Here is a 72,089-nt window from a genome sequence, read left to right on the forward strand (position 1 = left end):
CCTCGGTTTGACTGCTCTTGATGAGATTGAGGAGCAGAATGGGTATTACCTACTCGCCCATAACGAGATGCATGTCTGCTGCTCGTCATATTGTATGTAAGCTTGAGACTTGAGGAGGAGGTCATCTAGAGTGCGGGGTTTTTCAATTCCAACAGCTTTTGCGAAGTCGCTGTTCGGGCGAAGAATGCGTTGTAGCAGGTACTTCTTCATATCGTTAGTTGTGTTTATCTGAACGGCTTCTTTATTGAATCTCTCAATAAAGTTGCGAAGGGATTCATTATCACCTTGGAAAATGGCGTCCAACACTGCCTCGATTTTTGGTTGGTTCCGAGAGGCAGTGAAGTGCCTGCAAAATTGATCAGCCAGATCTCTCCACGAAGATATAGATTGAGGAGCTAGACTGTGGTACCATGTCATAGCTCCCTTTCTTAGTGTAGTTGGGAAGAGCCTGCACTTGATTGCTCCGCTGACTCTAAGGAAGTCCAGAGTAGCGTTGATGGATGCAATGTGGTCGTCAGGATCAGTAAGCCCGTCGTAGGCAGGCAGGGCAGGGGGTCTTTCAAATCTCTTTGGAATGGGTGCTCGCGTCCACCTCATCACTTTCCTGGGATTTCCGAGCAGGGGAATCGTCATGGTGGGTAGGAGTTGGACTGCGAGAGTAATGGTCAGCCTGATATCCTCGGCTTGTAGACTGTCCTTGTCTAGCCATCATAGTAAGCCCTTGAGGGGAGTGACAGTGTGGTTCTGCTCGGTCAACAGTTTTTCCTTTTTTGCCATTTGGGGAGGCAATGCCTTCGCGGGGAGGAGAAATTTAGTCTCTTTTTTTGCTGGCCTGCTCAATCCATTCCAAGGAAAGGCGTCGTTGTCTGACAGGCTACTACCGGGGAGGGGATTGGGAAGCAGGTGGTCTCCTCGGGGGAGAACTGTTCCTTGAGCTACGTTGGTTTCTTTCCAAACGTTCAAGTCTTTTGTTTTGTTCATCGATTCTGCGATTTTGTCCTTGCCGAGCCTCTGTAGTTTGTTTTAGAGCAGCGACGAGCGCTGCTAGATCAGCGTTGGTCACTGAAGTAGTGGACATATCAGTATCTGTTGTTTTTCCCTGCACGGACTGTGGTTGCTTCCCCGACTGCTTCTTCGTTAAGACGACCAGGTGGTCGTCCTCAGAAGCCCAGGAGAGGTCCTGCCCATCTCTGGAGTCAGTCTCGGGGAGGACCTGGAGGTCGGTGTTGCGAACAGGAGACAAGACAGTGTTCCGGGGAGAAGTCTGGACGACAATATTCACGTCCTCAGTGTCATTGTTGTTGAATTTTGATGAACTGGCCATGAGTGATTGATTGATTTTGTTCTTTAGTTTCATGGTTGAAATAAAGAAGGGGAGAACTCAGTTTTCCGCAGACGGCGTCACTGATCTTAACTGTTGATCAGAACAGGTGGATGGCCAGCTAGCAGTCCGTTGAGCTCGAGCAGCTGATCCACGGAGGGGGAGTTGTACATGCAGGTCCTCTGATGCCAAAGTTAGAGAGGGAATGAGAGCAAGAGAGAACAAGAGAGAGAAAGTAATTGAGTGAATGAATAGTGTTTCTTAGCTCTCCTGTATAGGAGAGCTTATATAGCCCCTAGCTCTGGGCCAAAGGTCCTCTTATTGGGTTGGATCAAGCCAGGCCCAATAAGATGGACTGCCAGATAGTGGGTGAAGAAGGGATCTGCTCCTATCTTGGTGGAGAGGTTCCACTATGTTCTGCTGACATGGATGTGTGGGGCAAGTTGTCATGGACTTATAGGGGGTATGAAGTGGACTAGTTCTTTTTTGAAGAAGTGAAGTGGACTAGTTCTAGTCTAGTCCAGAACAATGGGGATCTTGCTATGAAGGTGTAACACATGCCTTCTTTACTTCTGCTGCCTCGTTTTTGTGCTGTGCATATGTTCTGCCTGTTTTTCTGCACTTTCCTGTGTACTTAGTTTCTATGTTGATGTTTTTTGTGTCAACGTTGTTTTTGTGTTTCTGGGCGCTACACTTCAAACCATCCTTTTGTTGCGGGATTGGCCTCATTTAACTCGTTGGTTGACCCATTGGTTTGTTAGGGACCCCATCCAGATTGTGGTTCCCACTTTTGGTAGTTTCTTTGCTGGTGTTTGAGTGCTTTTAGGCTGTTTCAGTCCCCTTTTTTTGTTCTCTGTTGTTTGTTGGCATCTTCTTTGTCTCCATTCATTCACACACCCTTGTGCATTACATTGGGTGTTTCTTGTCAAGGTTCCCTATTTTGGCCTCAATCTCTATTGCTTTGGGTGTTTCTTGTCAAGGTTCCATATTTTGGCCTTAATTTCTGTTGGAAGCCAATTGTTTCAGCCTCAATCTTTGTTAGTTTGGGTAGTTTTGTTTGACATGCTTTTGTTTTGGTTAGTTCATGACCCCCTCTATGGCAATGCTTTTTTGTTGTTGGCACTGTTTTGCTATGCGACAATTGATTCCAGACTTCATTTCAGTTTGGTTTGAAACTGTACACCTTCCAGTTAAAGGTTGAGCCGCTGCTAGAATTAGCCAGATATTGTTGTGCTTTGGTTTTCTGGTTGTTCATGAAATTTAGTTGTAGTTTTGAGACTTGTTTTGTCTTGGTACTTGCATACTTTTCTATTTCAAGGGCTTATTTACAACATGCTTAAAGCTTTGTAAGCTTAGCTAGAGGAAGTGTGTAAGAAGAATATATGAAATATCTTATATTGATATTATGATAGAATTATTGAGTTTAGCTCAGAGGATTAGTTTTCCTATTACTTTTTTCTGTCCTTTTGTTATCTAAAACCCAGGAGTTCAACAGGTGTTTCATGAGGCATGCATGATAATACCATATGGTAAGGAAAATGGAATTCATAAAATCATTGGCCAAAACAGAACTCACATGTTCAAGTCTTAAGTGCCACATAAGCACGCTACAGCCCATATAGATAACGCAGTTGCCTCCTCTGCAACTAGAAGAGAGTTTTGTGCCTGAGATGAACAAAAAAAATGAAGTAATTGTTTTACCGTGACAATCAAACATGACAGCCTAGGAGACTAAAATTAGAATAATAGTAATTTATTCCAGCATACCTCAACTAATTCCAGATTGGTATTACCGGATTTCAAATCAACAGCCGAACCAGAGAGATAAAGAGCATTATCATCTACCCTGTGATATTCCAAGGGATGAAGGTGCTCCGGAGGATGAAAGATAAGTGTTGATCCCCCCTTGTAGGGCAACTAAAACGTTAATACTCACTAATAATTTGTAATGGTCCACAATTATTTGCCTGAGTCAGGAACATAATATCAGTAATAATATTATCGGCGATAAATTATCATAACGATTCACCGGACAATAAAAACACTAGGTGTATATAAAATTACACAAACCTTGGCCCATTCAAGAATCTCATGTAGGTCAGTTATATCCTCTTGTCTAGAGATTGCAGCATCTTCTGTCTCAGTATCATCAGCATCACTCCTAAAATTTCTATCATCGGTGATCCTTGAAAACTGCATAAATCATACCATATGTTTGAAATGTATCATTATTAAGAAATGGATGATATTCACTTCTAAGATTTCTATGTTTACATTGTCAAATTTGGAACCAGCATAAAGCAGACTATATGTTTTATATAAACTACTTGGAAGAAAGGAATTGAACTTGTTTGGACAGTAAATACAGTTTATTAAAGAGAAAATATAAAGAAAAAGAAGAATAAGTGATTCTCTTTAGAGAAAACAATCACCCCCAGCCCACCACCCTAAGAAAAGAGAAACTACAGTTGAGCTGATACAAATCATAGACTCCAAGATAGTTGCTATGACTCATTGATGTCTACATTATACCAGATCAACTCATTCCATGTGGCATGTACGAGAATGCACCACGGAGCATAAGTAACAAAGAGTGAAAAATAATACTACTTTATGCCTCCCACTTGCATATAACAAAATTCATTAACATATGATCTGTCAAATGAAATCATAAGCAACAAAGAAAAGTCTTTGAACCTATACAGGAAGTTCATCAAACAACACATAGTACAGATTAATGTATAAAACTAGTTTTTATTTTTCGTACTTTCAGATCTGTTTACAAAAGAAAAAATTCATGAGATTGGTAATGGCACAATAAGCACCATTATTTCATGTCGAGGTCAAATTCATGAGATTCGTAATGGCACAGTGAGCACTGTTATTTCATGTGGAGGTCAAATCGCTACTAACAAGATGCACTGGACAATCACAATGTCATGTACCTGCATGAAGACTCAGAGCTTTCGTATTGCCAATTCCGCAGGACAGGGAAAATATAAGTTGGTACGCGCCTATCTTCTGACTGTTTGTTACCAAAGCATCGCCATACATATTACTGTCTTCAGTAACTGTTTGTTTGTATGCAGCTCCTCATTGACCATTTGTTTCAGATGATTACTATCACCCTCCATGTTATTGGGTACAGAATTTCTTAGGTTTGATTGAGAAATTCTTGAATTCTCATCAAGTTTGTCTTCCTCATAACTCCCTTCAACAGATTCTAAATTTGAATATTCAACACTTTTTGAAAACCGCTCTAGCCTTTCTTGCATGAAGATGCTACAGAGATTGCAACAAGATAAGCAAATGCCATAAAATCATTGCATACAATACAATGATGTGCTAGAAGGCAAACAATTCTGAATATAAAAAACGAACAATACAATATGCACATAATTTTGGATAGTAGATATATCAGTCAAATACCCAGTCAGCAAAACAGCGTGACATCGTGTAGGTTACTAAAAAACAAAACAACAATAACAAACAAGCCTTATAAGAATCGTCTCCAGCGCACTAATGGGAAACGGGGCCCCCGAAAGGATTGTGATCATAGTCGTTCAGCGCGTCAAGTCTTATACCACAATTTCGAATTGCAACATAGATCAATCAGTTCCATAGGGATGTATCAAAAATCATGTTTTCAGTAAAACCACTTAGAGCAATGTCTTTTTTAGTGGCTTTCCCCAATGTTTTGTAAGTCTTGCTCAGTCTTTTTTATAAAGCCGGAATTTTAAGAGGAGAAAAACATTTCACTTTATTTTCCAATACATAATGGGAGTCTTGATTCAATAATTTAGAGTTCCTGTCATGAAACTAGAAGGTCAAAGATTTGAGTCATGACTCATTATATCAGCTTCCTACAAATACAAGGTTGTGCGGCGCATTAGACCCAAAATTAAGTTTAATCCATTTTGCAAAAAATATGAAATTTATATCACAACAAACTACACCTTAGCTCCAAGGAAGCTTGCATTGCATCACATTCAATTATGTGCATTCTATTCTCACATAACCAAATTTATATCACAACAAACAAAATCTCAGCTTCAAGTAAGCTTGTACTATTTAAAATTACTTTGATAGTCAATATATCATTTGAATCAAGTATCAACTAAACTTTCGATGTCAATAAGCTACACTTTTCGCATTTCAGGACCTATGTTGGGTTGTCTTAAAATTTGGGCCCCTCTACAAAACCAGGTTGTAAGTAATTGTAAGTAAAATATGTCCGCCACTTCCACTATTCATATCACATCACTAACACCCAAAATTGGACCTCTGAAGCACTGCCGAGGTGGTGCATGACTCAGGAGGACCAGTAAGGGGTTGGCCCAACGGATCTAAGATAGACATGTGATACCATAATAAAATTTGAGATAGACCTGACAAAACCAACAAAATCAGCTTGAAAGATGGGGACGGCCACAACTTATAACCATTATTCCTGTTCCAGCTATATCAACAGATTGTGTTTTCAGCCCATATGAGTTTCATGTCTTTTTTGGCACACATTATACTTTTCCAACTTAGGTTACAAGCAAGCGTTACCAAGCTCGGCATGTCTTTTAGACACTGCTAATTATGTGTTTTTCCCAACACCCAAATCTATATTTTAAGGCTTAGGGCTTTACTAAATGTAGATATCATTTTATTGGTCACCCTTTGAAACTGAAAAATGTTCATATATAACAGTACACGTAAGCAACCACATTAATAAGTCAATTTCACAAAACATACAAAATACTTGCATATATAGTTTTCAGAAAGAACTAATGATAAATCACGTAAAACCCAACCAAATAAGAAGTGTTTGCTGGACACTTTTCTGCTTTGGAGCATACATGACAATGAGATTAAGACTGCAAATATCCCAGAATACAATACAACAAATGACAATGTGATTGCAAATATTTTCAACATAATCACCCCTCATTGTGGGAAGGAACTCAGCATTATTATAAAATACCTACCTGTTCAATACACCAAAGTGCAACTCAAAAAATGGAAGCCTTGAGAGAATGCAGTAACATCTTTGCGTGGTTAATACATGGCATCTCAAACTAGAGTTAGATAACCGCTTATCCGAAACCATAGAAATCAATCCAGAGGGTTTATGCATTATCTCTTCAACTAAGACACAACACCCATAGAGTATTGAATTATCAGCACCCTATGGCATAAAAGAATACAAAGATGTAATATAATCGGTACATGAATGAGTACAGCATGAAAAATAAAACAAATAAAGGACACTTATAAGTAAGAGTCAATCTATTAAAATTTTCAAGGTGAGGATCAATTAAACAGATGAGCGATGAGCATTCATTGAATGGGTTAACCTATGAACCACTCTGAACATTGTTAAACAATTACCTGATCAAAAGTCCTAAAAAGTTTTTTTACCAGTAGCCCCTTTTCAGATATTCTCTAAAATATCATTTGTCAAGGTGCCCACACCCAAATCAGGTATCATACCCGTACCTAGGCAACATAGGTAGAACATTGTATTGTTTTTTTAAGCAAGAACATTGTATTGTTAGCTGGAAGAAATTATGAACTGTATGTATGCAGTACATACTAAGTTGGGGGAGCCTTGCCACACTCAATAATATCTCAGGTATAAGTTAACTATGTTTTGTATCATAAATGTTATACTTTCCAAGAGATAGGCTAGGCAACCTGAATAGGGTTTGGCCTTTAACCTAAGCACCAGTTACATGTATTAAGGTGGGTTTTTTTTTAAAAAAAAAAACAGTGGGTTATGACATTAAAAAGATCTGTTTCCTACAACATTTTCCCGAAGTAATTTAAAAAAGGGTCATGCTAACATGTGCGCTAAGGGCACATGTTAAGGATACTTCAAATAGTAATTATATCTTCAACAAAGCAACTTTTGACTTCTAAAGAGATAAAATGCACAATTTTCAATACAATAACAAGTGCCTTAAGGGCACATGTTAGCTTTTCCCTTTAAAATACAGTGCATCTTACATAAAACTCATCCGATAAACCTTAAAAAAGTAGATACTATTATTCAATACGTAGTTTTTGGATAAAATCATGAATTGATGTAACAAGTAACATGAGTTATATCATGTTTACTAAGTGTTTGTCTACTAACATTCTTCTAGAAGAAACAAAATGATTCAGATAAATGCAAATTAAACTTACCTCAGGCTGATCACTACCAGTACATAATTGTCCAAATTGCTTGCCACCAAATGCATAAACTTGACCATTTACTGTAACACATAATGTATGCCAAAGTCCAACAGCAATTTGTTTCACTCTAGTTCCCAATAATCCAGCAGCAATTTGTTTCACTCTAGTTCCCAATAAAGAACGAACTAGAATTGGTCTTAGATGATCAGCATTATCTCCTTGTCCACACTGGATGAAAATTTCGTGAAAAAAAGTTAGAAAAATGTCATATAAGCCAGTTGTATAATTTATGTAATCTTTGTCATTTCACCAAGTTTTATAAAGTATAAGTAATCTGTTACGCTAAACTGAAACCAACAAGGTCAGGATGAGGCAAGCCATTCACTCAAGATGGTATTAATAAATAAATTAGGAGTGTTAGATATGAAGCATCAACAATTCCAAGGAGAGATTATGCCTACTTCTGCCACATTGGGCATTGCCACACATATTGGATGTCATAAATGTGCCAGTACTTAGAGGATTAAAGAACACTTAGAAAAATCTCACGTATATTTATCTACAAAGAACTGTATTTGAGTTTTCACAATAGTCTTTCAAGTATATATCAGACTTTGCCGTCTCAATGCATTATCATATCGTATGAATGTTGTATTTGTGGTAAGCTAATCCTACCTTGTCATTTTTGGCTCTTTGATGTGGGTAGCACCACAAACATAGTTGGAAACTAAAATTAAGTAGAGATGTCAATTATTACTGGTACAAGGACTGTCATACTTGGGGCTCCACGGGAGCAGAGACGTGAACTTGGGTAACATGAGGGAGGAGAACAGAGAGTAGGAGAGTACTCCCGAGTCCCTACCTCCACCCTGTCGACATTTATACTCTGAGGACTCGGGTGATGATTAGGTAAAGTCATTCCTCAAGTAGGATTCTAATATTTCAACAGCTAATCTGGGATCATAGTCCACTTCTATCCTCTGTAGTCTGTAAAGTTTGAGCATTTGTCTGCAATAAGGTTATCTTGTTGAGCCTTTTCTTTCTGATATATTTGTTTCATCTTATCTTTTAGTCTTCTGATCATCTAATCTAAGATATATACAACAAATGGCATGCTAAATTTCTTTGGTGTAGCATTGAGCCACCTATGTGATATTGTTTTTAATGTTGTAATAACTGTCATGACAACAAACTTTAGTCATTGTTATTTACACTTTTGATAATACTTTTTCCATTACTATTTCCTCCTTTACAAGGCCTAAGGAACACGTGATAAAAATGTCAAGAGTTTTCAGCATGTTCGAGTTCCATCACATCATTTGCATTGAAAACTAACTTTTTTTATCTAAGCAAAAAACCAAAGGAATATACTAAAATATTTTAAGAGCTGCAGACTAACCTGCCCATGCAGACCCCACAGCCAAAAGTAAGAAGAACCCCAGCATCTACAAAACCAATTTAAAAATCATGTTAGAGTTCTTTATTTGAATACTTACTTGAACTCGCATATCTTTGAACTACATGAAGAATAGAGACAATTCGCATATTCGTAACTTCATGAAGTGAGTCTGTCACAACATTTAGAGATGCTTTTGAAGATTACATATTATGACAGCACTGAAGTACTGACCTGTTACTAAAGCGCTATGCCGACCTCCACAAGCTATTTCCGTCACATAACTTCCAGGCCCATTAGAACATTGAACAGGAGCACTGCTTCCTTGGTTAAAAGAGGACTTATCCTTCCCAGAAGCAGACTCGATACATGGAATAAGATGAGGGGATGATACCATCTTAACTCGAGAATCCAAACCTAGCTGTCCTTCGCCTCCATAGCCCCAACCCCAGACCTGTCCCACATCTGAAAACTTCGGTTAAAATATGAAGCATCAGATTTCTTGTTTTACATCAAAAACCTTCCATATATTCGTACTTCATAGAACCTACAAAACTATATAATGTACCCACAAGGAAGAGCTAACTAGAACTAGAATATCATTATAATTAGTGCAGACATACAGAAAACGATATACCTGACAGTGCCAATGTATGCCTCCCACCAACTGCTACAGAGGTAATTTTCACACCTTGGCCAAAGTTAACAAGAGAAGGGGACACAATAAAGAAATTGTCTCCAGATGTTTGACTGTCAGACTCCTGTTTGGCAAATGAGATCTTCCATCGCTTTCCAGCTTCCTCTCCAACTTTCTTGTTGTCATGATGAGAATCAGACCCACTACTAGTGTTTGGGCTTTGCGGGCTTCCTGTTTAACGTCTTAAATTCTGTTAGTTCCACGAAACGAAATCAGAGAACTCCCTTTTTCATTAAATTATTTATGTTGCATGCGTAAACGATAATCAGCACCTTGCTCAGCTACCGATGAACTTTGTTTTCCAGCCACGGTGATGAGATCAGTAAAAAAAAATCCAGAAGGCACACATTCTTTCCAGCCCCATAAATACACATCACCACTGCACACATAGAAGTTAATTCCACAGCAATGCTTTTACCTAACAGGTAACCTATAAGGTCAAGTTATTAATTGAAATTGCATTCACTCAGACCTTCAACTATAAGGTCAAGTTGTTATTTGAAATTGCATTCACTCAGACCTTCAATTTAGGGACACCGAGGGACATCAAGGGAGATATATTCAATTTAGGGACATCAACTGACATATTATACTATTTCCATCTATGGTGCCACAGGTCATCTCCACTTACGTTTGAAGTTATGAATAAACATTATCATTTAAATTCCATTAAAGCCGCCGTCAACTTAGGGACATTGAGGGACATATTCTCAATTTAGCGACAACGAGGGACATTTACTCAATATAGGGACATCGAGCGACATAAACTCGATTTCACATCAAAGGCATTTGAAGTTATGAATAAGCATTCACATTTAAATTCCATTAAAGCCGTCAATTTAGGGACATTGAGGGACATTCGCAATTTAGGGACATCGAGGGACATATATACAAATTAGAGACATCGAAGGACATTTACTCAATATAGGGACAACGAGGGACATAAACTCTATTTCACATCAAAGGCATTTGAAGTTATGAATAAACATTCACATTTAAATTCCATTAAAGTCATCAACTTAGGGACATATTCTCAATTTAGGGACATATATACAATTTAGAAACATCGAGGGACATTTACTCAATATAGGGACATCAAGGGACATAAATCCTATTTCACATCAAAGGCATTTGAAGTAATGAATAACCATTCACATTTAAATTCCATTAAAGCCGTCAATTTAGGGACATTGAGGGACATTCTCGATTTAGGGACATCGAGGGACATATATACAATTTAGGGAAATCTAGGGACATTTACTAAATATAGGGACATCGAGCAACATAAATTCTATTTCACATCAAAGGCATTTGAAACCATTCACATTTAAATTCCATTAAAGCCGTCAATTTAGGGACATTGAGGGACATTCTTAATTTAGGGACATCGAGGGACATATATACAATTTAGGGAAATCGAAGGACATTTACTAAATATAGGGACATCGAGCAACATAAATTCTATTTCACATCAAAGGCATTTGAAACCATTCACATTCAAATTCCATTAAAGCCGTCAATTTAGGGACATTGAGGGACATTCTCAATTTAGGGACATCGAGGGACATATATACAATTTAGAGACATTGATGGACATTAACTCAATATAGGGACATCGAGGGACATAAACTGTATTTCACATCAAACTGATCAAAGGCATTTGAAGTTATGAATGCACGTTTAAATTCCATTAAAGCCGTCAATTTAGGGACATTGTCAATTTAGGGACATCGAGGGACATTTACTCAATATAGGGACATCGAGGGACATAAACTCTATTTCACATCAAAGGCATTTGAAGTTGTGAATAAGCATTGACATTTAAATTCTATTAAAGCCGTCAATTTAGGGACATCGAGGGACATTCTCAATTTAGGGACATATATACAATTTAGAGACATCAAGGGACATTCTCAATTTAGGGACATAAACTCTATTTCACATCAAACTGATCAAAGGCATTTGATGTTATGAATAAGCATTCACATTTAAATTCCATTAAAGCCGACAATTTAGGGACATTGAGAGGCATTCTCAATTTAGGGACATTGAGGGACATTTACTCAATATAGGGACATCGAGGGACATTAACTCTATTTCACATCAAACTGATCAAAGGCATTTTAAGTTATGAATAATAAGCATTCACATTTAAAGCCGTCAATTTAGGGACATTCTCAATTTAGGGACATATATGATTTAGAGACATCGAGGGACATAAACTCTATTTCACATCAAACTGGTCAAAGGCATTTGAAGTTATTAATAAGCATTCACATTTAAAACTGTCAATTTAGGGACATTCTCAATTTACGAACATTGAGGGACATATATACAATTTAGAGACATCGAGGGACATTTACACTATATAGGGACATCCAGGGACATAAACTCAATTTCACATCAAAGGCACCAAGGCACACAGCCATTTTCACAATTTACTGTAAGAAATAAATCGTTATCATGTTTCGACTTGCATTTGTAATAAACGTTCACATTTCAAATTGCATTTAGACCTTCAAAATTTTCATGTATACCATCCTGATTCCATATGAATATATAATTCATATTGTAAGCTGCATAATTGGTAAAACAAAATTCATGTTATTGGGTCATCCAAATACAGCATCCCAAGACTTATCTTAAGAATTCTTTAAGCAACTATACAATTTATTAATGCTCAAATTAACCTTCTTAGGCGTGAAAAATATTTCGGTCAAACAATATTTCTGTCAAACAATATTTCGGAGAATTTGTGTTACTTTACGAACGACAAAATTGAGTCAAATCAATTAGAAAATATTCCAAAAGATAAAGGATATAAAATCGAAACCAAAGAGGTAGAAGTGATAAAATTCACAAGAAATCAAATCGATACAAGCAACACTGCTAAATCTGAAAGCATTTACAGAGTCAGAGAAGGTCCAATCAAGAATCTTAAAATTCTTTTTCGTTTCTACATTAATATCCAACAATTTTGAGGTCGTAAGACTCAAATATTGAATTTTGCATTCAAATTCATCAAGTAACATATACTCAATTTCACATATAAGGTAACCAAAAAGCACATAAGGTCACTGTATCATGGGTCATCTAAATATGCATATCAAGTTATGAATAAAAATTCATAATGAAATTGAATTTAGGCTAACACAATTTACGGTCATCAAGGGACATATATTCAATTTTTGCATCTAAGATCACTCGGCACAAAAATCATCATCGCAATTTACTGTTACCAAAAGCATAATATAGTCATTGCGTCAAGGGTCATCTCCATTTAAATTTCAAGTTTTTACTAAACATTTACATTGAAATTGCAATCACTCAGACCTTCAATTTAGGGACATCGAGGGACATATTATACTATTTCCATCTATGGTGCCACAAGTCATCTCCACTTACATTTGAAGTTATGAAAAAACATTCACATGTAAATTCCATTAAAGCCGTAAACTTAGGGACATTGAGGGACATATTCTCAATTTAGCAACATCGAGGGACATATATACAATTTAGAGGAGACATCGAGGGACGTTTACTCAATATAGCGACATCCAGGGACATAAACTCTGTTTCACATCAAACTGATCAAAGGCAATTGAAGTTATGAATAAGCATTCACATTTAAAGCCGTCAATTTAGGGACATTCTCAATTTAGGGACATTGAGGGACATATATACCATTTAGCGACATCTAGGGACATAACCTCTATTTCACATCAAACTAATCAAAGGCATTTGAAGTTATGAATAAGCATTCAAATTTAAAGCCGTCAATTTAGGGACATTCTCAATTTACGAACATTGAGTGGCATATATACAATTTAGGGACATCCAGGGACATAAGCTCTATTTCACATCAAACTGATCAAAGGCATTTGAAGTTATGAATAAGCATTCACATTTAAAGCCATCAATTTAGGGACATTCTCAATTTAGGGACATTGAGGGACATACATACAATTTAGGGACATAAGGTCTATTTCACATCAAACTGATCAAAGCAATTGAAGTTATGAATAAGCATTCACATTTAAAGCCGTCAATTTAGGGACATTCTCAATTTAGGGACATTGAGGGACATATATACAATTTAGGGACATAAGGTCTATTTCACATCAAACTGATCAAAGCAATTGAAGTTATGAATAAGCATTCACATTTAAAGCCGTCAATTTAGGGACATTGAGGGACATATATACAATTTAGCGACATCCAGGGACATAAGGTCTATTTCACATCAAACTGATCAAAGGCATTTGAAGTTATGAATAAGCATTCAAATTTAAAGCCGTCAATTTAAGGACATTCTCAATTTAGGGACATATATACAATTTAGGGACATCCAGGGACATAAGCTCTAGTTCACATCAAACTGATCAAAGGCATTTGAAGTTATGAATAAGCATTCACACTTAAAGCCGCAATTTAGGGACATTCTCAATTTAGGGACATTGAGAGACATATATACAATTTAGAGATATCAAGGGACATTTACTTTATATAGGGAAATCCAGGGACATAAACTCAATTTCACATCAAAGGCACCAAGACACACAGCCATTTTCCCAATTTTCGGTAAGAAATAATTCGTTATCATGTTTCTACTTGCATTTGAAATAAACATTCACATTTCAATTTCATATGTATTCTGATTCCATATGAATGTTTTGTTATAGAAATAGTTTAGACATAAGCACCAATATGATAAGTGTTTATAGCATAAATTCTTAATAAAAACAAGTTACAGAAGAAAAAGACACAAATCAATTACATGTAAAGATATAACAACTTACTAGATATAAATGTCTTCCAACATCTGGTGCCTTAATAGTGGATGAGAATGGAACTCAGAGTAACAACTTCCTAGTTCCTACAATTCCACAACAACACACAATTAAACATGGAATTAAGGAAAAAAGCAATAAAATAATAACCTTTACAATTCGAATTGAGAGTGAAGTGAATCGACACACCTTAGCAACTTTGTCGTTTAATGGTTTGATCACAAGTTGCAAGGGCTTAGAATTCTTTTTCATTTCTACATATCTCTTTCAAATTGAATCAAGAATTTTAGGGTTCAAAACATGAAACCCTAAAATGACGATGTTGAATCGTTCAGTTTTTTTTTTAGGGTTCGAGTAATAATCAAGATTAACGAAAGAATGAATCGGTTTCTTTCGCTAACAGAGAAGAAATTAGGTCGAACGAGAAAGATTGACGGCAATGAGACATTGTGGGTTTCTTACTACGGTTGAATCGAATCGAATTCGATGATGAATTCAGAGTTGGAAGGATTGAAACGGTAACAAAGAAACCTAACATACACAGAGAAATCAAAACACACGCATATAGTGTGTTTGTTCTAAGTGAGTCTGTATTTATAATGTCAGGTGAAAAAAATAATACTGTATGGAGTACGTATACGTATATAAGTAATTTATGACTTTTATATTTGTACATTTTTTTTCTATTTTTTTTTTTTACATAATTTATTTCTGACCTTTTGAAAAGAGTAATTTATTTTATTTTTTTTCCGAAGCAAAAGAATACTGTATGGAGTACGTATACGTATATAAGTAATTTCTGACTTTTATATTTGTACATTTTTTTCTATCTTTTTTTTTTTACATAATTTATTTCTGACCTTTTGAAAAGAGTAATTTTTGTTTTCTGAAGCAAAAGAAATTTTTTTTAGAGTATTAAAAGTACTCCCTCCGTCTCATTTTATAAGACCTCATTTGATTAAATACACTATTAATATACTCCCTCGTTCCAAAATAATTGTCACATTTTACTACTGCATGTTTGTCGATGCACAATTTTGATTATTAATATTTTTAGTTGTGTATTATTAAAAATTATGAAAAATTGATATTTTGATAGTACTCGTCGAGACAAATCTAACAAAATTTCATATGCTAATTGTTAAAGTCAAAGATACACAAATATTAGGAAAAGAGAAAGACGGCTAGGGTTTCAATAGAATACCAATAGCTTATAATTAGCTTCAAACTTTTCTTGTTGATAAACAAACAGAAACAAGAGACAAGGCACGTGGAAAGCAAACCACTTGTAATTCAATTGGCAAGGCAAATAACAATACTAAAACCAAATTAAGATCACGATCAACGCAGCAATTTACCATCAAAGAGGGGAGAACCAAATCAAATTAATCCAACATCCAATCCAATGCAGTCCAAGCTAACCATAAACAAAATCAATTGAACAAATTCAAACTAAACTAATCATAAGAATCAATAGGGAGAAGTGCAATGCAATCAGAAGAAGTGCAATAAGGGGAGAAGTACAATGCAATTAGAAGAAGTGCAATAGGGAGAAGTGCAATACAATTAGAAGAAGTGCAATGCAATCAGAAGAAGTGCAATAGGGGGAGAAGTGCAATGCAATTAGAAGAAGTGCAATAGGGAGAAGTGCAATACAATCAGAAGTGCAATAGGGAGAAGTGCAATCCAATCAGAAGAAGTGCAATAGGGGAAAAAGTGCAATACAATCAGAAGTGCAATGTAATCAGAATAAACAATAGAGAAAAGTGCAATTTCTCATCTTCACTAATATTTATCTTTATGCATTAGTAAAAAAATATGGTCAAAGTAGCTTGTATGAATAGTGCACACAGTCATATAGTGACAATAATTTTGAGACGGAGGGAGTATCTTGTTTTGACCGTATTTTTCTAAAAGTATATAAATGTAAATATTATCATATAAGATCTTGTTTGATTTGTTTCGATAAATATTTTTAAAATATCAAATTTCTATAATTTTTACTAATAGAGAATTAAAGATATTCATTCGCAATCAAAATTATGTACTGACATACGTGCAGTGGTCAATGTATTCTAATATTTTGGGACGGATGGAGTAATTTATTTCTAGACCATAGTTTTTTTTGAATCATTCTAGACCATAAAAGTAATAAAAAAAATATTGACGACAGCGCAATCGACCACATGTAAGCGGTATGATCAAGATCAGACATCTCAGGTTTTAAAGATCAAATTTTACAATTAAATGCGGAACTTAAATAACCTCTCAATACATTTATCTTATGATGTATAATAAGAGAGTGTTACTATCCCAACCTAAAATACTGTGGAAAAAGATAAACATATCTAATAGATCTTACATTTAGATATACAGTGATATGCTGGATAATTTAGAATCCTGAAAATCACACATTTAAGATAAATCAAATAATAAAATTTTGAGTTCAGTATGGTATACGAGTGTGAAGTACTCGGTGTGAAGATACTTGTATGCTAAAGCTAAGTTGGGGGCAAATGATGAGTAGTTAAAGCATACGCGCGTGTTCCACTTTGGAAAATAGTTGAAGTTTTCACATTAGTCCAAGTCCAACTACTCTCTTTGAGTTCTCTCATCGATAAATTTTTAAAAAAGAAATAAAAATAAAAATAAAAACAAATTATAAGAACTCAAGAGAGTAATTGACATGAATATTCCACTACTTTGAACAAATTTTATATTAACAATGATCAAAACCAAATGTAGTTTTACTTAATATAGACCACCAAGTTATGGACATTATAGTTGTTGTCAGTTGTTTTGTCCATATGTGCCCTTAAGATTTGAAAATTTAAGAGAATCTATGGCTATAGTCTATAGAGGAGTGAAGAAACTTATGAATACAATAACTTTTCTACTATGTTGCCCGGATGCGGGTACGGTACCGATACCCGGTACCGGTATGGGGTACGTCATTTTTAGAAAAAATAAGGTACGGGTACGTCCCTATAATTTTTTAAAAAAATATAATTATATATATCAAATAATATAGTTATATTGTTAAAACAAATAATTAAACATAAAAAATATCACACCACACTTTAAATGTAATTTAAATTGTTCGAAACATCAAAATATGAAATTAAAAACCAATTAGCTCAAAAAGAGTCAATTATTTCCCTCATCATCGTCACTAAAAAAAGTGACATCTAGTTAGGTTCACCACGAGAAAGACTAGCAATTTCAAGAATATCAACTATATATTAAATAAATCTCATTCATCTCTACGAATATCTCACATTTTTGTTGCGCTTTCATTATAAGTATTAATATTTCTCTTTCTTGAGAGAAGACGAAGATTGGTATGAATAAAAACTAGATCTTCATCTCTCTTTGAATTTAGTCTATTCTTTTTCAATGAATGAGTGAATAATTCCGGCGGCTACTTTGTTATTGTTTTTTAGGAATAGTTGCTACTTTATATTATAAACAAATAAAAAACGTAAATCTTCCTATAAAAAAAACTAATAATGAAAGAAAAAGGAGAAAAAAAAAACCGTGTTTTTTTAGATTGGTGTACCACGCATGTACCCATTGCAAAAAACAAAAAAAAAAAAATTAGGTACGGCGTCGGTGCGTACCGGGAGAGTACCATACGCGTACCGGTACGTACCCGGTACCGGTACTCGGTCCGCAACATAGCTTTTCTATATACTAACAGTAACAGAAGATCTAATTAACCATCTACTATCTCAATCACCGTTGACTTTTATAAACATTTCCCAAGTAAAATGAGCATAATCATAAAAACAAGTACTAATACTATAAACTTTTACTTACGAGAAGTGTTATCAGTTGTTGTTCCAAATTACCATTTCAAACATGGATTCACATTCACCATAGACCATATGAGACACTTAATCATCTTAGAATCGAATACTGTTGGTTTAAAATCATGACTTCCATTTGAATCAATTGTAGCTTGGTAGCCAACTTTTACTTTTTATGATGAAATGACCTTTTCTTATTCAAAATTAAGTATATTTTACATCATCGAGATATGGAATTGGATTTGACGAGTGTGAAACTGAGTCACACAGTTACTGTTGTCAGCCGTACAATTTATATCAAGGGCTGAGATCATTTAACTGTTTTATAACTGATGTGTAATCTGAACCGTCTGATCTTAAACCAACGGCCATGATTGAATACAACATAAAACAGTGTATCTACTACAGCAGTATATTCAGCCCTCGAGATATTCATATCTCGGACTAGGCTAGGCCGAGGAGATAAATACATGAGAAACTAAGTGACTAAGGTCTAAGGAAGAGAAAGTAACATTTGAATATAACAATTGTATTCCAAAGTTATGGTAGAGCTACATCAGAAGATCACACTCCTGCCAACATATATCCTCAAGCATGGCTCAGTTATGATACTTGCCGGAATGGTATAGAACACATGTATGTCATTAGATGAGCAAAATGATACATAAATAGACTACTATGGCAAAGATCGGGCCTCTAGCAAGTTGACTTCTCCGAAGACAGCCATTCTTGTGTTGTCGTTAAGTCAGGAAGAACAACTGCACCGGATTTCCTCCACTCTACAGCTTCTGGTGTCTTAAATCTATCTAACAGTAGTGCATGCATTCCTATGCTCTTAGCTGGCTCATAGTCTTTGCGCATGCTATCGCCGATATGTAAAGTTTCTTCAGGTGCAATGTTTCCAGCCCTTTCAAGTGCAATCTCATAAATTCTTGGGTCTGGCTTCTCAACGCCTTCAAGGCCAGAAAACACGCCAAAGTCCCACTCAGATCCCTGCATCATCAAACCAAACATTATAACAATCAAACATTCTTGTCTCAGGGTTAGATAAACAACTTTTTTTGAACAAGCTGTTTAGATAAACAGCTTAATTAAGCACTTCTAGCACAAGTGCTTATCATATAAGTGCTTATGTATAAGTTATTGCTATAACAAAAGTCAAATTCTTTTCATTTAAGGTATAAGCTGTTTTCGTAAGTTATTATGGCGAACTTATAAAAATAAGTTGTAAAAAGCTTATAGACATGTCATAAGTGTTTCTATAAGATCTCCAAAACAGTCTCACAAGGGCTTATGCTTAGTAGATAAGCTCAAATAAGTCAACACAAAGACAGCCTTAATTGTTAAGACCGTGTCAAATATGTATCGATGAACAAAGAAGCTTGAATTGATTAGTAAATTTTGCTTCTGAATAGACTACAGTTCAACATAATTTTGATTAAATGTGATCTAATAGGAGCTTTGGATTTGTCGAAATTCATTAAACATGAACCCGTAATCGCATGTGTTACAAAGTGGAGGTGCTACATTCTATATATTAACATCTCTACCATACACAATTTTGTGCCGGCACTTGTGGATGTTTCTGTATGTGATACTATACTGTGCCACTTTGTAGTTAACTATTTAAGTGGTCTCTATGACAATACTAAATGTTAGTATATCTTTTAAACACATTTATAATTCTGACAGAAAACTAAGAAAATCATGGAAGTTTACCTGATTTAAACCTAAAGCAGGAAGAATCACATCTCGATATCGATACTCAGCATTGCTCACAATGCCAACTTTGAGACCCTTTCCACGAAGCCATCTAAGAAACGGTTTGGAATCTGGAAAGACAGTATATGGCGCAGATGAACCAAAGGATGCATAGATACGTCTGAAAATCTTTTCAAATGTCTCTTCATCATATTCATATCCAGCCTGCCAGAAAAAACAAAATTTCTCCATCAATTTCAGGGAATTTTCACAGATGAGAATGCAGGCATCATAAATCTTCAATTCATTGCTTGATTAGATAGCTTACAATAAAGCTGAACTCACTTGTAGAAGACAAATTTAGGACCAAACTAAATATGATACATTTCTTACTATGCAAATGTAAATATATTTCACCAACTGTAATGACTTCGACAAATATCCTTACCCTGACAAAAGAATTTTGCACACAGGTTTTCCACCACACAATGTTAGGCATTTTGGCTGCAAACCCAAAACATGGATAGTTCTTTGCCATGTCCTTATATGCATACTTAAATCCCTCGTGCATTCGTTTGTAGTCTGGGCATGGACGGCCGGCAGCTTTGGCTGCCATGCAATAATAGTCACCAAGCTCCCCTTTGTAAGCCATTAGGGTGCCGGTAACATCTACAGTGACACAGCGTAGTTTAGGCAATATTGACATGGTAGCACAAATTACAAGGAACCGAGTAACACGGCAAAGTATTGAACTCCTTCAAACTTGATATCAAAGCCTGCATATATGATTCACAAGTTAGAAACACACTTTCTAACATACTTTTTCCATCATTTCAAGGAATTATTATACAAAACTCATTTCTAAGCTTCTTCTATGGTTGGCCACTGGCCTCCTATGTTATAATCATAATTTTACTCAAATTTACAAAACCACATTGTCTGCTATCAGTCTCATGTTATAATCATTCTCAGTTAAATAAACTGAGATTGAGCTACACTACACCACTTGAAGAATATCTCATACAGACCTAAACTATTTCCTCAGTAACAGGTCATTTAAATGCACAAGATCCAAGAGCATAAATATTAAAATTAATTTGTAACAATGCATGTACAAGATTTACATTAAAAATTACCAATTACCAACAATAAAAGTAAAAGGTAAAAAGCATACAAATGATTCCAAAATGTAGCATATTCTCCAATCTCTATGATCATAAGAACAACACTCAATCTGAAATTATCAGTTACTAACAATAAGTGTAAAAGTTAACCAGGTACAAATGATTCCAAAAATGTAGCATATTCTCCAATCTCTATCATCACAACAACCCTCAATCTGAAATCAACCCATCTATCCTCTATCTCACTGGTAGTACAATTAACAAACACCAAGAATGCACTCTTGAATATAAACCCATTAATGCAAAAAAAAACAACATTCTTGTTTCTACTATTTCCAGCTATGAAGCACTGACCACTCCTCAGATTAGATGTGTCCCAATGTCAGACACCGGCACGACACCAACACATACGATTACACTGAATTATTTCACTTTCTCAAGTTATTGTCGGACGTGTCAATGCCAGTGTCCTTATCCGGTGTCTGTGTCTGTGCTTCATAGATTTCCGGGCATAGCTTGTAAACACAATAATAAAACCTTAATAGGAAATTAGTCAAATTGAAATTGTGACAAAACCCATTAAAACAAGGGATTTCAAACAGAACAAAACACTGCAAAGCAAAGAAAAACACAGACATACTCACATCCATGCAAGAAACACCATTTATACAAAAGAACAAATTCAATGAAAAAACATACAGATGCAATACTAGAGTATATTTTGGTGAAGACCCAGAAAATGTTTGACAAAAAAGATTAATATTTTACAATTCTTTTATTCAAATGAAACAAATTATTAATATTCCAAAGATTTAAGAGATGAAGAAGAATCATATTCTTACCAGAAGAAGAAGCTAAGAAAACAGAAAAGAATTGATACTTTGTGTCGAAATCAGAGAAATGGTGTCAACTACAGTGTCATTGGTTACTCCATTTTATAGATGAGATGAAGAAAGAAAAGGAAGTGTATTGCGTGCGTGTGAGAGAGAGAGAGAAAGCTGTTTTCTTGTTTTCGAAGACAGGGATTGATTGTTAATGGGAATCATCAATCAACAACAGCCCCTAGATTTATAATTACTCACTTTTTCAATTTCTTTTCTTTCTTTTTTTTTTTTGTTGTTAATTTTAGATTTTTTTTTATACTACCTTAATATTTAGGCTTAATTAATAAAATGGTCCCTTAAAGATATTTTGGGTTTCATATTGGTCCCTTAAAGAAAAAAAAGTCTAAATAGGTCCCTTAAAGAAAAAAAAAGGTCTGAATAGGTCCCTTAAAAACATATCCGTTAATCAGTTTGGTCCTATTTATACCTCTTTTTAGGGACCAAACTGATTAACGGATATGTCTTTAAGGACCTATTTGGACCTTTTTTTCTTTAAGGGACCAATCTGAAACCAAAAATGTCTTTAAGGGACCATTTTATTAATTAAGCCTAATATTTATCATCTTTTTCTGTTTATTTTTCATTTTTCATAAATAAAAATAATATTGGTGATCCCCGGCCGGTGAGTATAAAGAAGCATTTATTGGGAGAAGTCAACATTTTAAATGGATCTCAATCACCTCTATGAAATTAGAGTCATTGTCTACGTCAGCATGTTTTACCACGTAGACAATAACTTACATATCACGTCAGCAAGACTTGCCACATATATTGGTGATTCCTGGTCGGCAGGGCCGTATCTGAAGGAGGGAGATGGCCATGGCCCCTACAAGCTAATTTTTTAGGGGTATATTAATATTATATATGCCAAAATAGGCTTAAATGCAGTTTTACCCCCCCTATTTTGAAAAATGCGGAATTTTACCCCCCCTATTTTAAAATGCGGAATTTTACCCCCCTATTTTATAATTTGTTGGATTTTGCCCCCCACCAAAATTTTGCACAAAATCTGGTTCTGAACCTCAAGTTCAAAGCTTCGCACATAACTCAATTTGGATTAATAATTCACCAAACTGGTATCGAAACGACCGCAATCGAGTTAGTTTTCCACAGAATCAAACTCCACTAAATTTGGAGTTACAGAGAGAGATTAATTACCGTTTTAGTGAAGGTCTGTTCAAATTAAATATCGTATGAAACTACTACTGGTATTTTCGTCATTCCTCTCACCCTGTAGCTCCTTTTTTAATACTATTTACATGTATGGAAATCTAACGAAATTACCCTTGTTGGCATTTCGATTTCGTCGAATTTGGAGTTACGATGTGTTCGGTAGACGATGTTGAATTTGAAGATCACAAGTAGATTTCTGCAGAATTAGTAATTGGACAGACCTTCACTAAAACGGTAATTAATCTCTCTCTGTAACTCCAAATTTAGTGGGGTTTGATTCAGTGGAAAGCTAACTCGATCATGGTCATTTCGGTAACCGTTTGGTGAATTATGGATCCAAATTGAGTTGTATGCGAAGCTTTGAAGTTGTGACTCGAAAGCAGATTTTTTGCAGAATTTTGGGGGACATACCTTCACTAAAACGGTAATTAAAATCTCTTTGTAACTCCAAATTCAGTGGGGTTTGATTATGTGGAAAGATAACTCGATTACGGTCATTTCGGTATCCTTTTGGTGAATTATTAATCAAAATTGAGTTGTGTGCGAAGCTTTAAAGTTGTAACTCGAAAGCAGAATTTTAGGGGGGGCAAAATCCAAAAAATTATAAAACTGAGGGGGTAAAAGTCCGCGTTTTAAAACAGGGGGGGTAAAATTCCGATTTAATCAAAACAAGGGGGGCAAAACTGCATTTAAGCCGCCAAAATAAATAAGGGTCCGTTTAAAATAAATAAAATTAGTATTTTTTAGGAGTACTTATTTTTGAGCTTATACAAAACAATTTATACAAATGAATAATTTTTTATGTATTATTATAAATTTGTCAAGATAGTTTATGAAAAAATAGCTTATAAAAATATAATTTATGTTAGTTGGAACTTATAAATTAACATAATAAAAACTTATTTATTTGCATAAGTTGTTTCGTATAATATCAAAAATAAACTATTTCAAACAGACCCTAAATACCAAAAAATTTAATGGTTAAAAATAATATGCCTAAATAGATTTTGAAGATTTTAAATTTAAATATATTTTAGATTTATATTTACAATAATACCATTAGAAATAATTATTTATATTTACAATAATATATCATAAGAAGTTGCAATCTAAGTTAAACGTGCGTTGGAGTTACAATAATAATGAAAATAAGTGGAGGGTAATGTTGTACTTTGTGGAGATTTTCCATCTAGCATGAATATTGTCAAAAGTCTTGCATTTGATATATAGGTATAGAGTCGACACTTCCAACAAAACATTGTAGCTTTAAGAAAAGTCAATGTGACGAAAATAATAATGATGAGGAATACAATCACCCGAAGAATCTTTCAGAGTCAATTATTTTTTTGTGATTGTTGACATGACAGTAATTTCATTAAAAAAAATATTTTAGCAGTTGAATTCAATGTTTTTTTTAAGAATTCAAATTAGGGCCAAATTTTAAGTTTGCCCATAGGCCACCAAAATCACAGAAACAAGCCTGCCTGCCGGTGAGTATAAAGAAGCATTTATTGGCAGAGATCAACTCCTTAAATGGATCTCAGCCACATCAAGGGGATTAGAGTCATTGTCTACGTCAGCATGTCACGTCAGCATGACTTGCCACATATACTGATGTGGTATTTGAGTCATTGTCTACATGACAAGACATAGTACATGAGTCATTTGTTACATGTGTACATTGACTTTAAAGAAGCCGAAATCACAAGTTTATAGAAGTTAAGGGTCAAGAATGTTATTTTAAAAATTAATAGGTCAAAATAGCAATTTTGTAAAAGTTAGAAGATAAAAAATACAACCATAAAATTAATATTAATATCAATTTGTTCATATGTGATTTATATAACATAATAGATGGTTAAAAAAAGGTAGATTATTCTTTTTGACGATATATCTAGAGCTTGCATGCTTAGAAATATTCGTTTAATTGTGTAGTTTTCTTTCTTTTCGACGTTAGCCCTCTACTTTACAAAAAGAAAAAACTAGATAACATAATTTTATATTTAGAAATTTTGTCAACAAACAAATATTATATTTAGAAATGGACAAAGTATATACTATAGTAATATTCTTTTGTTTTGTCTTTGTCAGCATCTATTTGGCTTTTACTCTCATATTGTCTCTAATTTTCCTTTTTGACCCTATTTTGTAAGTTTTGGGATCCTTGGTTTTTCTTTTTCAAAATCTATTTTTCTTTTTAATAAGCAAAATTCGTATAAGGTTCACTACAATACGAAACAAGTTATTATATGTTTTGAAGACATGCTAAAAGATCGATACCCAAATTAAAAAAGAGAAAAAAAAAATTGTAGTTAGAACGACCACTAAACCAAACTCAAGACATAGCTTTAATGTCATCCAATAACTGGAAGGCATTAGACAAAACCTCGTTGAAGAATAAAACTTATCAATAGTTCCTTAAGAGCATTTTAGTTGTTGTTCATCACAGACAACTGATGACAGTCAATTATATGATGTTTTTAGTAGCAAATTAGGGTAGTTTTAATAGTAATTGAAGCCCAAAAGCAAGCAAATACCTGAAAAAGTGAAGTTATTTGGCCCAGAAGCAAGAAAAGTTGAAATAGCAGCAAAAAAGGGCAAAAATGTGATAAACAACGCAACCATCATACCCACGATGCGATCCCAACGTGGCGCGATGAGAAGACGGTTTAAATTGAAGAAAATCTTCAACAAATCTTTACCATTGTACCACGATGACTTGTCATCGTGGCACGATAAAGGCGGTTGAAGAAAGCAGAAAATCTAGAGAAGATTTTTCACCGTATCACGATATGATCCGATGAGGTGAAATTACACGCCATTGTGGCCACGATGGGTGCGATGGACGCGCAGAAAAAACCCAAACCCACCTGAAAAACAATAAATAGAGTATTCCTCCTTCACTATTATTCATTCCAAAATATTCAAAGACATTGAATATTCACTCTAGAGTTAAGAGAACTCTAAGGAGGAGGCAAGGAGGGCCAAGGAACTCCACGGCCAATACGGTTCTTTTCTTTATTATCTTTGTAATTTATTTTTCCTAGGTTAGGTGGAGTCGATGAACTTCCTTACAAATGCTTGGTTTTGTATAATTTGGGTATAAATTCAGTTGTTCCTATTGAAACTCTTTTATTGTCTGGTTTTTATATTTATTTTAATACTGATCAAATTAGAATAAAATCTAAGGAGCTAATGAATATCGGATAGAAAACGAAGCTAGTTATCCCGAACGAAGGACGGTGTGTTAAGGTCCAACATGAGACCATTAAATTCAGTATCTAAGGTCTTAGTATAGGATTAAAAGCTTAGTCTAGGACGATAAATTTTGTCTGAAGTCAGAGTTAGGACTAGTTTGAGGAACACGTGACAGTTTGCGACACATTGAGCTTAAGGGTAATGATACCAAAGTCTAAACGAGTAATTGGAACCGACTGAGGCGAGGATATTTAAGCAGAGTAAAGGCAACTCTAACTAGGCTCTGACCAATTTGTAATAGAAATACGGAACGAGTGCTTCCGAACCTATTTTAGAAGACTAATCCTGATAGAGATGAACAAGGGAATTAACCACCAAGCAGAAGTAAGGGAGGGATTCGAAAACACTTAACCACCCCGCGTTGACACACACGCACCTTTATTTATTTTTCAGTCATTTTCAATCATAACATCGTGAAATTCTTCTTTAGCAAAAATATTACGAAATAAATCACTAAAAAAATAATTTCCAAACCACTTAAACTTCCAAAATCCAATGTTATTGTAATCACCAACACAACATCCCACATTGGATTTAAACAAATCATCCTCATCAATCACCCTACCAATACCTATTACATCCTTCCACCAAATAGAATCCTTAGCTCCAATCTAAGGTGTTACCTCACTCAAATAGTGGGTAAATGACCATACCTAAAGGGATTTGGGTTCAGTGCAGTCAGGAATTTAGTGACTGCAGTGCAGTCAGGAATTTAGTGACTGCAGTGCAGTCGGCCACGTCCAGTCCGTCTGATCAAGATAAGACAGTCCAAAGTTTAAGATCAAATTTTATAATTAAAATTTGATCTTAAAATCTGAGCCGTCTGATCTTGATCGGACGGTCCAAATTTACTGACTGCGTGCAGTCAACTGCACAGAATCCAAATCCTACCTAAAGCTCAACAAATCAGTCCACGCCGTTTCTCCATCAACTAGTAACCTCCATTTTCATTTGCTTAGCAACAGAGCATTAAAGAGTTCAATTATTTGTACCCCTAATCCTCCTTGATCCTTAGGTACACAAATTTGATCTCACTTAAACCAACACAACTTTTTATCCTCAATATCACCTCCCGACAGAATATTCCTTTGAATCTTCACTAGTTGTTTTAGGATACAACTAGGAGCCTTAAAAAAAAAACGTAAACAGAAATGCTTACCAACACCAAATTAATAATTGACGACTACTCCAAGAGCTTAACCTATTAGATATTTAGATATATATAGCATTCACCGATTTCCAGGTCTCTTTTCTTATAAGAAAGGATTTTGATTTAAAAAATCAAGAATAACCAATAAAATAAAAGATGTCTTAGGATTGTAGGTTAATCACAATAACGGATAATTAAATTTCAATTATTTATATTGTTAAGGAGAATTAATTTATAAATTAAAATAAACAAATATAGCAAATGTTATCCCTGGGTTCTAGTTAGGTTCAACATCTCTTTGACTTAGATGGATTCATTATTGGTCATGGTCAGTAAACTAGTATATATTTACAAATAAAAATAAATGTTTGATTTTTAAAGTAATAGTTAAATTAATGACAATGAAAAGCTTACTTTTTGTTTAAAATGTGGTACTTAATTATCCCCACAACTGCGATTAAAAGAAATTAAAATCACTTGATATCATAATTATTCTTCAAATCAAATTAAACGGTTCAGTGAACTCGGTATGGGCGGAAGAAGAAAAAAAAGAATTGGTACGGAGTACTTAATAATTTCCATAAATAGTTAGTCAAAACCATGAAAGAAAAACCGTGGTCGCGATGGATATCTACTGTAGTGGTAATTCGCTAAATATGAAACAGCTTCAGATATTGTTTGGAGTACCAACTTAATACCGTTTGCTTTGCTAAGACCCAAACAAAAACCATGGCCTAGGACTCTCCAAAGTCCAAACTTTTGGAAAAGCCTAGATTTATGTACATGTTACACGTGGTGTTTGTTGGCTAATTAATAAGTTTCCAAATCACGGGGTTTGGTTCTATTTTTTGGTCATACATTATTCTTTGGAAAGGGTATGATGTACCACTAGTATATACTCCCTCCGTCCCAAAAAGAATTACCCAGTTGACCGAAACACGCATGCCAATGCATAACTTTGGCGACTAATATCTTTAATTGTATAATAGTAAAAATTATAAAAAATTGATATTTTGAAAATACTCATCGAGACGAATCTAACAACATCTTATATGTTAATATTTATTTTTATTTATTAGTAGAAAAATATGGTCAAAACAATATATATGAATAGTGCATATATTCAAAATGGGTCATTCTTTTTGGGACGGAGGGAGTAAGTGAAACTATGGAAACTATATCTATAATTTTAATTGTTAGTTGATGCTCTATATACATGAAAAATATAGTCCGATTAATTAATTTTACGATGAATCTAAAAAATAAAATATTTTTTATATAGAGGATTAGAGGGAGTATTTGGCATCATAGACCTTAATCTTCTTTTCAGGCTTTGGCTAACATGCGCGGGTGCACCATATGGTGCACGGTGCACAAGTTAGCGATTTCATTATAACGAATACGAATTTTACAAAATCTACCGTTTGATTGAAAGTTTATATGATATAGATCATCCATAATTTTTTTTTGAAAAAATTGAAAATCATTTGATATGTTATTAAAACCGGTCAAAATTAACGGATTATAAATTTCTATTAAATACCGTTAATCTTTATGAGTCTCAATAACATATCAAATGATTTTTAATTTTTTTAAATTTTTTTATGGATGATCTATATGACATAAACTTTTAATCCAACGGTGAATTTTATAAAATTCGTATTCGTTATAATGAAATCGCTAACTTGTGTATCGTGCACAATATGGTGCACTTGTGCATGTTAGAACTTGCCTTCTTCTTTCATGTGAATAAATAAAAAAATATTATACCATGAATAAGTTATTTTATCTTACATTTTTAAGCAGATGACCGATAAGAAAACACAATAAAACTCTGGATAAAATCATCGATTAATCTCACTTTAAAAACAAGTTCCACATAAATAGTGCAATTCATTAATTTCGCCAAATAAGTAACAAAGTGCCACAAAGAATGTTGAAAATAGTGTGTTCTTGGCACTTCTCTTCTAAAAAAAATCACCTTAAGATTGCAATTTAAAATGGAATAAAAATAAAAAACCATACACTTCAATTAGCGTTTATTGAATAAACACTTAGGATATGTTTGAATTGCCTTATTTTTGAATTTATGTAAAACAACTTATGCAAAACAAAAAAAAAATTAGGTACTGTATTATTTATAAGCTTGTGAAGATAGCTTATGAAAAAAAAAAACTTATGAAGATACAATTTTCATTAATGAAAACTTATGAATTAACATAAAAAACATATTTATTTCCTTAAACTATTTTTTATAAGCTCAAACCAAAAAAGCCCCTTATTTAAACTATATATTCAAACTTAAGTTCAAATGCCTTCTACCAATGATGACAAACATATCCTCTTACAATGTTCACACATATACCATGCAAGTTTCTCCATTTCAATATTCTTCATGTTGTAAAAGAGAAAACAACAAACTAGGTAAAGATAAAATGTAGTGAATGTAGTTTTCTACCTCAGCATCACTTTCTTTTTCCATCTTGTATCATAAGAAGCTACTATAGTTACTTTTGACAAATGCAAGTATGAACAAATTGGCCTTTTTCTTCAATTTATTTATTGAATACATTTGTAACTTTGAGCACTCATTATGATCAAGGAAGACTTGGTTGTCACAACACAAATTGCAACAACTTCAATTGTTACAAATTTGGGGGCCTCTTTATAATAAGAGGTTAATTCAAATGAAGTGTTGAATTATGAATAATCTCAATAAATTAACCTATAATTACATGCTACAAATACAATATATACATATTTGGTTTATAATTGCACCGTGCACAGGTTTATTTTCTACCATTGGATCAATACGTCTCATCATATCTCATTTAATCCAATAGTGAGACTTATTGATTTAATCGTAGAAACAAACTTGTATGTGGTGCAATACTTGTGCACCGTAGAATTGGCTTACATAGATATTATAGATTTTCCAGAAATGATAAGGTTGCTAAACCGGCTGCCCATATATCGTTATCTAGCACATCCTCTTGTGGAGAGTGACTTATGCCTCCGCGACAACGTACAAATAACATTGCCACCTGTTCAAATCCCCGTTCATTGTCATATTCAACAGGTGAAGAGGAAAATACCAACGTAACAACTAATATACTAATAATTGTTTATCCTAAAACAAAACATTAAGACTCGAAACAAACCTATCTATATACAGAAAGAAAGAGAAAAGAAGTCAAAACCTTTGTTAAGCGAGACATTGCCATGGCATCATGTCCTGCTCCACTCATTAATATCGGTACTTCATCTTGAATGTCATCCTCCATTCTCTTGAGTGCAGAATAAGCTGCAGACTTAAGCTGTGAACTTAGTTCAGAATCACAAATCACAGCACCTGCATCATGCTGAGGTGAACACAGAAAAGTTATTGGTTGATATACAGTTCAGAAAACAAACTGAAGAAAAAAACAAAAAAAACCTAAACAAGAGAAATTCAAGTATAAGGCACGGCTCAAGCCCTTACTTTACGTCAACCAACAAAAAACCTATTTAAAATTAGCGTTTTTTTTTTTGAAGCAACAATTAGCGTTTATAAAACTTTAATTTGTGAGCGTAGCACATTGGTAAGTAGTGTGTGTTTCTTCCCTAGAAATCAACCTGTGGGTATTATGCCCCACAACCGATGTAGCACCGATGCTTCACATTGAAGGCATGTTGGGTGTCCGACACGTGTGGTTGCATTCAATTATTCTATTTTCTCAAATTATTACTAGTGTTTGTGTTGGTGTTTCATAGCACACAATTTAACCGACTAGATTAATCACTTAACCGATTAACCAGTACTTAATCGATTAAGTCTAACAGTTTAATTTTTTTTTTTGGAGAATTGAACCTGAGACCTTAAGGAGGAGCACACTCCCAGGTCCCAAGCCAATACCACCAGACCAACCCAAGTGGATTAGTCTAATAGTTTAATTGATTAGATTAATCACCTAATCAATTAACAAGTACTTAATCAAAAATCACATTTATTTTTATAAGGATCCGGATTTTTCAGTTACTCCCTCTCCCTTAGGAAGGCACGACCTTGAAGTTCATTTTAAGCATAAGAATATGTTGGGTTAAGCTTGATAAGGCCATACCTTGTGTTCAATAAGGCATGAAACTGAACGCTTGTCACATATCTGATAAATTCGATTGGATAAATCATATATAACGGCCTCACGTCCAAGATCATCAATTGCTCGTATATCAACGGTATATGTAACCTGAAACAAATCATCACATTGTCATCATAGGATTAAAATTAAGAAAGAAAACAACATATCCACTTGGAGATCACCATGTCAACAACATTTTGGAAATTCATCGCTTGCCTGCCCTGGAATGACATTACTAGCACTTGGCCATGTTGATATTTCACCAACAGTACAAACAAGTGAACTTGAAAGCGATTTTGTCGATGAATCGCTGCAATGACCGCCATAAGAAAGGTATTCTTCAGGATGTTTGCATAGGTTTTCCATAAGTACAATTTGTTCAGCAGCAGCCACCATAGGATCCTGGCGCATGGACATTGGAACTGTTCCCGCATGACCTTGCGAGCCTTTAACCGTAACCTACACAAAATAGCTTATCATTAATATCATATTTCAGTTCAATTTTTGGATACTATTACTGATTACTTTCAAATGCTTAAACATGTCGATAATATTTTTTACCTTCAATCGCGTCTGGCCAGCTATGCCTTTAACCACACCAAGTGGGAAACCAACTTGTTCTAGGACCGGACCCTGCTCAATGTGAAGCTGCAGCGCATAAGAAGCAGGTTAGTAAATTCTCAAAATGTTGATGAAATTATTAAGACAAACACTACTATAAAGTATAAACAACTAATACAAACGCTCGTTATACCTCAACATAACCCCATACAGATTTTGGATCATACTTGAGCTTTAAAAGGCTTTCCTCCGTAGCTTCTATTGAGTTCTCTTTAAGAACATCTTTTATCGTTACATTCTTCTTATCAGGTATCTCCAATGTTGTGGCCGATAAAATACCAGCTATAGCACCACTACCTAAGAAAGTAGTTTGAAATCTCACACCCTCTTCATCACAAAATGCAATCACCTGGAAAGATTAGATGGCACGAATAAGATGACATCAATAAGATACTATCAGACTATGTCAATAAAAATATTGCAAACTATATTTGTCGACTACTTGACTAACCTCAACAGGACGCCTTAGATTTTGCAGGTTGCCGTTGACATGCATAACCTTTAAAGCAGATATTGCAGACACTATTCCTAGTGCTCCGTCAAATTTACCAGCATCAATAACAGTGTCCTAACCAAAATAAGTATATCCATCATAGTCAGCGACTGGAATAATGGATCCTCGCTAAAATCTACCATTAATTGTGAAGAAATGGTTCGGTTTCATTCAAGTAAATTAACGAAATTTTATATATGTCTCACCATGTGAGATCCAATCAATAACGCTTCTGTATTTGCATTTGCACCCTCAACTCTACCATGTACATTTCCCATTTCATCCACCCAACTGGATATAACAAATTCATCAGTTAAGCTTTAACAAAAACTATTTAGAGTTAAACGAGTTAGAAGGCTAACGTTCTCAAACCAGCATCTTCCATCCATTTTCGGATAAGATCAATTGCCCTCGTGGTTGCAGGACTCAAAAATGTCCTCTCAAGATATTCACTAGCATCACTGACCTGTTTATCCAACCTCGACATTAGACTCTAAGAACAAACAATTTTATAGTAAACCAGAAACATTCACATTTTTATGATACATTTTAGCCATTTATGCAGAGTGTTGCATATCAGCATTGATCAAAACTTTACAACTTCACGGATCATTTTGGAATATCGATAATTTGAGGGATTAGATTGATACAGTCTTATCATTTCAAAGACCAATTTGAATATTTACTCAGATGCAAATTTAATTAGAGTAGAAATATTAATGGAAAATGATCAAAAGTAAAGATGAGTGGAAGAGGTTAGGTACCTTTCCAAGCTCATGAAGTCTTGCCACTGCTTCATCTCTAAGAATCTGTGGAAACAAATCACCCTTTTTTTCTAAATCTCCAGTTTCAATTCCTAATCATTTAAAGTAAGCATTTAGAATGTCCATCAACAAGAACTGAAAAAGCTAATTTCTGCTTCTGTTTTAATTTATTTTCTTTTCCCCTCTTTACAAATTAAATCTAACCAATATACACAGATTCCTTAACACAAATCACAAAACCTATATACCAATTTTAAGAAAAATAGATACTCATCACTCTCTTATTACTTTGGAGACCGCAAAATATACGCAGCAACATCGCAACTACATTGACAGTGTAACCGCGACTGTAATTTAAAGACATTGAACTAAGACATCCAAGTCAAACTTGTTATGCATAATCATTTACATCGTAAACATCCTATGAAGCACGAACACCGGACACTGACACATCAACACCGATAATAACTTGAGAAAATAACATAATTCAGTGTAATCATAAGTGTCGGTGTCTTGTTCGTGTCCGACACCAGACACGCCTAATCTGAGGAGTGTCAGTACTTCGTAAAACATCTACTGAACCAACAAGTCTTATGAATTGACCAATTCAACATACTAATAGTATCATGTAAACACAAGAAACATACACACCATTGTTTTATTGTATTTTATCTTTCCCTAATCACATTAACAGAATCTTCATTTTGTTTATCAAGTGTCATCTCAGACATCAACAAAAACATACTCAACACAACAAGTCCATAAGGCATACACAGTAAAAGAGTCAAAGCAAGAACAACAAGGGACCACTTAAAAAAGACCCTTTTCAATTTTCTCAACCATCAAACAAGCTGAGCTGGCATTTGTTGATTTGGGTATGCCTTTCTCTTAGATGCTTCTTTTGCATCCAAAATCTGAGAAATTAGTAAAAAGAGAGAATCTTTGCTAACATCGTGGAAAAAGAAATAGAATCCTTAAAAGGGTATCTTTGCATTCCAACCAAGATTCCAAGAATCAAAAAGGGTTTTTTTTTTTTTGCTAACATCATTAAAAAGGAAGCTGAATCCTTAAAAGGGTATCTTAGCATTACATCCAAGAATCAAAACTAAACTAGATCAAACCCTATGAAGCACAGACACATACAGAGACACCGGACTATCACATCTAATAATTTAAGAATACATGACACTGACACATATCGAACACCAAACATAACCTAATCCAAAGAGTGTCTGAGTTTCATAGAACAAACCAAACAAACAACTTCAAAGTTCAATGATATTATATTCTTTAAGATTCTTGCTTTTTAGTACTTGTTTCTAATGTTATATATTGATATTGATATTAATAATAACGAAAAAAACAAAAGAAAAAGAAATTACCAGAAAACAAAGAAGCACGTGAAGGAGTTGAGATGAGGAGATACAAGAAAAAGATGAAAGAATGAAACAAAGTGAAAGTGGAAATCATAGTGTATGTGTGTGTGGCTATGGTGAGTTATTAGATGGATGATAGATAAATGGAGAAAGAGAGAGAGAGAGAGAGCGAGAAAAAAGGAAGCAAAATCGAAACTGAAGAGTGTTCTCTCTCTCTTCTCTCTCTCAAATCTCAAAGGAACCGAACAGAAGAATAAGGTTATAATATGAAAGAGGTGGCGGCTGTTTTTCAACAAGACTCGTGACATGCACGAGGAAGAAATTGGGGACCCTATAAAGTGAGTGGTTCTGTGTTAATTGCTTTTCTCTTTGTGACTCTGCATGGAATTGACCTCTCCAACATATCAAATTTCAAAGAAAATGCTAACAGGTGCCAATCGGTGTCTTCGGGTATCGGTTAAGGTAACTAAAGATAGTATTATTATCTTGAAATCTGTGAAGTCAACATTTTAAAAGTTTAAATTTTTGTTTTTTCAATGCAATTTTTTTTTTTTTTTTTTTAGTTCCTTAACTAGTACCTCGAAACATGACCCATTTCAATTCTTTAGTCCAATGATAAAACAACAAATTTCAAGCTTATTTACCACCGAATGAATATAATGAAATCTCAATGAGATGTGTATACCAAAAAAAGAAGAAGAATATAATGAGATGTGATTGGAGAAAGTTCAAAGGATCCGTAAGATAGAGAAAGAAGTAACTAACCTTATAAAAAAAAAAGGAAAAAAATAATATAACAGATAAATAAAGAAGTAATTAAAATAACATAATTGTTCATTCATAGAGCGTGGTGGCGATTTGGTGGTCGAGAGTGGATGTATTTTTTTTTTTGAAGAACTTAAAATAAAATATATATTAACTAAAAATAGTCACATCAGTACAAGGTGTGCCTAGATGAGCTACCAGAGTTTACAAAGAGACAGAAAAGAAAAATATAAAGATCAAAATCATACAAGGCTCAAACCTAACAAAAGACTAGACCACCAGCTATGGTAGTTACGAGTGTGGATGTATTACGAGTGGAAATGAGAAGGTCAGAGTTAGATTTCCATCTTCGGCAAAAATTAATAATATTGATTACTAACTTTAACATTGACTCATTTTACACTTTAATTTCATAATTTTTGCCTCTTTCTAATAGTTTGTTAATTTTCGAACTCAAATATTTTACTTTGCTTGTCTGGTTTTAGAGATGTAACATAGATATTTCATTTTTTTTATTTTTTATTTTTATGTTTTTAGTGAATTCATTAGATCTATTTGTTGTTTTTGTTAAAATGGGGATGTTTTTAATTTTTACACTTCTAAATTAATTTTGAAAAGTTTCTAATTAATAAATCTTTAGATAAAATGTTCACCGGTTTACTTGTAAAGTTGTTTGTCCAATATAAAATAAGTTAGGTGAGATGTTCTACTTTACACCTCTTATAAGTAGAGCTGGGTATACGGATCAAGGTCCGCGGGCCAACCCGTTTAACCCGCAGCCCGCGCGGTCTTAAGACCATTTTTTTTGGCCTGTTTATATTTTTGCCCGTGTGGGTTGGACCGTTAAAACTGCGGGTTATGCGGGTTAAATCCGTGGGTTCGCGGGTTAGCCCGTGGCCCGCATTCTTTTTTTATATATATAATTAATTACAAAATTTACCATTTATAAATAATTTGGTCCATATCCAAATCCAACACTTTTAACAAAAAAAAAAGAAAGTCTAAACCTAATTATAAAAAGCAACAACACACTCTTATTTTTACTCACGTGGACAACAACAACGGATCCAATTCAAGTGTTACAATGGAGGCATCAAGCAGGAGTGACTATTTTCCTTCAGTTTTCAATTAGTTAATTATATACATTACTGTTTTGTTTTTGAATCGGTTGGTGGTATTAGATTTTTGGTTGTACTTTTAATATTTGTTTGGACTATTAAATTTCTTTTTTATATTTTGAACAAGTTAAAGTTCTTATTCAATATAATCTGGGTTTATTTTATGGATTTGAAGTATGTGTGGAGAAATAATTACGATAAAAATGAGTTGAATTTGATTTTAGTTGCATTATTTTCAAAGAGAATATAGATAAACTCAATGATATATCACAAACTTTATTTATTTTTATTTGTTAGTTCAAGTTATAACATAAAATTATTAATAATATAGTTTTTTTTAGCTTTTATTATATCAATATTTTACTAATTTTGTTTATTTTTTTGAAAAAAGTTTTTTTTTTTGTAATAGTCCGCGGGTTAACCGTTTAACCCGCGGGCTTACGCGGACCGAACTCGGACTTAATTTTAAAACTCGTTTATATTTGATGACGGGCTTGTTCGCCCCGTTTAATATGCGGGCTTATGCGGGGCGGGTTAAACGGGGCGGGCTAGCCCGCATACCCAGCTCTACTTATAAGCCCGTCCCATCTTTTTCTATATGGTTTAATAATATAACGATGCGGATTGACTCATTTTATCTTCAAAAAAATAGATAAATTTTAATCAAGATATTAAACTCAAATGATTATAAAGTTTTACCAAATAACACATAATCGAAAACAACTTGTATAAGTTGTATTCAATTTCTAGATTAAAAAAATAAAATTGACTGTGATTGAATTTTAGGGTGCGTTTGATTCGTAAAACAGCAAGAACTGGACAGAACAGTACAGGACAGAACAAGATAATACAGGACAGGACAAACCTGTACCGAAAAGATATAAGACGATAATATTTTTATATTCAAAAATAAAATGGGTATTTTCGTATTTTTTATATTTGTACTGTGGACAAAAAGTTGTACCGTGGTTTAGTGAGGGACAAAAAATCTTGTTTTTGTCCTGTCCCTTGCTATCTAATTTGTCCAGTCCCATAACAAATTTCAAATCAAACAGAGTACAACAAAAGTTGTCCTGTCCAGCCCCCTATTTTTTAGCAAATCAAACGCACCCTTAAATTAGAAAATAGAAAAATCTTGTTTTCTTCTGAATCAAAGACTTAACAAAATAAAATAAAATAATTGAGAGATTCTTAAGAGAATTAATTTTCAAAATATTTTATCCATATTTGACTTGTTATGGTGACGCGTAGTCCACGACACAATCAAAAGGAATCGCTCTGTTGTCGTTTTCTGAAGATACCATAGAATCGAATCGAATCTAAAGCAGACAAAACCGTGTTAAATTAAAAATGCTCCTCTTTTATTTATTGATGATTGATGCTTTGCACTTTCAATCCACATGCATGAACATCTAACATGGAAGTACGGCATCATTTGTCCAATTTATGGGACTTTGTTATCAACAGTCCATTCCCTACTATATTGTAATTAAAATTGAGATTCATATTATATCAAATTATAACATTCTCCCTCAGGTCCTATATATATAAAGAATACTTTGGAATTTTTTTGTCATTTTTATAAGAAACACTCTTTAAATTTATTTTTTAATTAAATAGACAATCGCTTATATACCTTTATTAAATTGTATAAAATTCAATTTATTTCAATGTTATGCATTATTTACACAAACAAATTTCAAGGTTAGTTTTGAAATAACACATAACATTTTAGAATTTTTAATAAAAAGAAAAAGTCTCCTTAATATGTGTGTTTTTCTCAGTGTGTTCCTTATATATATGACCGAAGGGAGTACTTGTTGAAACAACAATCATGTTTGTCAGAGTATAAGCGATATTTGAATTATCAATACCAGCGGACGAGGCAGGCGCGGCCAGGCAAGCACGCCTGTCTGTGTCTAACTTATGTAAAAAAATATAATATGCCTTATGTTATAATGTGTTTGTTAATAAAAGATTTTTGCTACTAAAAAAATATGTGTCTTATGTTATGGTGAGTTTCTTAATAAAAGATTTTTGTTGCTACTAAAAAAAAATCAAGGGTATTGTTGGTATTATTGTTAAGTGTTATTTTAAATGATAGCGAAGGGCAAAATGGACCAAAGAAAAAGCCAGCCCAAACTCCATCACCCACTTTATATATTGTTATAGATATTAGTATTAGATCAGGTCTTCCTTTGTCTGATCAGACGCTCTAGATTTGAGGTTTTCAATTGGACAAACCTCGAACAAGGTTATTAGAGTGACAGTAAAGGGGACTTGACCAATTTATTTATAACATCACAACGCTAGTACCACCCATTATTTTGTTTATACACAGATCATAATTAGTGTCAAAGTCCATTATTATTGATCACATTCGCCGGGCCTAAGCATTATCAAATAGATCACAGTTACAACTTCAACCCGTTTATCATAAAACAAAAACTTGGAATTTTTTTTTTCTACCCTTACATTTAACCCTTTACCCTTACGTATTTTAAAATATTCTCATTTTATCCTTATTTTACTATACAATTTTTTATCATTTTTTATTTTATAATTTTTTGAATTTCCCGATAAATATTGTACACCCTTTCAAACACACTATTGTACTCCTCAACTCACAGTAGGGGTATTAATCTCAAATACAAACACCAACTTCTATATTATAATGTCTTTACGTACCGAACTATATTTGCATTATAGTAGCATCTAAGTATATAAATTTTATATTTAATAACATAAAAAATTTAATATTTAAAAAATTAAATATACAAGTCTTTTTAAAAAAAACTTTGTCTTCTTAACCTGTGTTTAAATTTAGGCACATTTTAGTGTTTTTCATATATTAAATAACAACTTTTTTTTTAGGATTAAATATATTTTTAATCCCTATAATCAAAATCATAAACTTTTAAGTTTAATTCTTCAAATTTATCACACGTAGTCCGTTTACGATTTATAAGGACAATTTTGAGAAACTAAAAATATTTATTTTTTGTAAAACAATTAAAATAGAAATTAATATTATAGAGAATTAAAATTACTATTAAGATTTAATTTGTGAACCAACTTAAAATATTTAACTTTTTTGTGCACTAAACTCGAATATAATTTGTGAACTAACTTAAAATATTTACCTTTTTTTTTTTTATATATATACCGACATTGTAATTTGTCCGCACATAGAAAAGACAAAAATAAGATCAATATATGATAAGGTTTTTCCTTTTGATATTGGTACACTAAGCATCTAACAAAGATCCCAATTTTTTTGCCATAAACAATTCAAGATAATATAACTATTAATTAAATATAAGAAACTTTTGGTCACAAAATTAAAAAAAGAAAAAACAAAGCAGAGAATCTAAAATGGCCCTACTTGAATGAACATGCTTAAAATGACCCTACTAAAATGACCTTACTTTTGAAACCACTATAAAGCTATAATCAGGATTTTGTTTGCAATTGATACATTTAGTCTGATCTGAATCTAACGATCATCAAAGCCTTTGATTACAAAGTCACCAGATTTGGTCTAGTGATGAAAGATTTGGGTAGTATGTTCAGGGCCGTCTCCGAGTATCTAGAGGTCCCGAACAAATGATAAAAATGGACCCCTTATAAAAATATAGTTTTTTTTTTTAAAAAAAATAGAGTGATTGTATTTGTAGTAAAAAAAACAATTTTTAAAATAGTTTGTCCGTAAAAAAAAACAGTTTATGTGATGTATTGTATGAATTGATAAGTATATTATTAAAATGACACAAGGAATTTTTTTTTTTGACGTATACACAATTCAATAGTTGTTTAAAATTTAAATGGTCATACCTTGGGAGTGAAGCAAAAATTTGAGTAAAGCGGCACAGGAGGACCTTTCCGGTATTATGGGAGTGAAGCATGTTATGGGCACGGGCACATACCTTGGGCTACCATCGATGGTGGGGAGGAGTAAAAAAGCTACATTTGGTTATATTAAAGATAGAATTTGGAAGAAAATCAACTCATGGCGGGGGAGAGCACTATCAAAAGCGGGTAAGGATGTTATGATAAAATCAGTTTTACAGTCTATCCCATCTTATATCATGAGTGTGTACTTACTTCCGGATTCTATTATTATTGATATTGAGAGAATGCTTAACTCCTTTTGGTGGGGTGGTGGTACTAATAATAAAGGGATCCGATGGCTCGCCTGGGATAGATTGGCTAGGCCAAAATCTGAAGGAGGTTTGGGTTTCCGTAATTTTCAAGCTTTCAATATGTCAATGGTTGCAAAACAGGCTTGGAACTTTGTGGCGAAGCCGCATACATTGGTGGCTAGAATTTACAAAGCTAGGTACTTTCCTCGCTCCTCTTTATTTGATGCAAAAATTGGTGATAATCCTAGCTTTGTTTGGAGAAGTATTTGGAAGTCTCGTGATGTTCTTGTGAATGGATGTAGGTGGAAGATAGGAGATGGGAGTAAGATTAAAATTATGTCTGAACCGTGGTTACGTGGGGAGGACACTTTATGGATGCAATCTCCTCAAACTCAGAGTATGTACGAATTATATGTTAATAACTTATTATTACCGAATGTGAAAAGGTGGGATATTCATAAAATTCGCTCTCTTTTTTCAGAAGCGGTGGCAGAAAATATAATTAAAACACCTTTATTTGAGGAAGTGAAAGAGGATCAGGTAGTGTGGCAATATGAGAACCATGGAGTCTACACAGTAAAATCCGGATACAGACACTACATCAAGAATAAGTCGGTGAATAATAATTACACTTTGGAAGGCGATTGGGGAGCTCTTTGGCGAAGCAGGGCACCCCCAAAGACAAAACACTTACTTTGGAGAGTGTGTCGTGATTGTCTGCCAACTCGACTCCGGTTACGGGAAAGGTATGTGCCATGTCCAAGTGAATGTGCATTGTGCGTAAATAATACGGAGGATGATTGGCACGTGTTTTTTGGATGTAGTGAGAGTAGACAAGTGTGGAATGAAGCTGGATTGGGTGGGGTTATCGATCCTAGAATACGTCAATATGATAATGTGAAAGCTGTCTTTTTTGATATTTGCAGAAACGAGACAGATGATATTGCAGGCATTGTTGCTACAATTGCTTGGAGCATATGGCATAACCGAAACAATTGGGTGTGGAACGGCGTCAAAGACACGGCGAAGGGTGTTGCGACAACTGCTGCTCATTTAATTGGAGAATGGCGTGCTGTTCATGTGATACAGCAGCAACATAGCGCGACTGCCGCTGTTTTAACACAGTCCCGCATATCTGACACAGGTGCAGCAAGCTCTCCTCCTATCATTGCTGCAGATCCTTTGCGTTGGCAGCGTCCTCGCGATGGGTGGTGGAAGTGTAATGTCGATGCAAGTTTTTCACAAGCCTCCGGTCAAACGGGATGGGGTTGGTGTATCCGCAATTCACAAGGTGTGTTTGTTGCAGCAGGTACAAATATGAGTATGCATAAACTTGCTATAGTTGAAGGTGAAGCCATGGCTATCTTGGAGGCTATGCGTCAGGCCACTTCAAGAGGTTGGTCCAACATTGTGTTCGAAAGCGACTCCAAAGTTGTGGTTGATGCAATACAAGCCAATCATCATGGTATTGCAGAGTTGAGTTCTATTATTTTATCTATTAAGCTATTGTTACAATGTAATTCGAACTTTGAGATCAAGTTCACTAAGCGACAAGCGAACATGGCGGCTCACACTTTAGCTAGGGCGGCCATTTCATGGTCTAGTCGCATGTTCTTTCACTATGTTCCTCGTTGTATTGAACCTTTTATTATTAATGAAATGAGTTGATTGTGTTTGCTTCAAAAAAAAAAAAAAATTTAAATGGTCATTTATTTATTTTTTAAACATAAATGGTCATTTATTGAAACAATATTTAAAATTATTGGTTCAATTCCACATTTTCTCTGATCTCTTAAAATGAAAAAAAGGAAACAATTTGTCACTGGCTGGAATCGAACACATACCTCAACAGCCTATAATGAATTTGGAACGAAACACCAACCACTGCACCAAATCACATTTCTTGTTTAATTTTCTCCATAACAAATATTTGTCCTAAAATCTAATGCTGGGCTTGGAAAAAAAAATTGAGGCCCCAAAAATGTTGAGGCCCTGAGCTGGGGGCCTGGTTGCCCTGACCCAAAACCGGGCCTGAGTATGTTATAGGTTTGGGTCGATCCACAGTCCAGTGTAAATAAAAAAAGAAACCTTTGATTGCATGGATGCATGAATTATGCATATATAGTTATTAAATATGTTTGGATCTCAACCCCTCCGTCCCAAAATGTAAACAAAAATGAGTCAAAGTAACTTGATGTAGTATTTGGATAAAAAAATCTTTATGTACACATTAATACTTGCGATACAAAAAGTATTAAGCGTGAATTTGAATTGACTGTCAATGAATCGTTACGAGAAATACAGAAAAGAGACAATTTGGTACATGCCAAAAGATGAAAGAAATGAAGATCCATTTCATTTGAGAGAAATAAACTCGATAGCATGATACATAGGAGAAATCTTAATTTTTTTAATGGTTTGATAAAAGATCGTGAATGAGTACATGAGAAGCTCTATATATACTAAACCAACTTAATATTAACTTATATTAGTAGAATACATCAAAACAATATTTGAAAAAGAACGAGATAAATATTAAATTCTTCAGTATCTGAGCTTACCTTAGTTGATAGCTATATTACATTATATATGTAGGGTAGGAATTTGAACTCCGGATAATATTCTGTACTTATTTTTTTTAAAGGTGAAATTTTAGTCACTAAATTATTTGATAAAAAAAATGTTCCTTTTATTTTTCCTAAAGATTAAAAGATGTTTCAGATAGAAAATATAATTGATATGTATATTGTGTTTTATTGCAAGGCTGAATACGTTCAGTACTTATACAACAAGGACTAGTAATTCTGATCCTATAATCATGCTAGTATTCATGACAATGATTCTATAAATCAATGACTGATGCTAGTCATCATGACAGTTGTCTAATACTATTAATTACAATAATTCCTTAATCATAGTCTAGCACATGTTAAGGGATTTCATTCTCTAACTCCCCCTCTCAAACTGATGGGTGAAGAGGTCACCCCAAGTTTGTCTCTAAGTTGATTGAACCGTGTATGAGTCAAGGCTTTGGTTAGGCAATCAACAATTTGATTAGCTGATGGAACATATGCAACAATGACTTTATCTTGCAGTACTTGATCTCTGATGTAGTGTACATCAACTTCAATATGCTTTGACCGAGCATGCATGACTGGATTTGAAGCTAATGCATTGGCACTCAAATTATCACACCATAGTGTTGGTTTCCTCAGTAGAGGGAGTTTCAATTCATCAAGGAGTGATCGAGTCCATGTTATTTCTGCAACTAAGTCAGCCAAGGCCCTATATTCTGACTCTGTACTGGACCTTGAGACTACTTTCTGCTTCCTTGAGGACCAAGAAACAAGTGTCTCACCAAGAAATACACAATGACCTGCCATAGATTTTCGATCATCCACACTAGTGGCCCAATCTGCATCTAAAAATCCTGCTAAGTCTAGATCAGTGGAGGGTTTAATGTGAAGGCAGTGGTGAATGGTACCTTGGAGATACATCAATATTCTCTTTATCCCTTGCCAATGATCTAGAGTGGGAGAGCTCATGAATTGACTAAGTTTGTTAACATAAAAAGCAATGTCGGGTCTGGTGTTTGTCAAATACTGCAAGGCCCCTATGGCCTGTCTAAACATAGATGGATCTTTTAGTTTCTCCCCTTCAGCTGTGAATTGCCTGCCAATTATCATAGGAGTTGGATGTTGGAACAAAATTGATTTAAAAATGTTAGACCCTAAATCTATAAAGGTTTTGATGATAACAAAGTATTAATAAACAATTGGAAGGACTAAAAATTTATTTTAAGTGCGCAGATATAAGCATCAGATAAGCTCTGAGTGAAGCTCAGAGGATGTGAATTCAGAAGTTCACAAGCGCTCAGAAGATGTTGGACTTCAGAAGTTACAACCTTCAGATGATGAAGTCTTCAGAACTTCTTGAGTGACTAAAGCTTCATCAACCTCTGAAGATCTTTTTGAAAGCTGTGAAGATTCCCTTTGCAAGTCAACTCTTCTACCAATGAAGAAAAGGACCTTTCAAGCCTGATCAGTTCAGCTACTCTCGTTTTGTCTGTCCTCACTTGAGAACGTGGGTCTTCAGACTTGTTAGCTGAATAAGGAAAGTCTACTCTGCAGTAGTCAAAGTATCTGAAACTCTTACTCAGTTTAGATACAAACAAACTGCATCAAGACAGACTGCTTGAAGACAAAAGATTATCAACTCCAACGGTTCTTTTTGCAACGACTCTTTTCTGGTGGTATATATACTAGAAGGATCAGTTGCATTAATAACAACAATTATTAAGGATTGAACGTGCGCTGAACAAACTCTGAATTCTGTGTATACAAGCTCTGAACCTCTTATCAAGTGTTTTTGCACTTTAGTCAAATACTCTGTACTCTTTGTATTTGCTCTCTTTAGGTTCTTCTAAGAGCATCTGTATACTTTCATATACTTTACTATTACTTGAGGTAACTTAAGCTTGTGTGCTTAAGTGTGAAGTCTTAAGCTTGTGTGCTTGAACATTGTTGTGAAGTCTCTTGCTTGTGTGCTTGAGCAGGTGTAATCTTGTGTGATTATAGTGAAATCCCTTGGAAGTGCAAGGGGACTGGACTACTCTCGTTTTGTGAGAGGAACCAGTATAAATTGCCTGTGTACTTTCTCTCTCTATCTTGTTATTATTTGTGTTATTTATCCGCTGCTAACTTAGTTGAGTTAAGAACTTGAAAAAGTTTTAACTTAGCTAAAACACAATTCAACCCCCCCTTCTTGTGTTTTCACACCTTCAATTGGTATCTAGAGCTCTGGTCTGTTACTTTCACTTAACAGTGAGACAGTAAAGATCTTGTGAGAACACTATGTCTGGAGGAGACGATAGTAGTACTAGAACTACCGGTGAAGCCGGTGAGGCCAGTGGTGCTGGTGGTGGTCCTAGAAATGCTTTTGGTCTTGACTATTTAAGTAATGAATCACATGAACATAGTGGCAATAGAAAAGCCCCTATATTCAATGGTGATGCATCTTTATTTGAGTGGTGGAAGGAAAGACTGTATAGCAATATTACTGCTATTGATCATGAGTTGTGGGATTTGGTTGAGCTGGGAGTAACTTTTGAAAACTTAAATGAACATGGAAGATTGTCCATTGAGCATAGAAAGTTACTCACACCAGCTAACTTAAAAACCTACACTAAGCATCATAGAGTAAAGGACATTGTTGTTGGTGCTATTAGACATGAGGATTATGTCAGAATAGAGAACAAGTCTACTGCTAAATCTATCTTTGACTCTATGTGTGCTACCTATGATGATAATGAAAAGGTTCAAGAGGCTAAGGCTAGTCTCTTGATAAGGCAATATGAACTATTCACTATGCAACAAGATGAAAACATTGAGACTATGTTTACAAGGTTTCAAATCCTGGTATCTGGTCTTAAAGCTCTTAAGAGAAGTTATTCCACCTATGACCATGTTCAGAAGATTCTGAGAAGTCTTCCTATTGCTTGGAGACCTAAGGTCACTGCAATAGAGGAAGCTCAAAATCTCAAGACTCTGAGTCTTGAGGCTCTGATAAGCAATCTCAGAAGCCATGAGATGGTTCTGAATGCTGATTCAGAAGCTAAGAAGAAGTCCAAGTCTGTGGCTTTACAGTCAACTAGGACTCCTTCTAAAGCTCTTAAGACTCAGCTTCTTGACATTGAAGAGGAATCTTCTGCAGATGGTCAAGAGGAGGAAATGGGTGAAGATGAGTTTGCTTTATTCACCAAGTTTCAGCAATGGAACAGATTTAACAAAAGAAATTTCAGAGGTAACAACTCCATAAATTTTGTCAGCAAAAAGGATGATCAGAAGAACTGCTTCAACTGTAAGAAGCCAGGACACTTTATTGCTGATTGTCCAGAAATGTCTGCTAAAGACAAAAGCAAAAGATACAGCTCAAAGAAGCAACAATTCAAGAGCAAATTGAAAAAGAGTCTGATGGCTACTTTTGAAGAGCTATCATCTGAGGAAGAAGTTGAGGAAGAAGAAGAGGCAAATCTAGCCCTGATGGCTTCAACTGACTCAGATGCAGACTCAGAAGATGAATCAGAATCAGATTCAGAAGTAACTGATGAGGTATTTCCTGACTGCTCTAAATCTCAACTTATAACTGCACTTAACAAGGTCATTGAGAAACATCTCAGAGTGTTAAGTAAACAAAAAGTTTTACAAGAAAAGCTTAACACTCTGACTGAACAAGCAGAACATTTTCAAGGTCTATATCAAGAAACTCTGAATAGAGTAAATGACTTTGAAAAGGGTTGTGCTGTTTGTCACAAACCTATTGATGAGCAGGAAATAGCTCTTCAACAGTTTGTGCATCTCAACCTTGGGAAGAGCAAAGCTGCTAATAGAATTTATAATGTTTTGAGACATAGAGGAGAAGGACTTGGCTATGAATATGGTAGAACATATTCAAAGCTGAAGACCTTTGCCAAAAAGGTTGGAAAATCTTGGGTTTATTATGTTGTACCACCAAGTGAAGAGGGAAAGAATCCTGGTATTGTTGAAAATGACAATGATGATCTGAGTGATTTAGAAGCTGACAGCTCAGAGGAACCCAGTTCCTCAGGATCTGGAAAGAAAAGTTCAGAAGATAGAAGTTGTTCAGAACCTGAGAACATCAGTTCAGAAGTTCTGAAAGCTTCAACATCTGAGACTTCAAATTCTGGATCCAAAGGAACTTCAGTACCTGAAGCTAGTCAATCTAAAAGATCAGAAGTTTTTAAAAGAAAAAATTCTAAATCTCAGATGAAGTACAGGACTCAGATTATTTATGATTCTAGAGTCAGTAGATATAATCAATCAGAACATGGGATTGGTGATAAATACAAACCCTGGAATCATAAACAATCCAAATCCTGGAATAATAACAGATTTCAAAAGAAAAGGTTTCAAAAAGGTTATTATTCCAAACCAAGATCTTTCTCTAACACTAGACAACATAGTAAGCATTTATGGACTAACAAGCGTGGACCCAGAAGATGGGTACCAAAAGCTGAAATAATGTATCATTCAGATTTACCAACTAGGAAAGGATATGTCCTACCTAGAGTATGGAAACAAGTCCTATGCAAAGGAAGAAGGGCTTATGTCCTAGACAAATGGCTGACAAGTTCTCAAGTTAACAATCAGAACTTGAAAAATGAAGAGGAAGAATACTGGGATGACTTTATCATTAACTGTGATGAAGAGTTCTATCGCAATGATTAAAGTTGTTTCTCATACAGCCTGCCACTCAAAGAAGTATCATGAATCATTCATGGTATCTGGATAGTGGATGTTCAAGGCATATGACTGGTGACAAACAACTATTTTCTAAGCTGACTATGAAAGAAGGAGGATCTGTTGGCTTTGGAGGTAATCAAAAAGGAAAGATAATAGGTACAGGTACAGTAGGTAATTCTTCCCTATCTATTAATGATGTTTGGTTAGTAGATGGACTCAAACATAACTTATTGAGCATAAGTCAATTTTGCGACAATGGTTACGTAGTTGTCTTTAATAAGGAATCATGTACTGTATCTAAACAATCTGATAACTCCATTATATTCAAAGGTCTGAGAAAGAACAATGTTTATAAAATTAATCTTTCTGATTTGAATGAACAAAAAGTGATGTGTCTTTTGACCTTGAGTGAGGAAAAATGGATCTGGCATAAGAGGTTAGGCCATGCTAACTGGAGGTTAATCTCTAAGCTTAGTAAGTTTGACCTTGTCAGAGGTTTACCAAAAATCAAATATCACTCAAACACACTTTGTGGTTCTTGTCAAAAAGGAAAAATTACAAAATCATCTTTTAAACCTAAAAACATTGTTTCTACCTCAAGACCATTGGAACTTCTTCACATTGATCTTTTTGGGCCAGTTCACACTGCCTCTATCAATGGAAAGAAGTATGGATTAGTAATTGTTGATGATTACAGTAGATGGACTTGGGTAAAATTCTTAAGAACAAAAGATGAAGCTTATGATGAGTTTAGCATCTTCTGCAAACAAATTCAAAATGAAAAAGGCTACACTATTTTAAAAGTTAGAAGTGATCATGGTGGAGAATTTGAAAATGAACCTTTTGAAAACTTTTGTGAAAAATATGGCATCTTGCATGAATTCTCTTCTCCTAGAACTCCTCAACAAAATGGGGTTGTAGAAAGGAAGAATAGAACTCTGCAAGAAATGGCCAGAACCATGATGCATGAAACTAATGTAGCAAAATTTTTATGGGCAGAAGCTGTAAACACATCATGTTATGTTCAAAATAGAATCTATATCAGATCTAAATTGAACAAAACTGCTTATGAATTGTTCAAAGGAAGAAAGCCTGACATTTCTTATTTTCATCAGTTTGGATGTACATGTTATATCTTAAACAACAAAGTCCATCTAAAGAAATTTGATGCTAGAGGTTATAAGGGTATCTTTATAGGATATTCTGAACGCTCAAAAGCATACAGACTGTATATTTCTGAAACACACACTGTGGAAGAAACTATGCATGTCAAATTTGATGACAAAGAGCCTGACCAAGTGTCAGAGCTTGTGGAAGGTTTGTCTAGATTTCAGGTATCAGAGGATCAATATTCAGATATTCCAAACTACTCAGAACATCCATTCTCTGAAGAACCTCTGAACATAACAGTTCCTACAGACTCTGAACAACAAAGAACTGAAGCAACTGCTGAACCTAATGTTGATGAGTCTGAAGATGATGAGCCCCCAAGAAATACCTTCAAATACAAATCATCACATCCAGAGGAACTGATCTTAGGCAACAAGGATAGTCCAAGGAAGACAAGATCTCAACTGAGAAATGAGGAATCTTTAGTTGGTCTTATCTCAATGATGGAACCTTCAAAGATTGATGAAGCTCTGAAAGATGATGCTTGGATTGTAGCAATGCAAGAAGAGCTGAATCAATTTCAAAGGAATGATGTATGGACTCTAGTGCCCAAACCTTCACACAAGAACATTATTGGAACAAAATGGGTATTCAGAAACAAGCTGAATGAACAAGGTGAAGTGGTAAGAAACAAGGCTAGATTGGTTGCACAAGGTTATAGTCAACAAGAGGGGATTGACTATACTGAAACCTTTGCACCAGTTGCTAGACTTGAAGCAATCAGGTTACTTCTATCTTATGCTGTTAATCATGGAATAACTTTGTATCAAATGGATGTTAAGAGTGCCTTCTTAAATGGTTTTATTTCTGAAGAAGTGTATGTTAAGCAACCTCCTGGTTTTGAAGATGTCTCAAACCCAGAACATGTTTTTAAATTGAAGAAATCACTGTATGGTCTGAAACAAGCTCCAAGAGCTTGGTATGATAAACTCAGTAATTTCCTTCTTGAAAAGGGTTTTGAGAAAGGGAAGGTTGACTGCACACTCTTTAGAAAAACAACCAAAGAAGACATTTTAATCATTCAAATTTATGTTGATGATATTATCTTTGGTTCAACTAATGCTTCCTTGTGCAAGAATTTTTCTAAGATAATGCAGGATGAATTTGAAATGAGCATGATGGGAGAATTGAAATTCTTTCTTGGAATTCAAATCAACCAGAAGAAGGAAGGAACTTATGTTCATCAATCAAAATATACCAAGGAACTTCTGAAGAAATTCAACCTAGATGACTGCAAGATAATGAACACTCCTATGCATTCAACTACCAACATGAGCAAGTCAGATCATGAAGGAAAAGTAGATCAAAAGGTCTACAGAGGTATGATTGGTTCCTTACTCTATCTGACAGCCTCTAGACCAGATATTTTATTCAGTGTATGCTTATGTGCAAGATTCCAGTCAGATCCTAGAGAATCTCATCTTACTGTTGTAAAGAGAATCTTTAGGTATCTGAAAGGAACAACTAATCTTGGACTTCTCTATAAGAAATCCAATGATTATGTGCTAAATGGATTCTGTGATGCTGACTATGCTGGAGATAAAATTGAAAGAAAATCCACAAGTGGCAATTGTCAATTTGTTGGTGAAAACCTTATCTCCTGGGCTAGTAAGAGACAAACTACTATAGCTTTGTCTACAGCAGAAGCAGAATACATTTCAGCAGCTAAGTGTTGTACACAACTACTCTGGTTAAAATATCAGTTAGAAGATTATCAGGTAAGCAGTAACAATATTCCTTTATATTGTGATAATACTGCAGCCATTCATTTATCTAAAAATCCTATCCTACACTCTAGAGCCAAACATATTGAAATCAAACACCATTTTATCAGAGATTATGTTCAGAGAGGCATTATAGATATTAAGTTTGTTGATACTGAAAATCAATGGGCTGACATATTTACTAAAGCCTTACCTGTTGAAAGATTTGATTTTATAAAGAAACATCTGAACATGTTTTCAATCTCTGAATGAAAATTTTTTTTGGCAATTAAAGTGTAAGAGGTTATGTATATCAGAACTTATGTCTCAGAACATCTGAAACACAAGCTCTGAAGTACTTAACTCTGATAGAGAATTTTAAATATCTCAGAGGCTCTGATCTATTTAAGTGGGAAACGTTTAGTATTCACTGCTGAACAGTTGTCCATTAAAATAGCAGTTACCGAGTAAATTTCTGCACGTGGTCTACGTGTGTCAGGTAGTGGGTGGTTAATGATGACCTTTTGTATTCAACTTTCTGTCAATTAGCGTAACTTCCCAAATTTGCTATTTTCGTGTTAACTGTGTGCATTTAAATAAAACTTACACAATACACTTGCACACTTCTCACTCTCATAACCTACACTTTCACTTTCTCTCTAAACCTTCAACAAACTTTCTTTCTCTCTCGTTAGTTCCAAACCTTACCCTAATCTCCAACAATGGCTGGTGCTTCGTCTTCTTCGTCAACAAGGATTCCACCGTTTATGTTCAAAAATCTTCAGATCGTTGGGAACGAGATGGAGTTTCCAGAATCTGAACTCACTTTTCTTTCAGAGAAGATGGTTGATTTCGACGGTCTACAAGCTAATGGGTTTGACATTAAAAAGTACTTTATCACTCAGGGTTGGGATAAGTACTTCGACATGCTTAATGGTCCTATATATCCAGATTTGCTGAAGAAATTCTGGATGAAAGCTAAGGTTTTTGACAAGCATGAAGCTAAGAAGGAAGAACTTGCTGCAATTGAAAGGGATCCTAGTCTGAAAGGAAAAACTAGGAAGGAAATGGGTCTGTTGGAATTCACTGGTATACAGATTAGGTCAAATATCTGTGGGATGAATATGGCATTCTCGCCTATTCACTTCAATGCTTTACTTGGTTTGCCTAACTCTGGGATAGAGTTAGATGCATTTGAGAAGGATACCAGATACAGAGATGATCTTCTGCATCTCATCTGCACTGATGTTTCATTGAAAGGCAAAGTCAAAGGACTGACTGATGAATGCAGAGTTCTTTTCAAGATCATCTTAGCAGCTATCAGTCCAAGGGTTGGTGGGACTGATACAATCTCCTGGACTCATCGTCATCTGCTGTATTTCCTTCTGACAGGAAAGAAGGTGAATCTTGGAGACTACTTTTTTGAAAGGATATGTGAAGCAATCTTCGCTAGCAAATCTCAGAGGAAAACAACTATTGTTTATCCTAGGCTGCTATCAGACCTTCTGTATCAAGGTCATGTTGTTGAGAATCTGAAGAAGTTCCATCCAGAACTTGTGCAGAAGAAGTTCTCGCCTGAAATCCTGCATGCCAGTTTCCTTACCAAGATGCGTCTTATTTCTACAAAGCTGGTTGCACCTCCACAAGAATTATCTGCTCGTCTTGAAGATTGTTTGTATGTGGATGGATATCCAGTTATTTCAGAAGCTGATGCTGAGCACATCATTCAGGACTATTTGGAAGTGCTCAGAGAAGAAGGATTCACTGTTGATAGGAGTATGATTCCTCCTGCTCCTGCAAACATGTATAATCCTACAAGGAGACCTAAGAGAAAGGTTGTTTCTCAAGCTGATCAACCTAAGCCAGATCTCTTGGCTCAGAAGAGGATTACGGTGGAGCAAGCTGCTGCTGAACAGAGAACCAAGAAGAAACATGAAGAAGTTGCAAACAAGGCTGCTGAAGGACCTTCCAAAGAGCCTATTGTTGTTGAGGTAGACAGTTCATCTGAAGAAACTGAGTCTGAAGATGCAACTGAATCAGATGAAGAGACTCTTGCTGCCAAACTTCGTAGAAGACAAGTTCCTGTTCCTAAAGGTAAGTCTTCTAAGTTTGTCTTTAATGAAGCTGAAGTTGGAATAGGTTATACAAAACCCCTTAGGACTATACTTCCTGAACCCACAATTATTCCAACCTCTGATAACCCTCTTTCTGAACTAGAAAAACATCTTAGCCCAGACCCCCTCAATAATCAAACCTTTACCCATAAATCTTCATCACCCCCTAAACCAAATTCACCTCAACCCCAATCACAAAAAGAAACACCTACCATTCCATCATCTGAACCAGAATCACATATTCCAATCACTGAACAAGCTTTTCCCACAAAACAACTCTCTCCAATTAAATCTCCTGAACCAACATCCACACGCAAATCTCCTGAACCATCTTCTGAACCTCAACCAAACCCAAGTGCTGAACATGCTTCTCCTGAGCGTATTCACACTTGTGCCCCCAAGCCTTCAGAGGAAGAAGTTGTTATTATTAACAACCCTGCTAATGAATCACCAAACTTCTCTACCATTCCTAATCTCTCACCCTCTTCATCTAACCCTTTTGATAATCTATCCACTCAGCTTCATGATGACTTACTTAGGTTATCTAAGATAAAGGACAGGTTCTTAGCTTGTCCCTCTGATGTGGATTTAGAGGTGTCAAGTCTTAAGGCCAAGATCTGCAAGGCTTTGGATGCTGTAGGTGAAGACATTAAGGCTGCTATTGGTAAGAGAGATCTGGATGTGATAAGCTTTATGAAGGACAGTTTGGCAAGGGCTGATTTGAAGAGATTGACTTCTTATAGTCATGAGGAATTTGAGCGTGCCAAACTTGAAGCCATTGCTGCTGCTGAACAGCGTTTATCTGCTTTCAAGGTTTGCTGGATTGATTCCAAGCTTTTTCAGAGTCTTGAAGCTCACAGGGTTGAGAAGGAACGTCTAGAAGAAGCTGCTGCTAGAGTTGCCCAGTTGGCAAATGAGCTACATCAAGAGGATGCCCCAGAAGAGGATGTACTGGATGTACTGAATCAGGATGATGTCCTGATGATTGAGTATCAAGAGGATGGTGAACCCTCCTCTGATAAAGGAAAGGATCCTCTTGTTGAAAAACAGTTGCAGACTTTACAAGAAGCCCTGAGGGAACAGCAGGAAAGTTTGGAAAGGCAAAGAGCTGCTCAACAAACATTGGAAACCAAGGTGGATGGTTTAGTTTCCAATGTGGGATCGCTGAATGACAAATTTGACCAACTCTTAGCTTTCCTTAAGAAACCCTAGGATTCTATGCACTTGTTTTAAGCTGTTTTGTTTTCTTGTTATCTTCTGAACAATTTTATTTGTCTGGTTTATATATTTCAAGTTGTTTTGTTTATGTTTTGCTTGATTGTTTATTTTGCTTTTTATATGATCTGAGGACTTTGTGTCTTAGAACAGAAAAGAAAAACAACACAAGAATTTTTTAAAATTAAATATTTTATTGATTCAAGAAGATGTAGAGTACATTGATAGCAAGAACAAGAATTTCAATAACCTAATCCTACTCAGACTGATCCTCAGCAGAAATCTCAGATTTCTCCTCAGTATCATCTGAGGATATTTCAATAGGTTCTGGGTTGTGCCTTTCTTTTTCTTCATCTTCTTGTTCCTCTTCAGGAACATAGCCAGCCAGGTACTCTGCATAATCTTCATCAATTTCATCATCCTCAGACTCTGAGTCTGAAGAGATGAATATGATCTCAGCCTCTTGTGATGTTTTCTCCTTTTCTTCTCTTTGATCTTTTTCTTTCTCGCGCTCTTCTCTTTTCTTTAGGAACTCAGCTATGCGCGTACTGAATCTTCTCATTCTTGATTTCTTTCTTTTGTTAAAATGTTTTAGATGTGAAGATTGTGATCTCACAAAGTTCCCTTTTTATAGCGTGTTTAGCGCTTTGGTTTTCGTCTTTTGAAATAAATTCACTTTTTGTAACCACCACCAATTCTTAATAAATTCACTTCTTTGACTGTCTTGGTTTTCTAAACTTCTCACTTTTTGATAATGACAAAAGGGGGAGTAGGTTTACGCATTAATTGATATGTTTCAAAAGCTGAAACCACACCTTTATTTGCTTAAGTTAAAAGTTAATTTTTATATGTTGTGCATTTCAATGTGGAGACTAAGTAAGTTGAAACTGAACTAAATTTCATAAGTAAGGATAAGTTAAAAGTGCAATTTTAACTTAGACTTATGAGACTCAGGGGGAGAGCTTGCAAACCTCTCACTCTGAAGAAAAATATGAAATTTATCTCATTTCAGACTATCTTAATCTTATACTAAATTAAAATATCATGGATAAAACGTAAAGTTCAAACTTTATGGAATATCAATCTTAGGGGGAGCTTGCAAACCTCATAAACCTAAGAGAAACATGATAAGTTAATTTAACAACAATTGTCAATTAATACTTATGTTTGTCATCATCAAAAAGGGGGAGATTGTTGGAACAAAATTGATTTAAAAATGTTAGCCCCTAAATCTATAAAGGTTTTGATGATAACAAAGTATTAATAAACAATTGGAAGGACTAAAAATTTATTTTAAGTGCGCAGATATAAGCATCAGATAAGCTCTGAGTGAAGCTCAGAGGATGTGAATTCAGAAGTTCACAAGCGCTCAGAAGAATGTTGGACTTCAGAAGTTACAACCTTCAGATGATGAAGTCTTCAGAACTTCTTGAGTGACTAAAGCTTCATCAACCTCTGAAGATCTTTTTGAAAGCTGTGAAGATTCCCTTTGCAAGTCAACTCTTCTACCAATGAAGAAAAGGACCTTTCAAGCCTGATCAGTTCAGCTACTCTCGTTTTGTCTGTCCTCACTTGAGAACGTGGGTCTTCAGACTTGTTAGCTGAATAAGGAAAGTCTACTCTGCAGTAGTCAAAGTATCTGAAACTCTTACTCAGTTTAGATACAAACAAACTGCATCAAGACAGACTGCTTGAAGACAAAAGATTATCAACTCCAACGGTTCTTTTTGCAACGACTCTTTTCTGGTGGTATATATACTAGAAGGATCAGTTGCATTAATAACAACAATTATTAAGGATTGAACGTGCGCTGAACAAACTCTGAATTCTGTGTATACAAGCTCTGAACCTCTTATCAAGTGTTTTTGCACTTTAGTCAAATACTCTGTACTCTTTGTATTTGCTCTCTTTAGGTTCTTCTAAGAGCATCTGTATACTTTCATATACTTTACTATTACTTGAGGTAACTTAAGCTTGTGTGCTTAAGTGTGAAGTCTTAAGCTTGTGTGCTTGAGCATTGTTGTGAAGTCTCTTGCTTGTGTGCTTGAGCAGGTGTAATCTTGTGTGATTATAGTGAAATCCCTTGGAAGTGCAAGGGGACTGGACTACTCTCGTTTTGTGAGAGGAACCAGTATAAATTGCCTGTGTACTTTCTCTCTCTATCTTGTTATTATTTGTGTTATTTATCCGCTGCTAACTTAGTTGAGTTAAGAACTTGAAAAAGTTTTAACTTAGCTAAAACACAATTCAACCCCCCCCTTCTTGTGTTTTCACACCTTCATTGGACAGGATGATGCACTTTCCATCTTAAATTTTCTTAGCAAATGTAACAGCCCCCGGGCCCCATCTTGGCGATCTCGGTGCTTTACCTCACGACCTTCTCCACCCCCCTCTCTTGTGGAGTTTTTGCCTTCCGTGGGAATCGAACCATGTACCATGGGGTTCAAGTACGTGTTCAATCCATTCCCAATACCAATTGTGCACGTAGCTCAATTGGTAGTGGGAATGGATTGAACACGTACTTGAACCCCAAGGTACGTGGTTCGATTCCCACGGAAGGCAAAAACTCTACTAGTGAGGGGGGTAGAGAAGATCATGAGGTGGCAGCCGGGATTGCCTACTAAATACGTAGAAAAGGGGCCCGGGCTGTTACAGCAAATCCTTTATGTACTTTGATTGCTTTAAGTACATACCACCTGCATCTCTTTGAACCTCTATGCCCAAGAAATAATGTAAGTGGCCAAGATCCTTTAAGGAAAACACAATATTGAGTAAAAGTTTCTAAGAACTTGGTATTGTTCCCTGTCACAATTATATCATCTACATTGAAGGTGTGAAAACACAAGAAGGGGGGGGTTGAATTGTGTTTTAGCTAAGTTAAAACTTTTTCAAGTTCTTAACTCAACTACGATTGCAGCGGATAAATAACACAAATAATAACAAGAGAGAGAGAGAGAGATCACACAAGCAATTTATACTGGTTCCTCTCACAAAACGAGAGTAGTCCAGTCCCCTTGCACTTCCAAGGGAGTTCACTATAATCACACAAGATTACACCTGCTCAAGCACACAAGCAAGAGACTTCTCAACAATGCTTAAGCACACAAGCTTAAGACTTCACACTTAAGCACTCAAGCTTAAGTTTCACACTTAAGCACACAAGCTTAAGTTTCCTCAAGTAAATAGTAAAGTATATAAAAAATATACAAATGCTCTTAGATGAACCTAAAGTGAGCAAATACAAAGTAGTACAGAGTATTTGGCTAAAGTGCAAAAACACTTGACAGAGGTTCAGAGCTTGTACAACACAGAGTTCAGAGTTTGTTCAGCGCACGTTCAAATCTTGATAATTGTCAATATGATGTAGCTGAATCTTCTAGTATATATATATACCACTAGAAAAGAGTCGTTGCAAAAAGAACCGTTGGAGTTGATAATCTTTTGTCTTCAAGCAGTCTGTCTTGATGCAGTTGGTTGTATCCAAAACTAAGAAAGAGTTTCAGGTACTTTGACTACTGCAGAGTGGACTTTCCTTATTCAGCTAACAAAACTGAAGACCCACGTTCTCAAGTTAGGACAGACAAAACAGAGGTAGCTGAACTGATCAGGCTTGAAAGGTCCTTTTCTTCATTGGTAGAAGAGTTGACTAACAAAGAGAATCTTCACAGCTTTCAAAGAGATCTTCAGAGGTTGATGAAGCTTGTAGACAGACAAGAAGTTCTGAAGTCTTCATCCTCTGAATGTTGTAACTTCTGAAGTCCAACATCTTCTGAGCGCTTGTGAACTTCTGAATTCACATCCTCTGAACTTCACTCAGAGCTTATATGATGCTTATATCTGCGCACTCAAAATAAATTTTTAGTCCTTCCAATTGTTAATTAATACTTTGTTATCATCAAAACCTTTATAGATTTAGGGGCAAACATTTTTAAATCAATTTTGTTCCAACAATCTCCCCCTTTTTGATGATGACAAACATCAGTATTAATTGACAATTGTTGTTAAATTAACTTATCATGTTTCTCTTAGGTTTATGAGGTTTGCAAGCTCCCCCTAAGATTGATACTTCATAAAGTCTAAACTTTATGTTTTATCCATGATATTTTAATTTAGTATAAGATTAAGATAATTTTGAAATAAAATAAGTTTCATATCTTTCTTCAGAGTGAGAGGTTTGCAAGCTCTCCCCCTAAGTCTCATAAGGCTAAGTTAAAATTGCACTCTTAACTTATCCTTACTTATGAAATTTATTTTAGTTTCAACTAACTTAGTCTCCGCATTGAAATACGTAAAACAATTTAAAAGTAACAACTTTTAATTTAACGGATAAAAGCGAGATAAAAGCATAAAAGCGTGGTTTCAGTTTTGAACTTATCACTTATCAATTAATGCGTAACTACTCCCCCTTTTGTCATTATCAAAAAGTAAAAAAAAATTATATAATCAAGACAGTCAAAGAAGAAGAGTGGTTGTTACAAAGGTGAATTAATTTAAAAAAAAAAACGAAAACCAACGCGCTCAAAGGTTTATAAAAAGGAACAAGTTAACATGCCTGCTTCACGTAAAAACAAGAATAAACAAGTGAAGCAAGAGAAGGTAGGAATAATGAAAAGATTCAGTTTACGCATCGCTGAGTTTAAGAGAAAGAAGAACGAAGAGAAACGCGAAGACGATGAGAAAGATAAAGAAGATAACAAGAAACCACAAGATGCGGAGATAATAATCATCTCATCAGACTCTGAAGCTGAAGAGAATGAAGATGATGCTGACTATGTTGAGTTCTTGGCTAGCTATGTTCCAGAAGAGGAACAAGAAGAAGAAGAAGAAGCACAAAACCCAGATCCCATAGAAATTTCATCAGAGGATGCTGAGGAGAAATCAGAGATTTCTTCTGAGTTTTATCCATCTGATTAGGATTAGGTTGTCTTTTTCTTTTTCTTTTTACCAATGTACTCAACATGGTTAGAGCATTAATAAAAAATTTTCGTTTAAAAGCATCTTGTGTTCTTATGTTCTTATTTATCAAAAAAAGTAGCACAAGCAAAACAAACAAAACATAAACAAAACAACTTAAAATAGATAAACCAGATAAAGTGTTCAAAAAAAAAAAAATAAAGCTTAAAACAAGTGCAGAGAATCCTAGGGTTTCTTAAGAAAGGCTAGGAGTTGGTCGAATTTATCATTCAAGGATCCCACATTGGAAACTAAACCATCCACCTTGGTTTCCAATGTCTCTTGAGCAGCTCTTTGACGTTCTAAACCTTCTTGCTGTTCCCTCAGGGCTTCTTGAAGTATCTGCAATTGATCAGCCACAACAGGAGCTTGATCTTCAACCATAGGCACTTGTTCTTCAATCAAGGGTGCCTTGCCTTTATCAAAGGGTTCACCTTCTTCTGGGTAATCAATCATCAGGACATCATCCTGGTTCAGCACATTCAGTACATTCTCTTCTGTGACATCCTCATTATGTAGCTCATTTGCCAACTCGGCAACTCTAGCAGCAGCTTCTTCTAACCTTTCAGACTCAGACCTCTGAGCTTCAAGATTCTGAAACAGCTTGGAGTCTATCCAGATGACTTTGAAGGCATTCAGACGGTGTTCAACAGCAGCAATTTCTTCCAGCCTAGCAAGTTCAAATCCAGCATGATTAAACATGGTTAACCTTTTCAATTCAGCCCTAGCCATACTATCCTTCAAGAAGCTTATCATATCCAAGTCTCTTCTTCCAATTTCAGCCTTAATTTTCTCAGCAGCACCATCCAAAGCATTGCAAATCCTTGCCTTAATGTTTGAAACTTCCAAGTCCACATCAGAAGGACAAACTAGAAACCTGTCCTTAAGCAGAGATAATCTAACTAAGTCTTCATGAATCTGAGCGGATAGATTACCAAAAGGGTTGGATGATGATGGTGAAGGATTGGGAATGGTAGAGAGGTTGGGTGTTTCATTGGCAGGGTTGTCAAAAATAACAACTTCTGCCTCTGAAGGCTTGGGGGCACAAGTATGAATACGCTCAGGAGAAGCATGTTCAGTACTTGGATTAGGATGGGGTTCAGGGGTTGGTTCAGATGATGAGATATCAGAAGTGGATTCAGGGTAGATATGTTCAGGAGATGGTTCAGGAGATTTATGGTCAGGTGTTGGTTCAGGAGCAATTTGTTCAGGAGTTGGGTTAGGAGGTTTTTGTGGAGAAGGTTGTTTGATAGGGGAGTTTGGTTCAGTGACAGGAATATCTGGTTGAGGTTCAGATGGTGGAATGTTAGGTTGAGGTTGAGGTGATTGAGATTTAGGAGGTGAGCTAGATTTGTGTTGAGTTTCATGAGAAGGAGGGTGATTATTAAGAGGGTCAGGACTCAAATGTTTTTCTAGTTCAGATAAGGGGTTATCAGAGGTTGGAATATCAGAGGTTGGTAAAACAGTTTTGAGTGGTTTGGTGTAACCTAATCCAATCTCATTTTCATTAAAGACATACGTAGTAGACTTACCTTTATCTTTGGAAGTAGAAGCAGGTCTTTTCCTCAAACTAGCAGCAAGAGTCTCCTCATCAGATTCAGTCTCATCTTCTGATGTAGATCCTTCAGATGAACTTTCTGAACTGTCTTCCTCAATAACAATAGGCTCTTTTGAAGCTCCTTCAGCAGCCTTGGTAGCAGATTCTTCATGCTTCCTCTTAGTCCTTTGCTCAACAATAGCTTTTTCTACCTTAATCTTCTTCTGAACCAGAAGATCTGGCTTAGGAAGATCAGCTTGAGCCTCAGCCTTTCTCTTTGGTTTCCTCTTAGGGTTATACAGATTCACAGGAGCAGGAGGAACCATACTTCTGTTCACAACAAAACCTTCTTGTCTGAGCACTTCCAAGTAGTCCTGAATGATGTGCTCAGCATCAGCTTCTGAGATAATTGGATATCCATCCACATACAGACGATCCTCAAGCCTAACAGTGAACTCTTGTGGGGGAGCAACAGGCTTAGATGCAATCAAACGCATCTTGGACAGAAAATTGGCGTTCAGAATTTCTGGATAAAACTTCTTCTCAACCAATTCAGGGTGGAATTTCTTCAAGTTCTGAACAACATGACCTTGATGCAGAAGGTCTGACAACAGCCTAGGATAAACTATAGTAGTTTTCCTCTGAGATTTACTTGCAAAGATGGCTTCACAAATCCTTTCAAAGAAGTAATCTCCAAGATTTACCTTCTTTCCTGTCAGAAGGAAATACAGCAGATGACGATGCGTCCAGGAGATTGTATCAGTCCCACCAACCCTTGGACTGATAGCTGCTATGATGATCTTGAAAAGAACTCGACATTCATCAGTCAAACCCTTTACTTTCCCTTTTAAGGAGAAGTCTGTGCATATGAGATGCAGAAGATCATCTCTGAATCTTGTATCCTTTTCAAACACATCTAACTCTATCCCAGAGTTAGGTAGACCAAGAAGAGCATTGAAATGAATGGGCGAGAGTGCCATGTTCATCCCACAGATATTTGACCTAATCTGTACACCTGTATAATCCAGCAAACCCATTTCCTTCCTAGTTTTACCTTTCAGACTAGGGTCTCTTTCTATTGCAGCAAGCTCTTCCTTCTTAGCTTCAAGCTTGTCAAACACCTTTGCTTTCATCCAAAATTTCTTCAACAAATCTGGGTAGATAGGACCGTTAAGCATGTCGAAGTACTTATCCCAACCTTGAGTGATAAAGTACGGCTTAACATCGAAACCATTAGCTTTCAAACCGTCGAAATCAACTATCTTTTCTGACAGAAATGTGAGTTCAGATTCTGGGAATTCCATCTCGTTCCCAACAATCTGAAGGTTCTTGAAAATAAACGGTGGAATCCTTTTTGACGAAGAAGATGAAGTACCAGCCATTGTTGGAGATTAGGGTAAGGTTTGGAAAACTAACGAGAGAGAAAGAAAGTTTGTTGGAGGTTTAGAGAGAATATGAAAGTGTAGGTTGTGAAAGTGAATAGTGTGCAAGTGTATTGTGTAAGTTTTATTTAAATGCACACAGTTAACACGAAAATAGCAAATTTGGGAAGTTACGCTAATTGACAGAAAGTTGAATACCAAAAATCATCATTAACCACCCACTACCTGACACACGTAGACCACGTGCAGAAATTTACTCGGTAACTGCTATTTTAATGGACAACTGTTCAGCAGTGAATACTAAACGTTTCCCACTTAAATAGTTCAGAGCCTCTGAGTTATTTAAAATTCTCTATCAGAGTTAAGTACTTCAGAGCTTGTGTTTCAGATGTTCTGAATCATAAGTTCTGATATACATAACCTCTTACACTTTAATTGCCAGAAAAAATTTTCATTCAGAGATGGAAAACATGTTCAGATGTTTCTTTATAAAATCAAATCTTTCAACAGATAAGGCTTTAGTAAATATGTCAGCCCATTGATTTTCAGTATCAACAAACTTAATATCTATAATGCCTCTCTGAACATAATCTCTGATAAAATGGTGTTTAATTTCAATATGTTTGGCTCTAGAGTGTAGAATAGGATTTTTAGATAAATGAATGGCTGCAGTGTTATCACAATATAAAGGAATATTGTTACTGCTTACCTGATAATCTTCTAACTGATATTTTAACCAGAGTAGTTGTGTGCAACACTTAGCTGCTGAAATGTATTCTGCTTCTGCTGTAGACAAAGCTATAGTAGTTTGTCTTTTACTAGCCCAGGAGATAAGGTTTTCACCAACAAATTGACAATTGCCACTTGTGGATTTTCTTTCAATTTTATCTCCAGCATAATCAGCATCACAGAATCCATTTAGCACATAATCATTGGATTTCTTATAGAGAAGTCCAAGATTAGTTGTTCCTTTCAGATACCTGAAGATTCTCTTTACAGCTGTAAGATGAGACTCTCTAGGATCTGACTGGAATCTTGCACATAAGCATACACTGAATAAAATATCTGGTCTAGAGGCTGTCAGATAGAGCAAGGAACCAATCATACCTCTGTAGACCTTTTGATCTACTTTTCCTTCATCATCTGACTTGCCCATGTTGGTAGTTGGATGCATAGGAGTATTCATTATCTTGCAGTCATCTAGATTGAATTTCTTCAGAAGTTCTTTAGTGTATTTTGATTGATGAACATAAGTTCCTTCCTTCTTCTGATTGATTTGAATTCCAAGAAAGAACTTCAACTCTCCCATCATGCTCATTTCAAATTCATCCTGCATTATCTTAGAAAAATTCTTGCACAAAGCAGCATTAGTAGAACCAAAAATAATATCATCAACATAAATTTGAATAATTAAAATGTCTTCTTTGGTTGTTTTTCTAAAGAGTGTGCAGTCAACCTTTCCTTTTTCAAAACCCTTTTCAAGAAGGAAATTACTGAGTCTATCATACCAAGCTCTTGGAGCTTGTTTCAGACCATACAGTGATTTCTTCAATTTAAAAACATGTTCTGGGTTTGAGACATCTTCAAAACCAGGAGGTTGCTTAACATACACTTCTTCAGAAATGAAACCATTTAAGAAGGCACTTTTAACATCCATCTGATACAAAGTTATTCCATGATTAACAGCATAAGATAGAAGTAACCTGATTGCTTCAAGTCTAGCAACTGGTGCAAAGGTTTCAGTATAGTCAATCCCCTCTTGTTGACTATACCCTTGTGCAACCAATCTAGCCTTGTTTCTTACCACTTCACCTTGTTCATTCAGCTTGTTTCTGAATACCCATTTTGTTCCAATAATGTTCTTGTGTGAAGGCTTAGGCACTAGAGTCCACACATCATTCCTTTGAAATTGATTCAGCTCTTCTTGCATTGCTACAATCCAAGCATCATCTTTCAGAGCTTCATCAATCTTTGATGGTTCCATCATTGAGATAAGACCAACTAAAGATTCCTCATTTCTTAGTTGAGATCTTGTCTTTCTTGGACTATCCTTGTTGCCTAAGATCAGTTCCTCTGGATGTGATGATTTGTATTTGAAGGTATTTCTTGGGGGTTCATCATCTTCAGACTCATCAACATCAGGTTCAGCAGATGCTTCAGTTCTTGGTTGTTCAGAGTCTGTAGGAACTGTTGTATTCAGAGGTTCTTCAGAAAATGGATGTTCTGAGTAGTTTGGAATATCTGAATATTGATCCTCTGATACCTGAAATCTAGACAAACCTTCCACAAGCTCTGACACTTGGTCAGGCTCTTTGTCATCAAATTTGACATGCATACTTTCTTCCACAGTATGTGTTTCAGAAATATACAGTCTGTATGCTTTTGAGCGTTCAGAGTATCCTATAAAGATACCCTTGTAACCTCTAGCATCAAATTTCTTTAGATGGACTTTGTTATTTAAGATGTAACACGTACATCCAAACTGATGAAAATAAGAAATATCAGGTTTTCTTCCTTTGAACAATTCATAAGCAGTTTTGTTCAACTTAGATCTGATATAGATTCTATTTTGAACATAACATGCTGTGTTTACAGCTTCTGCCCATAAAAACTTTGCTACATTTGTTTCATGCATCATGGTTCTGGCCATTTCTTGCAGAGTTCTATTCTTCCTTTCTACAACCCCATTTTGTTGAGGTGTTCTAGGAGAGGAGAATTCATGCAAAATGCCATATTTTTCACAAAAGTTTTCAAAAGGTTCATTTTCAAATTCTCCACCATGATCACTTCTAACTTTTAAAATAGTGTAGCCTTTTTCATTTTGAATTTGTTTGCAGAAGATGCTAAACTCATCATAAGCTTCATCTTTTGTTCTTAGGAATTTTACCCAAGTCCATCTACTGTAATCATCAACAATTACTAATCCATACTTCTTTCCATTGATGGAGGCAGTTTGAACTGGCCCAAAAAGATCAATGTGAAGAAGTTCCAATGGTCTTGAGGTAGAAACAATGTTCTTAGGTTTAAAAGAAGATTTTGTAATCTTTCCTTTTTGACATGAACCACAAAGTGTATTTGAGTGATATTTGATTTTAGGTAAACCTCTGACAAGGTCAAGCTTGCTAAGCTTAGAGATTAACCTCCAGTTAGCATGGCCTAACCTCTTATGCCAGATCCATTTTTCTTCACTCAAGGTCAAAAGACACATCACTTTTTGTTCATTCAAATCAGAAAGATTAATTTTATAAACATTGTTCTTTCTCAGACCTTTGAATATCATGGAGTTATCAGATTGTTTAGACACAGTACATGATTCCTTATTAAAGACAACTACATAACCATTGTCGCAAAATTGACTTATGCTCAATAGGTTATGTTTGAGTCCATCTACTAACCAAACATCATTAATAGATAGGGAGGAATTACCTACTGTACCTGTACCTATTATCTTTCCTTTCTGATTTCCTCCAAAGCCAACAGAACCTCCTTCTTTCATGGTTAGCTTGGAAAACAGTTGCTTGTTACCAGTCATGTGCCTTGAACACCCACTATCCAGATACCATGAATGATTCATGATACATCTTTGAGTGATAGGCTGTATGAGAAACAACTTTAATCATTGCGATGGAACTCTTCATCAATGTTAATGATAAAGTCATCCCAGTATTCTTCCTCTTCATTTCCCAAGTTCTGATTGTTAACTTGAGAACTTGTCAGCCATTGATTTAGGACATAAGCCCTTCTTCCCTTGCATAAGACTTGTTTCCACACACTAGGTAGGACATATCCTTTCCTAGTTGGTAAATCTGAATGGTACATAATTTCAGCTTTTGGTACCCATCTTCTGGGTCCTCGCTTGTTAGTCCACAAATGTTTACTGTGTTGTTGAGTGTGAGAGAAAGATTTTGGTTTGGAATAATAGCTCTTTTGAAAATGTTTCTTAGTTTGAGTTCTGTTATTATTCCAGGACTTGGATTGTTTATGCTTCCAGAGTTTGTATTTATCACCAGTCCATTGATTTGACTGGTTATATTTACTGACTCTAGAATCATAAATAACCTTAGTCCTATGTTGCCTCTGAGGTTTGAGGTTTGACTTTCTTTTAAGAATTTCTGAGCCTTTAGGTTGACTTTTCTCATGAACTAGAATTCCTCTGGTTCCAGAAGTTGAAGCCTCAGATTTTGAAACTTTCAGAACATCTGAACTAATACTGTCAAGTTCTGAATAGCTTTTATCTTCTGAGCTTTTCTTCCCAGATCCTGAGGAACTTGGTTCCTCTGAGTTGTCATTTCCCAAATCTCTCAGATTATTGTCCTCATCTTCCAGAGTACCAAATTTCTTTCCTTCTTCACTCTGAGGTACAACATAGTAAACCCAAGATTTTCCAACCTTTTTGGGATAGGTCTTTAGCTTTGAATATGTTCTACCATATTCATAGCCAAGTCCTTCTCCTCTATGTCTTAAAACATTATAAATTCTATTAGCAGCTTTGCTCTTCCCAAGGTTGAGATGCACAAACTGTTGAAGAGCTATTTCCTGCTCATCAATAGGTTTGTGACAAACAGCACAACCCTTTTCAAAGTCATTTACTCTATTCAGAGTTTCTTGATACAGACCTTGAAAATGTTCTGCTTGTTCAGTCAGAGTGTTGAGCTTTTCCTTGAAAAACTTTTTGTTTACCCAACACTCTGAGATGTTTCTCAATGACCTTGTTAAGTGCAGTTATAAGTTGAGATTTAGAGCAGTCAGAAAATACCTCATCAGTTACTTCAGAATCTGATCCTGATTCTGATTCATCGTCTGAGTCTACATCTGAGTCAGCTGACGCCATCAGGGCTAGATTTGCCTCTTCTTCTTCCTCAACTTCTTCCTCAGATGATAGCTCTTCAAAAGTAGCCATCAGACTCTTTTTCAATCTGCTCTTGAATTGTTGCTTCTTTGAGCTGTATCTTTTGCTTTTGTCTTTAGCAGACATTTCTGGACAATCAGCAATAAAGTGTCCTGGCTTCTTACAGTTGAAGCAGTTCTTCTGATCATCCTTTTTGCTGACAAAATTTCTGGAGCTGTTACCTCCTCTGAAATTTCTTTTGTTAAATCTGTTCCATTGCTGAAACTTGGTGAATAAAGCAAACTCATCCTCATTCATCTCATCCTCTTGACCATCAGCAGAAGATTCTTCTTCAATATCAAGAAGCTGAGTCTTAAGAGCCTTAGAAGTAGTCTTAGTTGACTGTAAAGCCACTGACTTAGACTTCTTCTTAGTTTCTGAGTCAGCATCCAGAACCATCTCATGGCTTCTGAGATTGCTTATCAGAGCTTCAAGACTCAGAGTCTTGAGATTTTGAGCTTCCTCTATTGCAGTGACCTTAGGTCTCCAAGCAATAGGAAGACTTCTCAGAATCTTCTGAACATGGTCATAGGTTGAATAACTTCTCTTAAGAGCTTTCAGCCCCGATACAAGGATTTGAAACCTTGTAAACATAGTCTCAATGTTTTCATCTTGTTGCATAGTGAAAAGTTCATATTGTCTTATCAGAAGACTAGCTTTAGCCTCTTGAACCTTTTCATTACCATCATAGGTAGCACACATAGAATCAAAGATAGATTTAGCAGTAGATTTGTTCTCTATTCTGACATAATCCTCATGTCTAATAGCACCAACAACAATGTCCTTTACTCTATGATGTTTTGTGTAGATTTTTAGGTTAGCTGGTGTGAGTAACTTTCTATTCTCCATGGACAACCTACCATGTTCATTCAAGTTTTCAAAAGTTACTCCCAACTCAACCAAATCCCATAACTCATGATCAATAGCAGTAATATTGCTATACAGTCTCTCTTTCCACCACTCAAATAATGAAGCATCACCATTGAATATAGGGGCTTTTCTATTGCCACTATGTTCATGTGATTCATTACTTAAGTAGTCATAACCAAAAGCATTTCTAGGACCACCACCAGCACCACTGGCCTCACCTTCACCAGTAGTTCTGGTACTACTATCATCTCCTCCAGACATAGTGTTCTCACAAGATCTTTACTGTCTCACTGTTAAGTGAAAGTAACAGACCAGGTGCTCTGATGCCAATTGAAGGTGTGAAAACACAAGAAGGGGGGGGGTTGAATTGTGTTTTAGCTAAGTTAAAACTTTTTCAAGTTCTTAACTCAACTACGATTGCAGCGGATAAATAACACAAATAATAACAAGAGAGAGAGAGAGAGATCACACAAGCAATTTATACTGGTTCCTCTCACAAAACGAGAGTAGTCCAGTCCCCTTGCACTTCCAAGGGAGTTCACTATAATCACACAAGATTACACCTGCTCAAGCACACAAGCAAGAGACTTCTCAACAATGCTTAAGCACACAAGCTTAAGACTTCACACTTAAGCACTCAAGCTTAAGTTTCACACTTAAGCACACAAGCTTAAGTTTCCTCAAGTAAATAGTAAAGTATATAAAAAATATACAAATGCTCTTAGATGAACCTAAAGTGAGCAAATACAAAGTAGTACAGAGTATTTGGCTAAAGTGCAAAAACACTTGACAGAGGTTCAGAGCTTGTATAACACAGAGTTCAGAGTTTGTTCAGCGCACGTTCAAATCTTGATAATTGTCAATATGATGTAGCTGAATCTTCTAGTATATATATATACCACTAGAAAAGAGTCGTTGCAAAAAGAACCGTTGGAGTTGATAATCTTTTGTCTTCAAGCAGTCTGTCTTGATGCAGTTGGTTGTATCCAAAACTAAGAAAGAGTTTCAGGTACTTTGACTACTGCAGAGTGGACTTTCCTTATTCAGCTAACAAAACTGAAGACCCACGTTCTCAAGTTAGGACAGACAAAACAGAGGTAGCTGAACTGATCAGGCTTGAAAGGTCCTTTTCTTCATTGGTAGAAGAGTTGACTAACAAAGAGAATCTTCACAGCTTTCAAAGAGATCTTCAGAGGTTGATGAAGCTTGTAGACAGACAAGAAGTTCTGAAGTCTTCATCCTCTGAATGTTGTAACTTCTGAAGTCCAACATCTTCTGAGCGCTTGTGAACTTCTGAATTCACATCCTCTGAACTTCACTCAGAGCTTATATGATGCTTATATCTGCGCACTCAAAATAAATTTTTAGTCCTTCCAATTGTTAATTAATACTTTGTTATCATCAAAACCTTTATAGATTTAGGGGCAAACATTTTTAAATCAATTTTGTTCCAACATACATATATTAGAAGAAAAGTGATATGATCTGAACATCTTAGAGTAAAGAGTGAGGAATCACTTTTGGTGTTTTGAAACCCCCAACTCAATAATGCATTTTTCAGACTGACAAATCATGCTCTTGGTGCCTGTTTCAATCTATAAATTGCCTTAGATAGTTTGCAGACATGATTAGGTTTGGATGGATCTATAAAGCCTTCTGGTTGATTCATAAACACGGTTTCCTTGAGATTACCATTGAGGAAAGCATTATTTATGTCAAGCTGCTTGACTTCCCAATTAAGGTGTACTGCAATTGAGAGTATAATTCTGATTGTGCTGACCTTGACAACGGGACTGGAGGTTTCTTCATAATCTAATCCAGTTGTTTGTTGAAACCCTTTTGCAACCAGTCTTGCTTTTCTTCTTTCAATTGTGCCATCTGTTTTGTACTTGGTCTTAAAAACCCATTTGGAGTCAATGATGCTTTCTTGGTCTTGGTATGGCACTAATGTCCATGTTTGATTGGTCATCAGTGCTTGGAACTCTTTGTGCATGGCTTCTTTCCATTGTGGTCTTGTGAGAGCTTGTTGTGCATTTTCTGGTTCCTTCTCTTCGATGTAATTTTCAGCTAATCCAATGTATGGCAGCTTCGGTTTGCGAATTCCATCTTTGCTCTGGGTACGCATCCAGTGAGTGTTGTTGGTTGTCTCTGCCTCAGCAGGGCCCGTTCTTGTATCTGGTGTAGCAAGATCAGTGCCATTATCATGAGTTTGTTCATTGGCATCCTATTCTGTGTTAATGTTGTCTCCAGACCTCTCAGCTGAATCACTAGTTGTTTCTCGATCGATGTTTGAGATGTTGTCAGCCGGAGTAACTTCTTCTCTAAGTGGGGCACCTGCAGCATGCAAAGGAAAATGGCTAGATGGACTTTCAGTTAGAGTTTTTAGAGGGACTCTTGTATTAAGAAAACCATCGTGAAAAGGAAAATGATCTTCGTTGAAGATTCTTCCATAAGAATTGACACACTTGTATCCTTTGTGAGAGTTGCTATAACCCAAGAACACACATATAGTTGTGTGGAACTGTAGCTTATGTTTATTGTAGGGCTTAAGGAAAGGGTAGCAGGCACATCCAAAGGGTTTCAAGGAGTTGTAGTCAGGTTCCCTTTTATGTAGCAAGGAGTAAGGACTCTTATTATGGGTAACTGATGAAGGTAACCTATTTATGAGGTAAACTGCAGTGGAGAATGCTTCCCACCAATAATTTAGGGGCATTTTGGCTTGAGCCAATAGTGTCAATCCAAATTCAGTAATATGCCTATGTTTCCTTTCAGCTCTACCATTTTGTTGTGAAGTATAGGGACATGACATTCTGAATTGTATTCCTGCTTCTATGGCATGTTTCTGAACAGGTTTATATTCACCACCACCATCGCATTGAATTGTTTTAATCTTTTTACTGAACTGATTTTCTACCATGTTTTTGAACTGAATAAAGGCATGTGCAGTATCTGATTTTTGTTTCAAAGGATAAATCCATGTAAATCTAGTAAAATCATCAATGAAATGAACATAATATTTAAAACTAGATGATGATATTATTGGTGCAGGACCCCATACATCAGTGTGAACCAACTCAAGGATTTCTTTAGCATGAGAGAAAGAAGTTTTAAAAGGTAAAAAATGCATTTTGCCATATTGGCATGCCTCACAAAAGCTAAACTGATCACTAGGTGATAGTTTCACATTACAACTTTTTAAGACTATATCTAGGACTTTATTATTTGGGTGTCCAAGTTTCCTATGCCATCTCTCCTTGATAGAAACATAAGCACTTGAATCCTTTTCCGAGAGCTGGTACAATCCATCTTTAAGTATCCCTCTTAGTATTGCCTTCCCTGTCAACTTGTCCTTCACAAAGCAACAATTTTCATCAAACTCAACAAGAATATTATTGTCAGCAGCAAGTTTAGACACACTTAATAGATTTTTGGTAATTTTAGGCACATATAAGATATCATGTAAATTGAGTGACTTAAGTTTTGAAGAACCTGTGGCCACAATTTCCAATTTCTCACCATTACCAACAATTAGTGAATTCTTACCATGGTGTTCACTCAGGTTTTGAAACTTGTCAGTTTGATGTGTCACATGATTGCTTGCACTGCTATCAAAATACCAGTCATAGTCTTCAATCGAGTTCTGAGAGGCTAGGAAGGCATTGTGAGATCCTTGCTTGTCATTGTTTGCTGAATGGTTAGATCTTGAGTAGGTTTTGTCAAACCTGTAAAAGCAGTCTATTGCAATGTGATTATCCAAGCCACAAACTTGGCATGTTGTCTTGAATGATCTGCCTCTTCCTTGACCTCATCTCCAACCTCTGAAGTTAGAACCTCTCCAGTTGTTGTTTGAGCCTCTCCAATTATTGTTTGAATTGAATCTGTTGCCTCTGTGGTCGGAATTTTTTGCAACATTTGCTGTTGCATTGAGGGTTAGGTTGGTGAGGCTATTCAATTGCTCAATTCGATTTTCAAAAGTTAGCAATTGAGCTTGTAAATCAACCCAACTGAGTGTAGTTTGATCAGATAGTTTGACAACTACAGGATTATATTCAGAGTCCAAACCATTTAAAGTTTGAATGATTAGATCAGAAGTTGAAATTGGATTGCCAGCAAGTTTGAGTTTGTCA

The 72,089-nt window shown here is 35.4% G+C and overlaps 3 protein-coding genes, 1 non-coding gene and 1 pseudogene across 9 annotated transcripts; 1 reads left to right on the plus strand and 4 right to left on the minus strand.

Moving 5' to 3' along the window:
- Positions 1-3,093: 3,093 nt before the first annotated feature.
- Positions 3,094-14,939, minus strand: LOC123884813 (annotated as a pseudogene).
- Positions 14,940-18,689: 3,750 nt separating this feature from the next.
- Positions 18,690-22,038, minus strand: LOC123885865 (haloacid dehalogenase-like hydrolase domain-containing protein 3). Its single transcript, XM_045935205.1, has 4 exons — positions 21,849-22,038; positions 20,331-20,658; positions 19,901-20,107; positions 18,690-19,174 (listed from the first exon to the last, which is right to left on the minus strand). Exons 2-4 carry the CDS (start codon positions 20,586-20,588, stop codon positions 18,878-18,880), a joined length of 762 nt encoding a protein of 253 aa, XP_045791161.1. The 5' UTR covers positions 20,589-20,658; positions 21,849-22,038; the 3' UTR covers positions 18,690-18,877.
- An 8,024-nt stretch (positions 22,039-30,062) lies between these two features.
- Positions 30,063-35,222, minus strand: LOC123883188 (allantoate deiminase 2). Of its 3 annotated transcripts, none has more exons than XM_045931925.1 (11): positions 34,850-35,222; positions 33,468-33,559; positions 33,066-33,169; positions 32,910-32,994; positions 32,662-32,778; positions 32,344-32,559; positions 32,151-32,237; positions 31,806-32,048; positions 31,572-31,697; positions 30,672-30,833; positions 30,063-30,515 (listed from the first exon to the last, which is right to left on the minus strand). In XM_045931925.1, exons 1-11 carry the CDS (start codon positions 34,935-34,937, stop codon positions 30,396-30,398), a joined length of 1,440 nt encoding a protein of 479 aa, XP_045787881.1. In that variant the 5' UTR covers positions 34,938-35,222; the 3' UTR covers positions 30,063-30,395. The 3 variants fall into 3 exon arrangements, with proteins under 3 accessions (XP_045787881.1, XP_045787883.1, XP_045787882.1); XM_045931927.1 differs by having other exon boundaries at positions 33,076-33,169; positions 33,468-33,512; positions 34,850-35,081; XM_045931926.1 differs by having other exon boundaries at positions 33,468-33,512; positions 34,850-35,080.
- A 5,372-nt stretch (positions 35,223-40,594) lies between these two features.
- Positions 40,595-42,564, plus strand: LOC123885137. 4 transcript variants are annotated; one of them, XM_045934396.1, is made up of 3 exons: positions 40,595-40,764; positions 40,906-41,614; positions 41,795-42,564. In XM_045934396.1, the coding sequence occupies exons 1-3, from the start codon at positions 40,617-40,619 to the stop codon at positions 42,534-42,536; spliced, it is 1,599 nt and encodes a 532-aa protein (XP_045790352.1). In that variant the 5' UTR covers positions 40,595-40,616; the 3' UTR covers positions 42,537-42,564. The 4 variants fall into 4 exon arrangements, with proteins under 4 accessions (XP_045790352.1, XP_045790350.1, XP_045790351.1 ...); XM_045934394.1 differs by having other exon boundaries at positions 40,906-41,265; positions 41,350-42,564; XM_045934395.1 differs by having other exon boundaries at positions 40,906-41,065; positions 41,171-42,564.
- A 29,364-nt stretch (positions 42,565-71,928) lies between these two features.
- Positions 71,929-72,062, minus strand: LOC123887817. The gene has a single exon (XR_006801810.1). It is a non-coding gene; the product is annotated as a small nucleolar RNA Z247 (small nucleolar RNA).
- Positions 72,063-72,089: the final 27 nt, after the last annotated feature.

Source organism: Trifolium pratense, linkage group LG5, assembly GCF_020283565.1.
Source record: "Trifolium pratense cultivar HEN17-A07 linkage group LG5, ARS_RC_1.1, whole genome shotgun sequence".
NCBI classification, from domain to species: domain Eukaryota; kingdom Viridiplantae; phylum Streptophyta; class Magnoliopsida; order Fabales; family Fabaceae; genus Trifolium; species Trifolium pratense.

Excerpts from the sequence above, each read along its gene's own strand:
- LOC123883188 (XM_045931925.1), bottom strand. The coding sequence starts at position 34,937 with ATGATTTCCACTTTCACTTTGTTTCATTCTTTCATCTTTTTCTTGTAT. Across the intron at positions 33,170-33,467 it reads GACTTCATGAGCTTGGAAAG|GTCAGTGATGCTAGTGAATA; the intron begins GTACCTAACCTC and ends TTGGATAAACAG. Across the intron at positions 32,049-32,150 it reads CTGGCCAGACGCGATTGAAG|GTTACGGTTAAAGGCTCGCA; the intron begins GTAAAAAATATT and ends TATTTTGTGTAG.
- LOC123885137 (XM_045934392.1), top strand. The coding sequence starts at position 40,617 with ATGGGAGTGAAGCATGTTATGGGCACGGGCACATACCTTGGGCTACCA. Across the intron at positions 40,765-40,905 it reads GAGAGCACTATCAAAAGCGG|GGATCCGATGGCTCGCCTGG; the intron begins GTAAGGATGTTA and ends CTAATAATAAAG.
- LOC123885865 (XM_045935205.1), bottom strand. The coding sequence starts at position 20,588 with ATGTCAATATTGCCTAAACTACGCTGTGTCACTGTAGATGTTACCGGC. Across the intron at positions 20,108-20,330 it reads TGCAAAATTCTTTTGTCAGG|GCTGGATATGAATATGATGA; the intron begins GTAAGGATATTT and ends TTTTTCTGGCAG. Across the intron at positions 19,175-19,900 it reads CTGCTTTAGGTTTAAATCAG|GGATCTGAGTGGGACTTTGG; the intron begins GTAAACTTCCAT and ends TTGATGATGCAG.